The sequence below is a fragment of the Hyperolius riggenbachi genome, chromosome 11 (genome assembly GCF_040937935.1).
Source record: "Hyperolius riggenbachi isolate aHypRig1 chromosome 11, aHypRig1.pri, whole genome shotgun sequence".
NCBI lineage: Eukaryota > Metazoa > Chordata > Amphibia > Anura > Hyperoliidae > Hyperolius > Hyperolius riggenbachi.
The window spans coordinates 128,148,215-128,205,646 of NC_090656.1; the positions used below are offsets into that span (position 1 = coordinate 128,148,215).

General features: G+C 46.7%; 1 long non-coding RNA gene across 1 annotated transcript; it reads left to right on the forward strand.

Moving 5' to 3' along the window:
• The first annotated feature begins 13,895 nt into the window (after window positions 1-13,895).
• On the forward strand, window positions 13,896-32,097 carry LOC137538003 (uncharacterized). Its single transcript, XR_011024673.1, has 3 exons — window positions 13,896-14,062; window positions 28,753-28,904; window positions 31,839-32,097. It is a non-coding gene; the product is annotated as an uncharacterized lncRNA (long non-coding RNA).
• The last annotated feature ends 25,335 nt before the right edge of the window (window positions 32,098-57,432 follow it).

The window sequence follows — 57,432 nt, forward strand, 5'->3', positions numbered from 1 at the left end:
AGGGAGCAGCTAACCGGGTAGTTACATATTAGCAAAATTATGAAAGGGGGGGGGGGGGGTTGCACATCCCTAAAACAGCCTGCAATTGACTGATTAATCGCTCAGGCATGCACCACCTCTATTAGGCTGAAAATGCGTGTCCAGTATATTATACTTTGCATGCAAACTATAGTGGAAGCCAAAGATCCTCCCTACTATAATAAATGTAGCATTTGTTTTGGATGCAGGGCATGCATTTTCAGCCTAATAGAAGTGGTGCATCCCTGAGTGATTAACCAGTCAATTGCAGCATGTTTTTAGGGATGCGCAACCCCCCTCTCCTTTTCATAATTTTGCTAGTATGTAACTACCAGGTTAGCTGCTCCTAGCCCATATTCCTGAGTTTCCCGTTTGCATGGTAAGTAATAGTAGTTATGCATATGATTTGCATCTGAATTGAATGTGAAGTGTACAGATAGCTTATTAGAAGTGCTGCACATGTGAGCTGTTGGTCATTTTTAGATGCAGCCTTTGTGGTATGCGCTGGCCCTCTCCTCGCTATTAATTTCAGTTGCCTGCCTGCTGTTGTGGACACTGCCCTGTATCACCACCAAACCCTCCCCTCACCCTGTCAAACTTTTCCATTCCTATTTTCTGTCAATTCCATTATGGTTGCAAAACTACTGTATGGGGTTTTAAGGTGGTCAGTAATGGTCCAATTTTCGGAACAATTGCCTGGCTGAAAATCATCCGCAAATGATTAATGGGAAGTAAAATCTTGACTGATCTAATCAAGGAAATCGATCAGAAAAAATATATTATTTCTCGGAATCGGATCTGGCAAGTTTTCACTTCCCGTTAGTGTACCTGATTGATTGGTTCGGGATGCTTTTCGGCTGGCCGCTCGTTCGGGATATTGGACCATTAGTTGCCATTTTAAAGGTGAACAACATTGCTCCAATCATGTCACGCCATGTCTCTCAGAGAAGAAGGCTAACAATTTATGTTCATGCTACACTCCAGTTGTGGGGTTAAGTGAGGTTTTTTAGGGCTGTGTGATAAAAACAGAGGATGTAGAATATATGAATGCAAACACAGAGAACATATAGAATCCACGCATATAGCGTCCTGGCTAAAGCAGGAATGTTATCCACTTCGTTCACATGGGTGGCCATTCAAAAACGCACACCAACTGTTTGTGATTGTATTTTTTCATTGGTGAAGTGGGATGTGTTTTTTTTTTCTTCTCTTTATTCTATTTGCTTATAAATATAATTGTTACAAGATGGGGGACTAGTAATACACAAGCATACACACCTGCAGGTCAATATATTCAGCACCTGTTGTGTGTAAAATTATGCATTCCTCACTATGTCATCCTTTTTTGCGAACAAAAGATTTTTTCAAATGTTGAAAGATGGTGATTTCATCCTAGTGTTGATTATAGTTGTAATTGAATTATTCTGTGGAAATCATCCTGCTGGTGTCAGTCTTCTGGATAGCCGTGTTGACCTCCAGGTGACTTCTGCTCAGTCACAATCCTGTCTAAGGACTATTTAATTTCTAGGAGGTTTGTCTGTGGCCTAGCACATGCTTCACCCACTTGTAAAAATTGCACGTCACTGGAAAACACAATGCACTTAAAAGAAAATATAACTGATGTATTATACACTTGAGCAAAGAAAATTGTGGATTCAAGGTGTACAGTATTTGCAGGTCACTGGACAATTTCCATTAAAAAATATGAAAATTCTGGGAGTCCCGCAATATATAACTGCATAGTAGTTTTAGGGAGATTACATGGTATTCAGGCACACTCTTCATTACTGAAAACTAATTTAAAGAAAAAAGTACCCTCACTGAGTGACAACCATGAGAAATGCCATAGATAAGGTTGAAAAAGTAGTACTAATTTTATTTGGTTCAAAAAACACGAACTGACATTAAAGAGACTCTGAAGCGAGAATAAATCTCGCTTCAGAGCTCATAGTTAGCAGGGGCACTTGTGCCCCTGCTTAAACGCCGCTATCCCGCGGCTAAACGGGGGTCCATTCACTCCCAAACACCCCCCCCCCCCCTGCAAAATCAACGACCAACTTGGTCGTAAATTTTGCTCTTCCTGGAGGCAGGGCTAACGGCTGCAGCCCTGCCTCTCAGCGCGTCTATCAGACGCGCATTGCCGTCTCTCCCTGCCCCTCTCAGTGAAGGAAGACTGAGAGGGGCGGGGGAGAGGCGGAGGTACGCGTCTGATAGACGCGCGGGAGGCGGGGCTGCGGCGGTTAGCCCTGCCCCAACCAGGAAGCGCTCCCCGGCTGCGCGGAGGGGATTTGGGGGATCAGGGACCCCCGTTAAGCCGCGGGATAGCGGCGGTTTAGCAGGGGCACACATGCCCCTGCTATCTATGAGGTCTGAAGCGAGATTTATTCCCGCTTCAGACTCTCTTTCAAAAGAGACTCTGAAGCGAGAATAAATCTCGCTTCAGAGCTCATAGTTAGCAGGGGCACGTGTGTCTTATATTGATATTACTGCTCATTAGTTGAGTTATTGACACTCTTCATTACAACTTCATTTTTTTACATACAAAAGTAAGTGAAATATGTAGATGTCCAGCTCGTTATCGCTAAATACAATGTGCAGAAATGAATAGCTTAACAGAATATATACACTGCTCAAAAAAATAAAGGGAACATAAGACATTTCAGAATTGAATGAATGAAATATTCGTATTCAATACTTTGCTCTTTACATAGTTAAATGTGCTGACAACAAAATCACACAAAAGTTATCAATGCAAATCAAATTTATCAACCCATCAAGGTCTTGACTTGGAGTCACACTCAAAATTAAAGTGGAAAAAAATACTGCAGGCTGATCCAACTTTGATGTAACGTCCTTAAAACAAGACAAAATGAGGTTCGGTAGTGTGTTTGGCCTCCTGGTGCCTGTATGACCCCCCTACAAGGCCTGGGTATGCTCCTGATAAGGTTGCAGATTGTTTCCTGAGGAATCTCCTCCAAGACCTGGACTAAGGCATCCACCAACTCCTGGGCTGTCTGTGGTGCAACGTGGCGTTGGTGGATGGAGCGACACATGATGTCCCAGATGTGCTCAACAGGATTCAGGTCTGTGGAACAGGAGGGCCAGTCAATAGCATCAATGCCTTCGTCTCGCAGGAACTGCTGACACACTCCAGCAAAATGAGGTCTAGCATTATCTTGCATGAGGAGAAAGCCAGGGCTAACCGCACCAGCATATGGTCTCACAAAGGGGTCTTACGATCTCATCTTGGTACCCAATGGTAGTCAGGCTACTGACTGGCGAGCAGTGGAGGGCTGTGCCCCCCCCCCCCCCAAAGAGATTCTACCCCACACCATTACTGACCCACTGCCAAAGCGGTCACGCTGGAGGATGTTGCAGGCAGCAGAACATTCCCCATGGCGTTTTTCAGACTGTCACGTGCTCAGTGTGATCCTGCTTTCATCTGTGAAGAGCACAGGTCGCCAGTGGCGAATTAGTCAATCTTGGTGTTTTCTGGCAAATGCCAAACGCAGGACGCAGAGTGTTGAGCTGTAAGCACAAGCCCCACCTGTGGACATCGGGCCCTCATACCAACCTCAGAAAATCTGTTTCTGACCATTAGAGATGGGCCGAACCTCTGATTTTAGGTTCGCGAACCGGGTTCGCGAACTTCCGCGGAAGGTTCGGTTCGCGGAAAAGTTCGCGAACCGCAATAGACTTCAATGGGGAGGCGAACTTTGAAAAATAGAAAAAATTATGCTGGCCACAAAAGTGATGGAAAAGATGTTTCAAGGGGTCTAACACCTGGAGGGGGGCAGGGCGGAGTGGAATACATGCCAAAAGTCCCGGGGAAAAATCTGGATGTGACGCAAAGCAGCGTTTTAAGGGCAGAAATCACATTGAATGCTAAATTGCAGGCCTAACGTGCTTTAAAACATCTTGCATGTGTATACATCAATCAGGGAGTGTAATTAGAGTACTGCTTCACACTGACACACCAAACTCACTGTGTAACGCACCGCAAACAGCTGTTTGTTGTGTGTTGTGACGGCCGTGCTGGACTACTGCACAACATGGCGAGATTGCTCTTCCTCACTCAGTGATGTCAGGTAATGTATGACTTCCTTCTCAACTTTCCATGGCACTGTTAAAAAGCTTACGTTTTGTTTTTAAATTACATTTTCTACTTGCTGTGTACTTGTTCAGTACCGCTACAATGAGAATCCTATGGAGGCGGGCAAGTCTGACATTGTGACCCCGGTTAAAGGCCGGGGAATGAGGGATGGAATCCGGTGTGGAGCCTGAGCAACGCTACACATCCAAGGAGGGCAGCAGGCAGGCATGCACGCCCGCCCCGAGGTAGTGACCAAAAATAACAATACAGGAGGAAGACTTTCGAGGCCCTACTGTGTATTTGAAATGAATGTACTTTAAATCCTTTAACGAGAACAAGTTATGGCGGGCAAAGATGACACCACATTCCTTTCACGAGAATCATATGGAGGCGGGCAAGTCTGCCATTTGTGACCCCGGGGAATGAGGGATGGAATCCGGTGTAGAGCCTGAGCAACGGCTACCACTGCACATCCAATGAGGGCAGCAGGCAGGCATGCAATACAGGACTTTGAGGCCCTAATTGTAATGAATCAACTTTAAATCCTTTAACGGGAATCCGTTATGGAGGGCAAGTCTGCCATTGTCACCGCGGGGAATGAAGGTTGGATTCCAGCCCGAAGTAGGAGCCTGCTGAGACCCATGCTGTAGCTGCCCTGACCGTGCTTTGCAGACCAGGCATCTGTGGTCAGATGGACCCTTGAGCCAGCGGAAGACAAACCAAGTCGAAAGCATTTGCCAAGAATGTTTTACGGAGGGCAATTTTTGTTGGCATTTTTGTAAATTGTTTGAAAATGTAGATGGTTGTATTTTTAAATTTTTTGAAACTTTAGATGGTTGTATTTTTAAATTGTTTGAAACTTTAGATGGTTGTATTTTTAAATTGTTTGAAACTGTATCCATTCAAGTGCAAGTTATGCACTGACTGCCAGGTATAATGTGCAGTCACAGATGCAGTGAAAGGTATGCAGTGACTGCAAAAAGCCGTTTGTGTAGTGACGGCCGTGCTGGACTGGTGCGCACCATGACGAGAGTGCAGGTGATGGTGGCTTTTCAGCCCATATGCTCACCCGGCTGATGTAGCTGAATGACAGAACAGTGACTGTCCAGCTGATCAAATTTGGTCTGACCACAATGAAACAACGACCTTATTATCTTTGGTGTGCCACCCCCACCCGAGACACTCATATAGCCGGAGGTCATTGCTTCATTGTGATGCGCAGGCCCCTTAAACGCGGCAAGGTAATGATCACGAAGGGGGATGGGCACATGTACATGCCTTTTGTTTATTGTTGCAGCCGCCTGCAGTTCAGTCATAAAAATTAGGCAGGCATGTGCATGCCCAAGAAAAATTAGTATAGCGGCCGCTGCTAGCAGCGGCCCTAAAAATTCTGGAATCTGCCTAGAGTCCTGGACCCTGGTGGTGGTGGCGGCGGAGAAGGCAGTCAAACGGCCTGCAGGCAGAGATGCTGTCTGTGGGGACTGACTTAGTCTTCGGTCATGCAATAGCCCTCAGGGATCCATGCCTCGTTCATTTTGATAAAGGTCAGGTACTGAACACTGTCATGACTTAGGCGACTTCTCTTCTCAGTGACAATGCCTCCAGCTGCACTGAAGGTCCTTTCTGACAGGACGCTTGCAGCAGGGCAAGAGAGAAGTTATATGGCAAATTGGGACAGCTCTGGCCACAGGTCAAGCATGCGCAACCAGTAGAGCAAGGGTTCATCCTCGCTGCTCACAGTCGCAGTGTGTACATCCACACTTAAGGCCAGGTAGTCGGCTACCTGCCGGTCCAGGCGCTGGTGGAGGGTGGATCCCGAAGGGCTACTGCGAGGCGTTGGACTAAAGAATGTCCGCATGTCCGACATCACCCCGAGATCGCTGGAGCGGCCTGTCCTTGCCTGCGTGGACTGGTGAGGAGGAGGAGGAATACTGCCAGTGGTACCTTTATTGCGTTGTACTGTCACATCACCCTTAAATGCATTGTAAAGCATCATTGACAGCTTGTTCTGCAAGTGCTGCATCCTTTCCGCCTTGTGTGGAGTTGGTAACAGGTCTGCCACTTTGTGCCTGTACCAAGGGTCCAGTAGCGTGGCCACCCAGTACAGGTCATTCCCCTTGAGTTTTTTGATACGGGGGTCCCTCAACAGGCTGGACAACATGAAAGAGGCCATCTGCACAAGGTCGGATCCAGACGTACTCTCCATCTCCTTTTGCTCTTCCACAGTGACGTCACGCAACTCCTCTTCCTCCCCCCAGCCACGGACAATACCACGGGAACGTGGAGCAGCAGAAGCCCCCTGTGATGGCTGCTGTGGTTGTTCTTCTGCCGCTTCTTCCTCCTCCACAGAAACACCTTCCTCATAATCATCCGAGTCTGACTCCTCTCCTTCCCCACACGACTCCTCTTCTTCCTCCTCCTCCCCCCTCTGTGGTGCCGCAGGTGTTGAGGAAACCTGTGGTTCGGCTGAAAATTGGTCCCACGACTCCTCCTGCCGTAGCTGTTCCTGTTCCCGCTCCTCCACAGCTTCATCCACCACTCTACGCACGGCACGCTCCAGGAAGTAAGCGTAGGGGGTCAAGTCGCTGATGGTGCCTTCAGCGCGACTCACCAGGTTGATCACCTCCTCAAACGGCCGCATGGTCCTGCATGCATTTCGCATCAGTGTCCAGCTGTTGGGCCACAACATCCCCATCTTCCCAGATTGTGTCCTTCTACTGTAGCTGTACAGGTACTGGGTGACGGCTTTCTCCTGGTCTAGCAAGCGAGAGAACATGAGCAGGGTGGAATTCCAGTGAGTCGGGCTATCGCATATCAAGCGTCTCACCGGCAGGTTGTTTTTCCGCTGAATGTCCGCAAGCCGTGCCATGGCCGTATAAGACCACCTGAAATGCCCACACAACTTCCTGGTCTGCTTCAGGACGTCCTCTAAGCCTGGGTACTTTGAGACAAATCTTTGCACGACCAGATTCAGCACATGTGCCATGCAGGGTACATGTGTCAGCTTTCCCAAATTCAAAGCAGAAAGGAGATTGCTGCCGTTGTCACACACCACGTTGCCGATCTCCAGCTGGTGCGGGGTCAGCCATTGCTCCACCTGTTTGTTAAGAGCAGCCAGGAGAGCTGCTCCAGTGTGACTCTCCGCTTTGAGGCAAGACATGTCTAAAATTGCGGGACACCGTCGTACCTGGCATGCAGCGTAGGCTCTGGGGAGATGGGGCTGTGTAGCTGGAGAGGAAGAGGAGATGGCAGCACCGCTAGAGTTTAACTGACACTCAGCTGAGGAGGAGGAGGTTGACAGCGAAGAGGATGTAGCTGGAGGAGAAGGAGAGGAGGTGGCAGGAGGCCTGCCTGCAAGCTGTGGAGGTGTGACAAGTCGGTCCGCTGCGCAGCCACGTACTCCCTGCTTGCTGCCATCGGTCACCAGGTTGACCCAATGGGCTGTGTATGTAATGTAGCGGCCCTGCCCGTGCTTGGCAGACCAGGCATCCGTGGTCAGGTGGACCCTTGACCCAACGCTCTTTGCAATAGATGACACCACTTGCCTCTGAACTGCACGGTACAGTTTGGGTATGGCCTTTCGTGAAAAATAAGTGCGGCCTGGTATCTTCCACTGCGGTGTCCCAATGGCCACAAATTTACGGAAAGCCTCTGACTCCACCAGCTTGTATGGTAATAGCTGGCGAGCTAATAGTTCCGCCACACCAGCTGTCAGACGCCGGGCAAGAGGGTGACTGGCCGAAATTGGCTTCTTCCGCTCAAAGACTTCCTTCACGGACACCTGGCTACTGCTGTGGGCAGAGGAGCAGGAACCGCTCAAGGGCAGAGGCGGTGTGAAGGAGGGTGGCTGTGAAGATTCAAGGGAGAAAGCGGATGAAGAGGATGCACCTGAAGGAGGAAGAGGAGAAGGAGAGTGGCTTGTCTTTTGAGGGCTGCTGCTTTTCCTCAGGTGTTCTTCCCATAGCTGTTTGTGCCTTTTCTCCAGGTGCCTTCGTAAGGCACTTGTCCCTACGTGAGTGTTGGCCTTTCCACGGCTCAATTTTTGGAGGCAGAGAGAACAGATGGCTTTGCTCCTATCTGAGGCACACACCGTAAAATATTTCCAAACCGCAGAGCCCCCCTGGGGTGATGGCACTACGGTGGCATCAACAGCTGACCTTGAAGGGCATGTTGGCTGGCTGACCATAGCTGGCGATACATGGCGCCGGACACTGCCCCCAGCTGTTTCTGAGGACGAGCTCCCTCTGCTTCTATCATGGAGTCGTCTCCTCCTACTCCTCTCTGGCTCCCCCTCTGAACTGTCCCCCTGGTCATCTCCTCTATTGGGTACATACGTGACATCCGTATAATCGTCATCATAATCCTCCTGCCCAGCTTCGCTTTCCTCAGACACCTCCTCAACTTCACCAACTTCAGGTGGATCATCATGCCCCTCCTCACACATTACGTCCATACTATCGCCACCTAACTCAGACGTATGAGGTGGTGTACCTGCGCCTTCTTCTTGTTGTTGCAGTAGTGGCTGTGAATCAGTGATTTCACCACCACCACCACCAAATAACTCCTTGAAGTGTCAAATGCAGCGGATGTGGCGCTTGTTGTAGCGCTGGTGGCTGCGGGAGATGAGGTTTTCTGTGTTAAATACTCAATCACGTCCTCACAATTTTGGGAAGTGATGGCACGTGCCTTCTTCTGAGCACTGTACTTTGGTCCAGGTCCGCACGAAATCGCAGCAACACCACCTCGCACAGACCTGCCAGTGCCAGGTGGCCTTCCTCTGGGTCTGCCTCTACCTCTTCCTCTACCTGGTTTGTCCATTTTGTCCATCTCGGGGGGAAGCTAGGTATATGCAGTGAGGTGAGTTCACTGAACACAGAAGGTAGCTATGTGCAGTGAGGTGAATTCACTGAACACAAAAGGTAGCTATATGCAGTCAGCTGAGTTCACTCAACCCAAAGGTAGTTATATATGCAGTGAGGTGAGTTCACTGAACACAGAAAGTAGCTATGTGCAGTGAGGTGAGTTCACTCAACCCAAAGGTAGTTATATATGCAGTGAGGTGAGTTCACTGAACACAAAAGGTAGCTTAGCTATATGCAGTGAGGTGAATTCACTGAACACAAAAGGTAGCTATATGCAGTCAGCTTAGTTCACTCAACCCAAAGGTAGTTATATATGCAGTGAGGTGAGTTCACTCTACAGAAAAGATATATATGCAGTGACGCAAGTTCACTCAACATAAAAGGTAGTTATGTGCAGCGAGGTGGGTTCACTCAACACAAACGTAGGTGTATGCAGTGATGAGGTGGGTTAACTAAACACAATAGGTACTAGTAGTAGGTAAATGCAGTACTGGGTAGGTAGTACAATGTGCAGCTCCCTGTCACACACACAGGTGTCACTGAATGTGCTGCTGAATGCTGGTGGGCTGCTGGCAGTGGTACACACACATTATGAATTAGCAATGCTGTCTAAGCAACACAAGTGTATCACACACACAGGTAGTAGTCACTGAATGTGCTGCTGCTGCTGCTGGCAGTGCCAGTGGGACACACAGTATGAATTAGCAATGCTGTCTAAACACCACAAGTGTATCACACACACACAGGTAGTAGTCACTGAATGTGCTGCTGCTGCTGGCAGTGAGACACACAGTATGAATTAGCAATGCTGTCTAAGCAACACAAGTGTATCACACACACAGGTAGTAGTCACTGAATGTGCTGCTGCTGCTGGCAGTGGGACACACACAGTATGAATTAGCAATGCTGTCTAAACAACACAAGTGTATCACACACACAGGTAGTAGTCACTGAATGTGCTGCTGCTGCTGGCAGTGGGACACACAGTATGAATTAACAATGCTGTCTAAACACCACAAGTGTCAGTTTCAAACACAGAAAAAAAAAATTGATCACAGCAGGATGAGCTCTGAAAAGAGCTTTTCTGGGGCGCTATTATAGCAATAAGATTCAGCTAAGCAAGCTAAGAAGGCAAGAGCCTGACTAATCTGTCCCTAGGAGAACAAGTCTGCAGCAGCTGTCCCTATTCTGTCTCTAGCAGGCACACGAGTGAGGCTAATGGCCGCCGGAGCCTGCCTTATATAAGGGGGGGGGCTCCAGGGCTTAGCGTAGCCTGATTGGCTACAATGCGCCTGCTGACTGTGATGCAGAGGGTCAAAGTTGTCCCTCATAGAGCATTATGGGGCGAATCGAACTTCCGGGAAAGTTCGCCTTCGCCGGCGAAGGCGAACCACCCGATGTTCGCCTGGAACCGTTCGCCGGCGAACCGTTCGGCCCATCTCTACTGACCATTTGAGCAGACACATGCACATTTGTGGCCCTCTAGAGTTCATTTTGCAGGGCTCTGGCAGTGTTTCTCCTGTTCCTCCTTGCACAAAGGCAAAGGTATCAGTCCTGATGCTGGGTTGTTGCCGTCCTACGCCCCCTTCCCGTCTCCTGATGTAATGGCCTGTCTCCTGGTAGCGCCTCTATGCTCTGGCCACTATGCTGACAGACACAGCAAACCTTGCCACAGCATGCATCCTGTGCCATCCTGGATGAGCTGCACTACCTGAGCCACTTGTGTGGGTTGTAGACTCAGTCTCATGCTACCACTAGAGTGAAAGCACCACCAGCATTCAAAAGTGACCAAAACATCATCCAGAAAGCATTCTGCACCTGCAGAACCACTCCTTTATTGGAGATGTCCTGCTAATTGCCTATAATTTCCACCTGTTGTCTATTCCATTTGCACAACAGCATGTGCAACTGATTGTCAATCAGTGTTGCTACCTAAGTGGACAGTTTGATTTCACAGAAGTGTGATTGACTTGGAGTTACATTGTGTTGTTTAAGTGTTTCCTTTATTTTTTTGTGCAGCGTACCTTCCAATACAGTAGAGTCCTGGTTATCTAGAACTCAACTAACCAGCAGTCCCATCAGTTAGTAGTTGTATGCGCTGGGTCACTGATAAGAGGTGTCGGGAGGGATGAAACAAACAAACAAAGAACATTTTCTCCTGGTGGACTCAAAGCGCCAGAGCTGCAGCCACTAGGATGCGCAGTAGCAGTGTTAGGGAGTCTTGCCCAAGGTCTCCTACTGAATAGGTGCTGGCTTACTGAACAGGCAGAGCTGAGATTTGAACCCAGGTTGCCTGTGTCAGAAGCAGAGCCCTTAACCATTACCATATCCAGCCACTATCCAGAAGATGGGGAGCATGCAGATGACGGAGTGTGCCAGCAAGACAGGTGACTCACTCTGCTGTCAAATTCTCTGCAGGGGCCCTGGGGACCACTATACATCAGGAGGGGGTGAGGAGAGATTTGAAGGGTCAACTAACTGACTATGGGACCCCAGGAGAGCAGAAACAAAGGGGCCTAATGCTGCTTATGGGGTGGGGGGTAGTTAGGGGGGGTCCCATGTAATTGTCACACAGGATCCGCATTGAGCCTAGAACCGGCCCTGACTGGATAAAAGTGTTAATTGGTTATAATCCACAAATACACCAGCATATATTGAGATTTTGCTTTTCGCTCTGATTAAATTTTTTTGCTTCCTAAAAGTACAGCAATCTTACAGCATGTATTTCAGTTACAAGCATAAATACACACCGCAAGGCCCATTACCAAGCAGAGAATGTAAAAGCCAATACCCTGAGGATTAAATGGTGGCTAATGTACTACATGTAAAGACTTCCACATCTAAAGGACTCTCCATCGTGATAAGCTTCCATTAATCTGGTTCAGACAGGATTAGAAGGGAAGTTACATACAGTCACACTGACCTTTTCTTTCTTCTCCATCAAAAACTGCTGGGAAGAGCTGCACAATGACTATTCTCTTTGTGAGAATAGGACCACTTATCACTCAAGAACAAGGTCATGGTAACACTTTCCCCTAAAATTAGCATCCTCACAGCATCAAAGGAGAAGCATTAACATCTCTCTCACTAAATGACAGCCTCTCAAATCCGAACTTCTACTGGACAGCATTGGGATACGATATCTAATTGTCTCACGTAAAATCTTTAATCTGGCATGCTAAACAGTTGTAAAAAACTACTGCAAATGATGCTGTCACTATGCCAGAGACCTCTGTGGTGCGTCCATGCTACTCCTCAAAGTGCCCCCAATTCCTGTCCCACCCGTATACCACCCACCTGCATCTGCAGTGAGTGGGCAGCTAGTTATTCACAATAACAGGTATGGATTTTATTTATTAACCGCAGTACTTCTCCTTCAAGCTGCTTAACCATTTAAGTACCAGTGGTCTCTGCCCCCTTAAGGACCAGAGACCGCTGGTACCAAAAACAGCGGAATAGCGACAAATCGCTGCACCTACCTGCCACAACATGTCGGGAACCTGGACCACTCACTCTGCCGTCTCTATGACAGCAGAGTTCCTGTGAGCTGGTCTGGAGCCACTTTCATTGGCTCCTGACCCTGCCTATCAATGTAAGCCAATGGGAGCAGCTTATGTTGATAGACAGGGTAAGGAGCCAATGAAATCGCTCCTGACCAGCTCACAGGGCTCTGCCGTTATAGAGATGGCAGAGCGAGTGAGCTGCGGCGGGGAGACAGGGGCGAGATCACTGAGAGCAACGAAAGCGGTGAGAACGCGCAGCGTCGGTTGATTGAAATCTACGCCCTGGCAGCCAGGTAGCCATCAAAACATTGCCTAGATTTCAATCATCAAGGTCCTTAAAGGACCTCTGTCGTGAAAATCTTAAAATTAAAAATATATGTAAACATATACAATTAAAAAGTATGTTTCTTCCAGAGTAAAATGAGCAATACATTACTTTTCTCCTATGTTGCTGTCACTTACAGTAGGTAGTAGAAATCTGACAGAACCAACAGGTTTTGGACTAACCCATCTCCTCATGGGGGTTCACAGGGATTCCTTTATTTTCAAAATGCACTTAGTGAATGGCAGTTGCTCCGTCCAACTGCCAAAAAAGTGTACGGTGAGCAGAGAGGTTTGTCAGCATCTTTGTATAAATCTTTTCCAGGGAATGTCTTTATAAAGAATAAAGGCCATGCTGAGAATCCCCTATTGAGAGATAGACTAGCCCAAAACCTGTCGGTAATGTCAGATTTCTACTACTTACTGTAAATGCCAGCAACATAGGAGAGAAGTAATTTATGGCTCATTTTACTCAGGAAGAAACGTACTTCTTATTTGTATGCAATTTAAATTTTAAGATTTTCGCAACAGATCCTCTTTAAGTAGTTAAAGTTAACCTGTGAGGGACAAAGGTTTAAAATGTAATTACCTCAATAGTGGGAAGCCCCCGGGTGATCCATACTGGCCAGCGCACGTAAGCTCCGAAAATGCTCAGAAGATTAAAGTAGTGGTGGATGAAAAAAAAGGCCACGCACAAGTGGCATCATTCTACTAAGCATGCACAGAATTTACCTGTGCATGCACAGTACAGAAAAGCTTGTACATGGAAGAAGCATATTAATAAGTCCTTGTTGAATATGTTAAGATACAGACAGTGCTGGAACAGAAGCAGGGCCAGCTCTAGAATTTTTGCCGCCTATGATGCCCCCCATCTATAGCAATACATTGTGAGGATGCCCTCCCAAAGCCTGAAACGGAGAGGAGAGACACATCAGGCAGTAGATCAAGTCCTGCTTCCTCTCTAACTACAGCGGTGCCTCATGTGACCCGACAGCACGAGTGAGGTCACATGAGGCACCACTGTGGCCATGGTTACAGGACACTGGATGGACGGATGGCAATCCCATCACTGGAATGCTGAGAGCATGTGAATGAAATGGCGCAGTGCATTTCGGGAGGGGGAGACGGGGAGCGTGAGGAGGGGTGCATTTGCCTCTTGCCACCCTCAAGCACGTGATTCACGTTTCTTCATGGAAGAACTGCTCCTGAACAGAGAGGTGTAAGACACAAGGGGAGGCTCTATTCAGAGGCTTCCCACTACTGAGGTATCCAGTTTTCTCTTCAGGTATTCAGTGACTTTATGTGAAACATATCATTTCCATGAATTTGGCCTTGTGCATACTGAGATGATCTCCTTGCATGACCTGCTTTCTTAGAGAGGCTATTACCCAGCTGTTTAACCACAACAATTAGGGCCTGCTTACCCCATGCAATACAAGGTAAATCAATAGGCTTCTGTCTGATTCACATTCAGGGAAAAATCTTTACATTTCTTTGCATCACAAATCTGAATCTCTATAGCTGTGCATGGCATGGCTAGAGGGATTTGGATGCATCTTATATCACAGCTGGGCCGGTATGCTGTCTCACAAGACACATTCCGCCACTGCGTGGAAACGGGTCCTAAATAAGGCAGTTGTCATAACTACTTAGGACCCTACTCTTGCCTATTCTGTCTAGTTTCAAAACTGAGTGTTCACTTGCTAATATATTCCACCCCTTCTCAGGTGTTATCGTAGTTAGATAATCAACATTATTCACTTCACCCATCTGTGTTTTTTTTTTATGTTGCTGCCGATCGGTGTATTTCCTCCATTCTACATCAGACCTATATAATGACCCAAATTCAGTTTGCTGATATTTATAAATCATACGGATGCCAGAAAGATAGATTCTGTTGTTTTTATTGCAAAAATGCATATTCATGAGGCACCTACTGTTTCTTCCTGCTATAAAATCATTTTAACAAGATCAGATTGAGGAGAGGCAGGGCATTCGCAGCAGGACGCCATCCAGGATACGCCGTCCCTATGGATATTTCAGCAGAGATTTACAAGCATCTGACAAGCAATGGTACACACCAAGCAAAGTTTTCACCAGATGCACTAGCGGTTTATAATAGGATTCAATTATTTCATTTACTGCCACTTACTTCCAATGTACTTGTCACAGTTCCACAGATCTTGTTTCACAGCACCTGTCTAATGATGATCACTCCACATAAACATAATGTCTAAGTTTCTGGCACATCCTGGTGACAACAGGTATGTAATTACATTGATCTCCCGTGTCTGCTGAGCTGCCCCATTCATTGCAGAGAGCATCCAGATCAGATCCGTGTCAAATGGATTCATTTTTCAGACACGGATCCGATCTGGAACGGCTCTAGTGTGGACCTACACTAACAATGGATAAATCAGTCTCACCTTCACCAGAAAATGACATCTCAATTAAGCAGCGTTCACGCTTATCCTTGCAAATTTAGCATGAGAACTTCCATGTTTTTAAGCTTACCCAATTCAGTGTTTTGAGACTTTTTTTTAGTGTGAATGCTACCTTAGTTCTGAACATATCAAACAAGTGCTACAGTGGAAATATGAATACTTACCTACAACAAATTTTTCTTTACTGGTGCATTTCCATGGCAGGATACTATGGTTTCCGGTCCCGCCCTCTAATCCCTGTTGGACAGCAAAACGATAAGCTTTTGAGAGTCGCAGCAAACCAACATTCTAGTAACTATGGTCCTCCTCGTAATAGGTGGGGTCATATGCTGCTATGGAAATGCACCAGGAAAGGAACATTTCCTGTAGGTAACTATTAATTTTCCTGTTTCCCTGGCGCTTCCATGGCAGCATACTATGGTATTTAACTAGAACAAACAAGACAGGGAGGGAAATGCAACACACTATTTAACAGCAGTAGCAGCAGACATAATTCATCAACCAGTATCTGAGGATGCTGGGAATACACCATGAGTTTTTTCAGCAGATAGATGGCTCAATAGATAATTTCTGACAGGTTCGACCTGATTTCTGATTGATTTTCTCATAGAAGTGAATGGAAATGGATCAGAAAAATGATCAGACAGTAACTATGCTGAATAAACTCATTGTGTATTCCCAGCATTAGAAACAAGAGGATCAGAAAATGTTTAATGAATGTATTGGCTAAGGACCACCCTGCGCCCTTATAGATTGCAGCTGTAGAAACTCCAGCAAAGGAAGCCCAAGATTAGGCTATTCTCCTGGTTGAATGGGACAAACTTTGAACAAGCAGAAGAAGCCCCTTATATTTTTAAGTGTTGTAAGATAACTTTTCAAATTCACCACAGAAATACTGTAGTTCTGGCAGAAGCTACTTTGCCTGTTTGTTGAAGTCTTTCTTACCTTAAAGTGTACCAGAGATGAAAAAAAAGTCAAAGTTTTATACATACCTGGGGCTTCCACCAGCCTCATCTGCACGGATCGCTCCCACTGGCTGAAGTTATGGGACCCGGTACTGGAGCTGGAGAAGGCTGAGGACGGCGGTGTGGGAGCGATTGGTGCTGATGGGGCTGGAGGAAGCCCCAAGTATGTATATAACTTTGTGTAATGATCTGGGGTCGATTTCCACAGTCAGCGCACACCAAGTGTGCTGAAGCAGATGGGAATCCCCACAATCACAGAAGCAGAGTACCCAGTATATGCAAATACATTTGTAGAGGGGAATTCCAACAAGCAGGTGGAGCTGTGGAGTACAGAGGAACAAGACCTCTGTACAACCACAGATGCCAGATTGAAATTGCACGACGTGAAGCAGCAATGGGCAATATAAACAAGGTAGCAACTCAATAGAGAGCAAGAACAGAGACAGACTATATGAATGTCTACCAATCTAGTCACCACCCGATGACGGTAGACATATAACAACCAAACAGACCGGAGTGAGAAAGCCAATCACAAGAGAAGCGATTGCTATCAGAGACACAAGACTGAGCATGAATTGAGTAAAGGAAGACACAGAAAATAACTACAATCCAAACGCCAAGGAAAATAACAAATGAACCAACTAAATGCGGTCACCGCACGTTATGCACAACAGTGAGAAGCGCATTAATTGCACTGTCACCGCATGAGAAGCGCAACAGTGACAAACATACCAACTCTGACTAACAAATGAACACGTGTAATGATCAGTGATGTATCTGATAAACAGACCGAGCTCTAACAGCACAATAGTCAGTACTTTATTAAGTTTGATCACACGTGATTTGGTGCACAGTAATATTCCACAATATGTGCACGTGATAGCCCTTAGTGACAGGGGCTATCACTAACAGAGAGCGAGGTCGTACAGGCAATGTCGTTAACAGATCGGTCAGTATAGGTACAAAGTCGAGAGGCAATATCAGGGTCAGTATTCAGGCAGAAGTCGGCAACAGATCAGATTGGCAGAAGTACAGAATCGTAGAGCAGAGAGTAGTCAGAAGAACAGGCAAAAGGTCATACACAAAATATTCAATAACAGTAATAATATATTTTTCCTGTGCTAAGTGTGAATCCCCGGGGTCCTGCCGGATCAAGCACACACGGATCTGACTAAGGTTTGAGAGCTTTCACTGCGAAGTTTCAGCAACAACAGACAAAGAGCAAATGACCCGCACATCCTTAAATACAAATGGCAATTCCACAGAGCCGCCCAGAAGGCCCAGCCACTCAGAAGACCGGCTGCTGTCAGCCAACCTCCGGGTCAGCTGACACGTCTCCGCAGCCCATGAAGATGCTGGCGTTGCGCGCGCCAGCCGCCCTCTATGCGCCTCAGACAGCCCGGACCTCCCAGAGACCGCATGGAGGCCCGGAGACGCCGCAGCAGTGACGTCAGACGCGGAAGCGGCGGACGCGCCACCATCCGCGTGCAAGGTAATTCCACCATCCCTGACCACACGGAACACAAAGACAAACAGATAGCGGGAACGCTTGCTAATCGGTTGCCTAACACCAGACAACAGCAAGCGTTCGTTCCAGACAAAACAGACTGATGGAGTAACCAGTAGCAACCGCTGCCAAGGTTATACTCCAAGACACAGACAAGGGATATCCGCCACCTCTAGAGCTAGGGCGAATGCGATCAAGGAGGAGGTAGTGCAATCGCAAGGACAGGACAAGACAAGACTAGGCAGTACAAATAATACACAAAACTGACTGCACTAGTAGGAGTGCAAAATGCAAGAATTAACTACACTAGGATATATTAGCAACAAGATACAAAGAGGCTGAGGCACTAAGGTCAGTCTCACAAAACAGAACCTATGACGAGCAAGGAATTCTGGGAGTAAGTGACATTTATACTGAAAACCATCAAGGGAAGCAGAAATGCAAATTGCAAGATAAGTGGATGCAAATCAGTCACCACAGCAGCAAGCCTCCCGAATCTTGCAAGCTGACAAAAAGGCCTCTATTCCCTGGACTGAACTATGCAGCCTGCATAAGAAACCAACAAACTGTCCAGAGAATCAAGGCCCTTTGTTAGAAAACTCTGGAGGTACAATCCTTTGTATTGTGAAGGATTAAAAACACAGTCCTTTTTCAGGGTAATCCACCTTACCCACCAATACTTATTTATAACTTTAGAAGAGGACTATATAAACTAATGCAATCTCAGAGAGGCAAAAAAACTCTGAAAAATATTTATTGACACATATAGAAAAACATCAAAAACACATGGTTCTTCAGCATCACAGTAATTGGTTTTTAAGATACATAGGATAGATTTGAGTTGACCAATGGTTGTAGCTTTACGGGTATTAAACTTCAAGGCAACGACACATGTTCGTTTCGGGCTTTTTTGTAAAATTGTATGCGCCCTTCATCAGGCCGTGATACCCAATTCTAAAAATGAAGACAATACATAACAACACATTAAAATCACAAAGTACAATTCATCAAGTGCGACAGAAAAACTGTCGTACAAAAAAGAGACCACCACCTAGAAAGGTTCATAGCATGTACATCAGGTTCAATCCAAGAACCTACATGCATAGATCAGACCAGAGATTTGTGAAGTGCTTGTAGAAGAATGTGTCAAGATGAGGATAAAAATAAAGATGAAAAAAGAATAGGAACCCAAGAACAGAGTAAGCCACAGTAAACCAACTTCCTGGGGACTAGTAAATATCAGTCACCATATTCATAAGTTGGTCACCGAAAAGAGGTGTAAAGTATATAATACATGAAATGTGACTGGACCAGAGAGTTTGAAAAAATGGAAAAAAGATCAACAAACCTGTGAAGCTCAACCGAAAAGGGAACCAATCAGGCAACAGAGGCCGAATGCTGGGGGGGCGTCTGAACTCACCAGACCCACAAAATCTAGAATAAAATTGTAAAAAATATGTAGAAATTCAGCAAAGCTCATCCCAATATGGTAAAGTGCCCAAGTATGTAACACACAGCCAGACCTCCCATACACCAAAGGAAAAGGACCCTGTCATATGTATAGTTAAACTTGGGCCATCTTAATATAACATTCAACATGTGAGCACACATATAGGCTCACACAAAAGCATGACCCAGAGTCAAACAGCCATAAATATATAAATACCAACAACGCCTCTACATAGATATCCATTTCCGTATATTATATCCATGCATATTCCTACCTGGGGCGACATATCTAGATTGTGCATCAAAAAAAAGCTTTAATCATAGGCACAACTATGTATGCAGAAACATATAGGTAATATACACAAAGCATCATGCAGCCACTATATATAGCGCAAAGCAGACCATTGGCATTAAGTATCCATGACAAGAGGAACAGTCAATCTACAAAGAAAATAAGAAATAAAAAGTATATGAACAGATTTACCTTCCCAACGGCTGGAGACAAATGCTGCAAGGTGGGAACCCAGCTAGAAATGACATCCCCTGCCATTTAAATATCCCACCAGGCACTGCTGTCTATTGGGGGCAACCAATCCAGAGCTAGCAAAAACGGAACCACCCTGGAGCGCATCTCCGACCCGGACATCGGGTCCACGTAAACAGAGCGGCTCATAAGAGGTAGTGGAAAGGATGCCGCCCCCTCCCACCGGAAGCGACGTCAGGCTCTTCAGAGACCAATAGGGATATGGCTAGTAGCCATGCTGGAACGCAGAAGGAAGTAAATATGTCGAGCTTGCGATAGAGGTGCAGCTGGTGACCACGCTGGAGCACAGGAGGAAGTGAGTGTGTCAGGACCAATGGGGACACAGCTCGTAACCACGCTGGAGCGCAGGGGGAAGTAAGTATACGCTAGAGATACCGATAGGGATATACTATACAGTAAACTACTCATAGCCACGCAGGAGCGCAGAGAAAGGTATGTATATAGGGGAATGGCTCCCATATAACATCTGATCATAAAAACAGCACACTGACACCACAGGAATATCCTTAAATGTTGCAAAAAACGGGAAACATCACTAAAAAGCTAATTTAAAGGGACATGTCAGAATTACTTACAATGTCGCCATAAAAGCCATCCCATCATACATAAAGATCTCACCAGTATAAAACACTAAAAAAAAAAAATGGAGGACAAGCCATATGTCACACGCCCGGGCACCCACACCGGAGATGGAGAGCTGGAACCCCCAAAAAAATCGGATGAGCCCACAAATGTAATATTGATCAATAATCCATGGTCCAGATTTCTTCTAAGAGAGGAAGCTGTAAGGAAAAAGGCGAAAAGCATTTCAACACAAAACTTTCAAGTGAACACAATTTATTTCAAGCAAACAGACATATAGAATAAGGTCGTGTCCAGATGGGCAAGATAGTTAGTCTAAAGTGGTCTATATTCAGCATTGAGTCCAGCTGGAGTCAGTGTCTGTAAGAATCTGATCCAGCGGGCCTCTTTATGTAGTAACATTAGCTCTCTATTTCCACCCCTTCTTGGTGGGGGGACTATATCTAGGACGCAAAATCTCAGCTGATTCGCCGAATGGCCCGTAGAGACAAAATGCTGAGCCACCGGGGAATCAATCTGAGATGGATCTAAATTGCGCCTCAGAGCAACATTAATTCTGGACCTGTGCTCAATGATGCGCTCCTTAACGGAACGAGTAGTTTCCCCTACATACATCTTGCCACGTGGGCACTTAATACCATATACCACAAATTCAGTATCACATGTGGCATAATGGGAAAATTTAACTGGGAACCCTTTCATGGGGTAGTTAATGCTTTTCCCCTTTAAAACCAATTGGCAACATGAACAGTGTAGACACGGGAACGTACCCTTGCGCACAGGTGCCAGAAGTCTCTGAGTCCCACCCTTACAGGACCCCATATCCGCCCTGATTAAATGGTCCCTGATTGACTGCGCCCTCTTGTAGGCTACCATAGGTGTCTGTTTAAAGGCCGGTATTTCAGCACTGATAGACCGCAGGATAGGCCAGTGCCGCTTGACCACATCTACAACCCTAGAGGATAATGTACTAAAGGACGTGGCTAAAATCATACGTTCCTGCTTGTCATTACCCATATTTTTTCGGGATTTTTTCAACAGTTCAAGTCGTTCGCGTTTCATTACGTCTCTTTTAATGCGTTCAACCAATTTTTTAGGGTAATGTCTATCAACAAATTTGGATGTCATCCCAGACATACGTCTTTCTACTTGTTGTTCACCGCTAACAATTCGACGTACCCGCATAAGCTGTGACTTGGGTAATGACTCTCTTAAAGATCTAGGATGAAAACTATGAAAGTCCAAGAGAGTATTGCGATCCGTAGGTTTAGAGAATAGGTCAAACGACAATAGCCTACCCCGTCTGCATACATTCACATCAAGAAACGCAATCTGTGATGCATTAACAATGAAGGTAAATTTCAAGGCAGTAGAGGCTCCCTGGAGTTCATTGTAGAAGAGGTAAAAGGAGGATCGGGGCCCCGCCCAGATCAAAAAGATATCGTCAATATATCTACGCCAGATGCAGGCGTGTTTTTTAAAAAGATCATTGCGGTATACCCAGTCCTCCTCGAACCTCTCCACAAATAGATTGGCATACACAGGAGCCACATTAGAGCCCATCGAGGATCCTCTTTGTTGGAGATAGAATGTATCCTGAAAGAGGAAAAAATTCCTCTCAAGTACCAACTCTAGAAGGGACATGATAAATTCAACCTGTAATCCGCCAACCGTAAGGTCACCTAAGAGGGACTGTCGTATAGCTGCCTTACCCTCAGTGTGTGGGATGCATGTATAGAGCGACTCAATGTCAAGCGTAATGAGTAGGCAGTTCTCATGTGGCAGAACTAACTCGTTCATTTGATTAATAAAGTCCGATGTGTCCCTAATGTACGATTTCTGATTGAGCATGTACTTTCTAAGTACCTTATCAAGAAAAATAGCAGTATGGCTAAACACTGAATCACACCCAGCCACGATGGGTCTCCCGGGTGGTTAGTCAAGTCTCTTGTGGATTTTGGGCAAGCAATAAATGACCGGGGTGACAGGTTTGTCATTGTAGAGATATTCAAATAATTTCTGGTCAATAATATAGCTGTCCAATGCATCACACAAGATAACTTTAAGCTCCTTCAAAAACACACATGTTGGGTCCACATCTAACTTTCGATATACTCTCTCATCGTTAAGCTGTCTTAAAATTTCTGACACATAGTCATCTCTATTCATCACCACAACAGCCCCACCCTTATCAGCTGGTTTCACAACAATAGAGGAATTTTTCTTAAGGTTAAACAGCGCCTCCTTCTCAGCTCGACTGAGATTATGTTTCACATAGGGAGTATGCCCTCTTTTGAATTCTGACTCTAATTTAGCAATATCCCGTTTCACTACTTTAATGTATGCCTCTACTTGTTCATTACCTTCAGGTGCTCTATTACCTGTGGGGGAAAAAAGGTTAAGTTCCTTTGCGTCATACAAAACTAAGTTAGGAGTGCTCCTTAAAACAATGGTTTGTCTAGAGAAAAAACTTTTCCATCTAAGTTGATTAAAGAATTTTTCAAACTCGATATCCAAAGAAAAGAAGTCGGGGGTGGCCGTTGGGCTAAACGAAAGTCTCTTTGATAAAACAGACAGTTCATCAGGGGACAGTTGATAGGTAGAGATGTTAATCACTGGTGAAAGATCCAACCCCTTCACTGATAGCTCGGAGGTCACGTGCGGTCCCGAAAGTAATATTCCCATCTCGGCATCTGCCTCGGTTGTCGTCTCTTGGGGGGCCGAGTTGATGAAGGCCCTGTTGCCCCTAAAAAAGAGGATGCTTCCGACGCAGAAGAGCCAGTAGAGGGTGCCGGAGAGTTTGGCGGTTCTGGACCTTGCCTGAGAAATCTGCGTCTCGGTTTTCGTGGACCCCTCCTGGGGTTACTGGGGCGTTTTTTTGTTGCCATTTATATACGTAGCCTGATGTATAGTCCCGGCAATCTCTCTGGAACTTCTTTTTATTTTGTAAGGTTTCCTTTTTATATCTTTCCAAGGCGTCCTCCAGTAATGCTATCTGAAAATCAAAAGCCTCCTTATTGGCCTTCTCACAGAGAATTAAGGCCAGCAGAGCGGATTCTGACACTTTGACTATTCTTCATGTCTGGTTTCCTTTACGTAAAGTTTTGGACCACCTCCTTTGAGCATCCTAACTTAGACAGCTTTTTTCTCTTCAATATCCGAACTGCCAGTCGAAGCTTGTGTGCAGCCAGATGCAAAATCTGATCCTGAGACAACAGATTTGAGGAATTCTGTAGAAACACTGGTTTCATCTATGTTGGCTGAAGAAGAAGCAGAAATCACAGCTTGTTTGGCCAGTATGGAATGATCACTAAGATCATTGATCTCTCCAACATTAGTCTCTGTAGGAATCAAAATATTATCGGCACTGGGGAAAAGGCGTATACAAGCAGAGGGGACCAAGGTTGAGAGAGAGCATCCACGCCCAATGCTGCTGGGTAGACATTCAGGTAAAAAAAACTGAGGGAGTTTCTATTTGTGAATTGAGGCAAACAAATCCAGGACTGGAGTTCCATAGACCTGAGTTAACTGACCGAAGACTTTCTGATACAGTGACCACTCATTGATTTCTCAAGCTGTTTTTGACAAGAAATCTGCTTGTGTGTTGCGATGACCTGGAATATACGCCACGTTCAGATTCAATGTTCTTCACCCAAGAAAGAAGCAGCACAATCCCATCTGATAATATTCTGCTGTGACTGCCACCCTGGTTTTTAATGTAAGCCACAGTTGAATTGACTGTCCTGATACACACCACCTTCCCCAATAGAAGAGGTGTTAAAGCTTGCAGGGCTAGATGGGCTGCTCGTAATTTCAAGAGATTTTAATTGTTCAATAAAGGACAACATGGCCAATGAGACTGAACTACTTGATCTTAACACTAACCATCCCATCCCCAAAGGCTGGCATCTGTGTTCACATATGTCCATTAGACAAGCACTAGAGAAAACTTGTTGAGAAGATGTATCTGTTCACACCACCAAAGAAAAGAGTCCTTCATTGAAGGAGAAATTAAGTATTCTCTGTTGCAGATTGTCTCTGTTTTACTGTTGTAAGAAGGGCAGTTAGAAGCCTCATATGCCATTTTATCATGGGTATGGTATCACCCAAAGTCCCCAACAGTTGTAGACATTCTCACGTTGATAGGTGATGAACAGTGAGGGCCTTCATTATCCACTGAGTAATAAAAGTTTTTTTTTGGGAAACTGGCAGAGATACCAAATTGTTGAGGGTATTGAAACAGGCACCAAGATCGATCATGATTCTGCAAGACTAAAGCTGACTTTTTTGGCGATTGATTAGTCTTCCTAGGTCTACTAAGTCTTTAAGGATATTTTTATGTGTTAGCGTAAGATAAACCAAGAGATGGGAAGAATTGGGATATCACATTTTCCTTATTTTCTGAGGAGAGCGATAGCTGACTACAGGACCCTTGAGAATGTTTTGGGAGAAGTGGATGGGTTCGAAAGGAAGGGATCTGAAATGTAGATTAATATTGTGAACTGCAAACCGCAACAATGCTTACGTAAGGTTACGCTGCCGGTCTGTTGTACACAGGATAAGCCGAATGACGCTGAAATTCCCGGCAGCATAAAAAACCTACCCCTCTGAGTTGTAGCAACTCGGATGGAGAAGTAATTTGTGGTCCGGCTGTTGCCGTAACCGCCGAATTACCCTTGCACAGGCGTGGACTGCAGCTATAGCAGGGCCCAATTCAGGTGCCATGCAGCCGGTGCTGAAACCACCTTTTTCAGCAGAAACTGTTGAAAGTGAGGATGGATAGGAATATGGAAGTGGGCATCCATTAAATCTATGGAAAATAGAAAATTGTTTGGCTGATCTAACAAGATGATAGACTGGAGGGTCTTCATTTTGAATTTATGAAGCAGGATGTGAAGCAGGGTGCAGTATGCACCAGATGGCATGGGCGCTGAAGACCGACCGTCCAGCGGGGTTGTGATCATTACAGGTGGCCAGCGGGACAATGTGGTGGATGGGGCTGCGATGAGGGATTGAGAGGGCTGCGAGGGGCTGGAAGAAGCCCCAGATGAGTAAAGAATTGATTTGTAAGTTCACATCAGAAGTCCTTTTAAGGAAATCTTAAGCCAAATAATAATAATAAAAAAAAAGATTTTTTAACTTACCTGGGGCTTCTTCCAGCCACCTGGACTCCTACTGTGACCACAACGTCCTCCTGATCCCCTCCGGGCAGCGCCCCCCGCAAAGCTGGGCCAGCGCCGGGTGTGCGACAAGGGTGCGCGTGGCTCGGGGCCGCGCATGTGCAGTAACTGCCAACTGGTGGTGACAGCCCAGCTTTGCTGAGGTCACTGCCGCTGCCTGGAGGGGATCAGGAGGATGTCGTGGGCACATTAGGAGTCCAGGGGGCTGGTAGAAGCCCCAGACAAGTTAAAATTTTTTCTTTTGTTTGGCTTTAACACTCACCCTGATGCCTTACCTATACTTGACTGTAACTTCCCCCGCTGTGCATACATTTAGAGAAAGTAAAAGCCCCAAAGGTAAAATTTTCACCTTGACTGGAATATTGCATAGCCATCAATACAATGGCGGTATGATCTTAGGGTCTTTTCAGCACGTTTCAGACCCTAAAATCAGGAAAAAATCATGCCACCAGAATGTCAGCAGCAGCCCCTGCTCTCACCCACCTTCCTGGGCTCCAGTGCTGCAATTTTCCCTCTGTCCTCCGGGTGGTGATGTAACTCTATAGTGAGATCACTGACGGCGATCTCACCAGAGTGATTCAGAGCCTCAGAGGACAGGAAGCAGAACGGCTACCAAAGTCTGGATGCCCTGGGAGGTGAGTAAAAATGCCGGCTATGCATTGAGCCCCCGACGGCTAGCCCGAGAGTAGCTCTGGCTTACCGCCAGGGGGGTTACAAGGAACCTGAAGAGAGACATATGGAGGTTGAGATATGCATTTCCTTTTAAACAACACCCGTTCCGTACATCGTTGTGGTCAGTAGTGTCTGACTGAAACAAGCATGCAGCTAATCCTGTCAGATTTTTGTCAGAAACAGCCAATCTGCATGCTTGTTCAGGGTCTCATGGCTAAAAGTATAAGAAGCAGAGGCTCAGCAGGACAGACCAGCAATGTGCATTGTTTAAAAGGAAATAAATATGTTAGCCTCCATATGTCTCTTGCCTCAGGTTCCCGTTAAATCTAATACAGATTGCTATGGATGCCCCTCAATGAAAAGAAAGCTTCTGAGCCTATGTAACATATAAATGAACAAACAATACAGCCTCACAGAAACACAGCAAACAATCCACAGACTAGCACAATATATACAAATATATAATATAGATAATCACAGGTCAGAAAAAAAGGCAAAGTCAGACACCAACAGACCATAAAGTTAAAGGCAGCACACCAGCAACAGAAGCCATGTTACTGAAGTTCTAGCAATGCTTCAAGGAGTGTGAGGTGATTGATTGCAATGGAACACCTGCTGATTAGACAGTAGTCCAGATACAGGAACTTCATCTGGTGGTGAAACAGGGAACTGCGTGCAAGTTGGATGAAGAGCAGAGCCACCTGCTGGTAAATATTGATTGCAATATCAGCAGGTGAAGAGGAGTGCAGCAGTGTTCTTAAAGGATACCACAACTGACATGTGGCATAATGAGATAGACATGGGTATGTACAGTGCCTAGCACACAAATAGCTATGCTGTGTTCCTTTTTTTCTTTCTCTGCCTGAAAGAGGTAAATATCAGGTATGTAAGTGGCTGACTCAGTCCTGACTCAGACAGGAAGTGACTACAGTGTGACCTTCACTGATAAGAAATTCCAACTATAAAACACTTTCCTAGAAGAAAATGGCTTCTGAGAGCAAGAAAGAGATAAAAAAGGGGGAAATTCTTATCAGTGAGGGTCACACTGTAGTCACTTCCTGTCTGAGTCAGGACTGAGTCAGCCACTTACATACCTGATATTTACCTCTTTCAGGCAGAGAAAGAAAAAAAGGAACACAGCATAGTTATTTGTGTGCTAGGCACTGTACATACCCATGTCTATCTCATTATGCCACATGTCAGTTGTGGTATCCTTTAACAGTTCGGAAGCCTTCCTTTGCACTTGGATGTATTAAGAAATTGTATTAGATCACCTCTAACTTGTCTCTTTTGCAAGCTAAATAAACTATATTTATCCAGTCCTGCCTTGTAAGTGACAGCTTCCTTCTCTTTTATTTAATTTAGTAGCCAGGTTTTCTACTCCATTCTAAATGTTCCAAGCCCTTCCTGTAATGCGTTGCCTGAAATAGTATTCCATATTCCAGATGTGGTCTTTCAAGAGATTTATACAGCAGCACAGTGGCATAGTATTTTTATTTCCCTTAATGCATTCCACAATTTTACTTGCTTTACCTGCTGCTGCTTGGATGCCTAACTTATTCTTAATACCCTTCTTCAAGTCTGATGCCCCCAGTTGTGTCCCATTTAGTTTAAATGGTGCAAACAACCCAACCAAGATGCATGACCCAGTTGCGTGGGGGCCATGGTTGCACTGGTCACTGCCGCGACCGGGCCCGTGCTCCTGGGGGCCTGTTTGTCCTCCTCCTCACGTTGCCCTCCAGAAGAGCACAGTGGGTAAGATTAAAGGGTGCTGGAGGTCCCTTCAGTCTGCTCTGCACCACCGCTGCTCCCTTATTCCTGCTTCTCGTTTTGGGCTCTAGTGCACAATCTGAGAAGCAAGAAGTACTGAGCGGCGGTAGTGAAGAGCGGACAAATGAGACCTCCAGCCCCAGAACCTGTAAGAAGTGAATGTGTGTGCTCCCTCTAATCTTCCCTATTGCACTCTGTAAAGCTCCGGTGGGGGGAGGGGGAATTGTGAGGGAGGGATGCACATCTAGCCACCATACTAGAGTGGAAGGGAGGCACCTCTAGCTACCATTCTGGGGTGGGGGAAGGGGGGTGAAGGAGGGGGGCACAACAAGCTAGTAAGGGGCCGGTCCAAATTTCACATCAGGGTCTGTAGCTATGCCACTGGCATGAATTTATAGTTATGGGTATTAAATTTCATCTAAAATGTACTCAGCACACAGTAAGCTTATTGATAGATCAGGAAATCAACTGAGGCAAGTTTTTTTTCTTCTTCAGCTTTCCTTAAATTTCAACTCAACTTCATAGTCTGGTTCTCACGGGAAGAAACTGCTTATCATTTTTGACACTTAGCTGAAGAAACCTCACAAAAGAGTCTGTTAAATTTGTACCATTATTCTAAGTATTATATATTTATGCAGCACAAACATCTTCCATAATACTGTACAGAGTATAAAACACCAAATCCTGGGGAGCACAAATACAGTTCAAAAAATGGGAGGAGGTGGCCCACTACAGTATGCAATGGTTAAACGTGGATAATAAAACAGTCTTTCTCAGGCAGGAGGTTTAAAAATAATAGTTTTATTGGACATAGGATAAGATGACATTTGTGGTTTCCTCAGGTCTACAGTACAGCGTCTTATGCAGCTGCACCAATGTCCTGAGAATGCCTATTGGGAGTGCGACCCAACCTATCCTGAAGAGGATACCCAATCCACATGGTAGACTGAATTCTCCACCTGCCTGATACTGTGGTTGCCTAATAGCAACCCAGGTTTGTATGTAGTATTTGTTTCACATGTAATTTCATTGCCTAGAAATACTACACTATCTGGCACTCCTGCTTTTCTGCTTCCTTTTTCCTCTCCCGGTTCCTGAGGTTCATTGCCTGAATTTCATAAACCGCACACACCAGTAGTTTGACACACAGTACAATCACGACATCCAGCAACTCAAGTACAAATGCATACATAGTGTATGTGTGGTTTAAACCATCACCAATACAGGTACATGTCCATACGAAAAATCACAGCAGAAACAAGTAAACACCGGAGAGGGTAGTGGTGCCTGTTTTTTGGTAGGCCACAGAGTAGGATGTTACAGTATTTAAAAGAACACTATCGATTAACATGTTTTTTTTTTTAAATTGAGATAGGAATAGTTTGGAAAGTGCTGCTAAGTACTGTTGTATACATCTGAATCCTTATCTCGTTGTTTACTGTTATCTAATCCTTTTCACGCTTCAGTGTCGCCAAAACAGACGCTGAGTGAACCATAAGGGGATAGCGATTCCCTCACAATACATCTGTTAACCCTGTGTGAGAAAGCTCTCCTAGAGCTGTCTGCAGAAAGCAGAGAAAATGTATCTTATGTGCAACAAAAACATTTGTAATAGTGTGTGAAACCGGACACCAGAAACATTTCATACAACTCTGCTTCAATATTACACTGTTCTTAGCATGACATACTGCAGAGATTCACCTATGTAAATGAGACATTCCAAATGTAGCTAAAATCTACACACAGTGAATTACATCTTTTGCCTCTGATATTTAACATGAAAAGTAGGAAAATGTTTACACAGCTACTTAGACATTATTTGCACATTGTCATTTTAGAACTCATGGTTTTATAGTATTCCTTTAAGACGGGAGATGATTAGGGCATACACAAACCTCTTATATAAGAAAGAGACCACTTCTGGAGCGGGTCAGGAAAATATGGCGTGGGGAAAAAATGGCGCACAGTGATAAATCTTTTAAAACGGTATTTATAGTTTTAAGGATATGCAGTAACTTTATTTAAAACGCTATTTATCGTTGGTCTGACCCCCGCCCCTCATGTCCTGCGGTGTCCCCCGGTTCCTGTCTTCTGCCTCCCCCGCCCCCCTCGCACGTCCAATTTTGTCTCCCAGTGATTTCATCTCTGCCCCGGACTGGAGTGTAATGCTACAACAGTCCTACCTAAGCAGATCTTACGAACAGCTGGTGGATGTATCTGCTCGCTGCCGCTGAAGACTTTCTGATGCACCAATCACGCTGGGGGTGCTGCTCCAGAATTGCCAATCACCGCTGCTCATGTCTCTGCTCCGTCTGCTAATTGGACCCAATGCTCCCGCCTCCGAGACCATCGCGTCCAATTAGCAGACGGAGCAGAGACATGAGCAGCGGTGATTGGCAATTCTGGAGCAGCGCCCCCAGCGTGATTGGTGCATCAGAAAGTCATCAGCGGCAGCGAGCAGATACATCCACCAGCTGTTCGTAAGATCTGCTTAGGTAGGACTGTTGTAGCATTACACTCCAGTCCGGGGCAGAGATGAAATCACTGGGAGACAAAATTGGACGTGCGAGGGGGGGCGGGGGAGGCAGACAGGAACCGGGGGACACCGCAGGACATGAGGGGCGGGGGTCAGACCAACGATAAATAGCGTTTTAAATAAAGTTACTGCATATCCTTAAAACTATAAATACCGTTTTAAAAGATTTATCACTGTGCGCCATTTTTTCCCCACGCCATTTTTGACTGTACGCCTTCTGGAGACATTTTTGAGAGGGAATTAGCAGGAGGTGGTTAATGTGGTAATATGTGGCTTAAAGAGGAGCTGTTAGGTATAGGGTCTCAGAGAAAATAAACACATATATCAGTAGCTAAAGATTGGCTGTACTTACATTACATATGCATTTCACTGTCCACGTTTGGATTTCACAGAATTTGTATATAGTATATGCAGAGAATGATGCTCCTGACAGCTCATGGCAGGTTCCATGTTTGTGAAGCCAAATGTGTCGTCATGTCCTGCCTGCTTCTGATCACAGAACAGCTCATACTGAATAACACTAGTTTGCAGTGAATATTAATGAGCCATGTGGCTAGGAACAATAGCGGACTCCTGCAGTGTACGCTGCCCCGAGATTTATCTGTGCTGTGGCTGGACTGAGTTTTAGAAGCTGCTGAAACTTGATCCCGTCTTCTCCTTAGCAGCCGAGGGGAGGGCCCCAGAATGCTTTGCAGTATGTTATGCGGCTTGCGTCCTGCTTAGGTCTAAGCTTTGCTGATAAGCACACATCAAAGGTAAGAGAGATCTTTATCTTCAGTAATGTCTTTTTGGCTTCCTTCTAAACTGTTTAACACAGGAGACTAGAGGTTTAAATTAGCTTCTGCAGCCTGACAGTTACTCTTTAAAGGAAAAGCTCAGAGTCAAATGTTACCCTCAGTCAGCGAGCACTAGGAGTTGAGGTTATTGGGGTCTTTTCTACATTTAAGGTAATTACAGGTGGAGGAGCAGACAGAGATGGAGGAAATAGCACAATATAACGTTTACTCAAATTGTTTGAGGAAATAGGATGAGGTGAATGCAGAAAAAGCCTTTCCAGCTATAAAAGAGACTATTTTAGTCCACTTTGTGAAAAAAAAGTATTAAAACATAGTACAACAACCAATATAACATAGGGAATGCTTTTAGTTCATGCATCATGTAGTGTCCCTCCAAATGAACAAGCTTCACAAATGTGCTTTTATGGACATAAAATTTCAGAAGTTTTCTGCACAACAAATCTCTGTGTATATCACTGCTGCCCACCACCGCTGACCCTCCCTTTATTTATCCTAGAACTTCATGTGGTTTTTGGAAACTGTGTGGCTTAACACAGCAGGCCTAAGAAAACATAACATTTTTCACACTAAATCCAGCTAATCCTTCTATTTTCAGGCACTCTCGGCTCAGTAAGATACAAAGACGCTGTGAAAACACATAGGACAGCCATGGCACCGCTCGCCAGGAGAGGCAGACTGGATAATATAAACATATACTGTCTGTTAGGCTATCTGACCAAGCATGTGTCATGGGAAGATTAGCTATATGCAGCAAGAGCAAGCCATTTATCTTCACTGTCATCCCAGACCAGGTCATGTGGCTCGCAAGTCCATCATTTCAGAATGTCTGGATGCAGGCTAATTTCAGGAAATGTATTGTGATTTTTTTCTATTTTGCTGTACTTAAATATTAGGTTCCGTAGAAAAAAAAAAGTAAGCAAATATACAGATTTTTTTTTTTAACCACAAATTGAAATTTCTTTTTGTTTGTTTTTGTTTTGTTTGCTGCAGTACAGTAAAGATCAGATGGGTCAGAAGAGCACATTGGGCCTGATGCACGTAATAACGGTGATTTTGCTGTGCTCAGGTAGAGCATGGCAATTTTACCAGCTCTAATGCCAGGTGAGCACTACCCGTTACTCTATGTGAGCCACATGTTATACTGGAATAGTGTGTGTTGATATGGTAAAATTCAGCGTAACGTGCACTGCTATGGTTACCGTAGCGATGATAGAGCAACAGGTGGTGCTCCTGCTATGCTGATAATATCCCATTTATTCTGTGATGAAGAACAATCACAGCCTATTTAACAGGCCACCCATTCCCCTCTCTTTCTGGGAGAGATCGCGGAAAAGCCGCCGCGTGTGCCACTGAGGAGGCGGCTGATTCCGCGTCCAGCGCGGCGGTTTGCACGCGGAAGCGTGTGTCTAGTGGCAGGGCAGAACACGGAAAAGCCGCCGCATGCAACAACAGTCAGGCGGCTGGTTCCGCGTCCAGCGCGGCGGTTTGCACGTGGCAGCGTGTGTCTGGTGTGGCTGGGTCTGTTAGTACACACAGGCTTAGGAATACACGCGCGCGCGCTGAGAGGCAGAATTCTTATACTAGGCAGGGAGAGTCAGCTGACCACGCCGATCAGCTGACTCCTGAGCAGGATACTATTGGTTGAGCAATTAGGGGTGGTGCTGGAGAGCACTACTCCATATATAGTTTCTGCTGGCCAGTTGCTAGTTGTCTGCCGTTGCGATCACTACGTGAAAGCACTCAGACCTCAGTCAGATCCTACAGTGTGTTTGAACCAGGTGGACCTGGGAATTCACACTTAGCCAGATTACTTGAACTGTTATTCTGTTTATGCTCAGTCTAGTTCCAGGGTGTAGAGACCAAGGACCTCACACCCAGATTAGGGAACTGTATTACCATCTGTGTTATTCTTCAGACTAGTTCCAGGGTGCTGAGACCACGGACCTCATACCCAGACTAGGGAACTTTAATTCCATCTGTGTTATTCTTCAGACTAGTTCCAGGGTACTGAGACCACGGACCTCGCACCCAGACTAGGCATTGTTTGATATCTGTTATGACTTATTGCTTTTCTGACTACTCCTCTGTCTTCTGATTCGGTACCTCGCATATTTGATATTCCGTTGCCAGACCCTGCTTGCCTTGGATACCGAATCAGCCTTCTGTCTTTGTACCTTATCTGTCAGTGTGTTGCCGACCAGGCGAGTCCGACCTCGAGAGCTATCTCTCCTGTTAAGAGATAGTCTCCAGACCAGTTAGTGACAGCCACCTTCAGGTGTCACTCACTCTCTGGCCTTCCCTATCTTCAGCCTGACTCCACCCCTTGTGGAGTCTCAGGCTGCTGGAAGGTTCCCGTGCTCTCAGAGCATTGTCTCCTTACTGTCGATTTTCACCTGCTCTGCAGGTGCATTACTCAAAGTGCTACTGTTACACCAAACACTCACATACCAACAGGTGTCCAGAGGTTAGCAATATATCTGTATTATCAGTGATTCTGCAGATCATCAATAATCAGGTATACAGTATATCTGCATTCTTGGTGATACTGCAGATCACCAATAATCAGATTCTCTCTGCGTGCTGACACCAATCGTTACAGAACGGCAGACCCAACCCAAATGGACACACTTCACAGCCGTCTTAATGCACTCACCACCTTGGTGGAAACTTTCATCCGAGTGCTAGACAGTCACCAGACTCAAATCAACGCTTTGTCTGGGACTGTGCAAGTTTATCAGACGGCTGTGGACGCAGTGCAATCTCCTCCTAGCACAGACATACGCATGTCTGTACCTGAAAGGTTTTCTGGCCACAGATCTGACTTTCAGAACTTTAAAAACTGAGTGTTATCATACTTTGAGTTGAGACCTAATTCTTCAGGAACTGTAGCACAAAGAATTACATTTATCAAGACACTATTGTCAGGGGATTCCCAGACGTGGGCATATAATCTCCAGCCAGGTGATAGTGCTCTGGCCTCGGTTGAGGCATTTTTTAAAGCTATGGCTATAATTTATGATGACCCGGACCCTGCCTCTACCGCTGAGCGGAAGCTCAAGACTTTACGGCAGGGCAAGGGTCCGGTGGAAAATTATGCAGCTGAGTTCAGGAAATGGGCAGTTTCAGCTAGATGGGACTCATTCGCACTTCTGGACTGTTTTTTATCAGGGTTGTCAGACGCGGTTTCTGATCTGATGTTGGGTCACCCCGAGCCGAAGTCTATTGATAAGGCCATTTCATCAGCCATCAGAATTGATCGTCGTCTACGTTATCAGAGACAGACTCGGGGTAGGAACGATGTGAGATATGTTTCCTACACTGCGCCTCAAACTGATTCATTTCCATCTGATACATCACCACCCGATTCACCTCCACCAGAACCAATGCAGATTGGGCGGTCGAGGTTGTCCCAGGTGGAGCAGAAGCGCAGAGAGACAAGACAGCTCTGTCTATACTGTGCAGAGGAGGGTCATAAAGTTCAGAGTTGTCCCAAACGGTTGTTTCCTCTAGATGATAAACGTCTCCTTCTCCCTTGCACTATATCCTGGCAGGATAAGACAGAGATCCCTGAAGCCTTCATAGATTCTGGCTCAGCAGCTAATTTTATGGATTATGAATTTGCTAAGAAATTGGGGATTCCGATCTCCCCACTAAAACAACAGATTCGGGTCACTGCGGTGGATGATTCCCCTCTGCAGAGTAATCACCCTCTTTCCCAAACCCCAGACTTGGGGGTCACGATAGGGGTGTTGCATAAAGAAAGGTTATCATTTTTTGTGTTACGAATGGCAACCTCCACGATAAGTTTTGGCATGCCATGGTTACAAATTCACTCGCCTCAGATCAATTGGGCTACGGGTCAGTTAACAAGCTGGTCTGCCCATTGCTATCATCATTGTCCAAAGTAACCTTTGGTAAAACCAAGATTCACATGGAGGGGTTGCCAGATCAATATTCAGAATTTGCAGACGTGTTCTGTCCCAAGTCAGCAGATAAACTTCCTCCACACCGTCCTTTTGATTGTCCCATTGATCTCAGGTCTGGTTGTATGCCCCCTAGAGGTCATCTCTATAAATTATCTGGGTCAGAGAAATTGGCCATGCAGGAATACATCCGAGAAAACTTAGCTAAAGGTTTTATTCGCCCTTCTCGATCCCCGGCCGGGGCAGGGTTCTTTTTTGTGAAAAAGAAAGATGGAGGCCTCCGGCCTTGCATTGATTATCGGGGCTTAAATAAAATTACAGTAAAGAATCGCTATCCTTTGCCGTTAATAGACGATTTGTTTACTCAAGTCACCAATGCTAAGATTTTTTCAAAACTGGATTTGAGGGGTGCTTACAACCTTGTGCGGATTAGGGACGGTGATGAATGGAAGACGGCCTTTAACACACCCGACGGGCATTACGAGTACCTAGTGATGCCCTTCGGGTTGTGTAATGCCCCGGCCGTCTTTCAAGAGCTGATTAACGAGGTCTTTAGAGAGGTGTTGGGCAAATTCGTCCTGGTATACTTAGACGACATACTAATTTTCTCGTCTAACCTCTCAGAGCACAGAGATCATGTCAAATTTGTGTTACGGAAGTTGAGACAAAACATGCTGTACGCCAAGCTGGAGAAATGCATTTTCGAGGTGACCTCTGTTGCCTTTCTGGGGTACATAATTTCAACCTCTGGCCTCTCCATGGACCTTGGAAAAGTTTCAGCTGTTTTAGAGTGGCCTCAACCTGTGGGACTGAAGGCTCTCCAGAGGTTTCTGGGGTTCGCTAACTACTACAGAAGGTTTATAAAGGGGGTACTCTACGGTGATCTCACCTCTCACCAGTCTCACAAAGAAAGGGGCAGATACTCACCACTGGTCTCCTGAGTCCCATGCTGCTTTCTCCACTCTAAAGAAATTGTTCTGTACTGCACCCATTTTGAGACATGTCGACACCACCTTCCCCTTTATCGTGGAGGTAGATGCCTCGGAAGTAGGGGTAGGGGCTGTGCTGTCTCAGCGTTCTGGGTTGCAGGGAAGGTTACACCCCTGTGCCTATTTTTCACGTAGGTTTTCGTCCGCAGAGAAAAACTATGATATAGGCAATAGGGAGCCTCTAGCCATTAAGTTGGCCTTTGAGGAATGGCGACATTGGCTAGAGGGTGCAGAACATACCATTACTGTCTATACTGACCGCAAGAATTTGGAGTACATTGAGGGCGCTAAGAGACTTAGCCCCCGACAGGCTCGGTGGTCATTGTTCTTCTCGAGATTCCGATTTGTAATCACGTATACCCCGGGTAGTAAGAACATCAAAGCTGATGCTTTGTCCAGATGTTTTGAACCTGAGACAGCACAGCCCTCAGACCCAGAAACCATTCTGCCGCAGAAAGTGGTTCTGGCCGCCACTGAGACCTGGAGGGACTGGACAAAAACATTGAGTCCGTTCCAACAGAATGTACCTGAGGGAAAGCCTGAAGGGGTCATGTTTGTACCACTGCCTTTTCGTCTACAAATACTGCAGTTGTTTCATTCCCACAAGAATGCTGGGCATCCTGGGGCCACCAGAACTCAGGACCTCATAGCAAGATGTGCCTGGTGGCCATCATTGGCAACCGACTGCAAAGAGTATGTAAGAGAATGTGCAGTGTGTGCTAGAAGCAAACCCTCCCGTCAGGCACCTGTTGGGACATTGCAATCATTACCAGTCCCGAGTGAACCATGGACCCATCTGTCCATGGATTTTGTGGGCGAACTCCCCAGGTCTGAGGGCATGACGGTCATTTGGGTGGTAGTCGGTCGTTTCAGCAAGATGGCCCATTTTGACCCCCTGAAAGGACTCCCCTCGCCCCAGGAATTGGCTGATCTCTTCATCCAACATATTTTCCGGCTGCATGGTATCCCGGAAAATATAGTGTCAGATCGGGGAGTCCAATTTGTTTCAAAATTTTGGAGGGCATTCTGCCATCAGTTAGACATGGAGTTATCTTTTTCATCAGGCTACCACCCACAGACCAATGGCCAGACCGAGAGAACCAATCAGTCTCTGGAACAGTTTCTGAGATGTTATGTGGCAGATGTTCAAACTGACTGGGTCAAATTCCTGCCATTTGCAGAATTTGCACACAACAACTTGAAGAGCTCCTCCTCAGGTTTTTCTCCATTCCAGGTGGTAACAGGAAGGTCACCTAAGTTCACCCCACTACCAGTGGCTGCCACTCCGTTTCCAGCCCTGGAAGATTGGCAGAGGTCCTTGAAGCAGATTTGGGGAATGGTAGAAAGAAATCTGAGGAAGGCTTTCCAGAGTCAGAAGAAACAAGCTGATAAAAGACGTTCCATAGAATGGGAATTCTTTCCAGGCGACTTGGTCTGGGTGTCCACACGACATTTGGCTCTGAAGCAACTGTCTCCCAAGTTAGGTCCCAGATTTGTGGGTCCGTTTCCTGTGAGCAGGAAAATCAATGATGTCACTTATGCCATTGATCTCCCCACCAGCAGAGGTGTGAGATCGTTCCATGTGTCCTTGCTCAAGCCAGAAGTGCACGTGGATTCCGCTCCCCCCCCCCCCCCCCGTGTTGATTGATGACCAACCTGAATATGAAATTGAGAAGATTCTTGACTCCTGGCTTGTGCAGAATTCCGTGCAGTATTTAGTGCATTGGAAGGGGTGGTATGATCATCAATAATCAGGGCTGCAGATCATCAATAATCAGGTATATATCTGCATTCTTGGTGATACTGCAGATCACCAATAATCAGATTCTGTCTGCGTGCTGACACCAATCGTTACACTTTCATGTTTAAAGAGGAACTTCAGCCTAAACAAACATACTGTCATTAAGTTACATTAGTTATGTTAATTTAAATAGATAGGTAATATAATCTCTTACCCACCCTGTTTTAAAAGAACAGGCAAATGTTTGATTTCATGAGGGCAGCCATCTTTTTGGTTGAAAGGAGGTGACAGGGAGCACCAGACACAGTTCCAACTGTGCTGTGTGCTGATCACCCCTCCCAGTTGCTAGGCAACGTGAATAACAACATAGGAACTCCCATCATGCTTTGCACAGCATCAGGGAAAAAAAGCCCGGGCAGTTTTCTTTGATGGGTGGAGCTTCGCTAAAAAATATGCTTTGGTAAGAAAAACAAAGTTCTGATGCTGTGAAACTGTTAACGAAACGCCAAGCCTTTTCAGTTCTGCTGAGTAGTTTTTTAGTCCAGAGGTTCACTTTAACATCCATTTAGAGTTCCTCTCTTTCATGCACAGCTTCATTGGGAAGCAGCTCCCTTTTTTTATGTGTTGCATCCCCGCTTGCTCTGTGTTAAGTGTCAGGTCCCGGCTTGATAACATCATCAAGGCGCGATCCGGAACTTAACGGTGTGCAAGCGAGGATGCCGGCCAGAGCAGCGGGGGCTAGAGCTGCTCATCGCTGGAGCCTGGGAGGTGAGTAGCTAGCCATACTAGGGATCTGGCTGCCCGACCCTCCCAAATGCGCCCCCTCCCCCGCATATAAAATGGCCTGGTCCTTAAGGGGGGTTAGGCAGCCGGTCCCCAAAGGGTTAAGGCAGGGGCGTAACTGGGTAATATGCAAATCGGGAATGTAGACAGTTCCCTGTTGGTGCGATCTGGCAATCCTCCTTAGGCTGCTCTCAGTATCCACTAGAGAAAGTAAAAACATGCAAAAGAGAGAGCGCTCTGAGTGACAAATAAATAAGAGCATCCACCCTGCCAAAGACAGGTCTCACCTGTTCAGAAATGGCTGCTCGTAGGACACAGCCTCTGATAGCGTTTGTCCCTTTAGGGGCCAGGGACCAGGCTCACGATCCAGCTCCAGGCGGGGAATCCGGAGGGCCACCAGGGAGTCACGGTCTCAGTTTGGACTCTTCCAGGGAGGCTGTAGGCAGGCCAAACGTTAGATCCTGGCGCACGCTCACCTTGCGAGACCAAACAGGAGTGAGCGGCGTCTATGCGATGTCAGTAGCGTACTGAGTAGTATTGTGCGGCTAGCAGATATAACCGCTTACTTGCCGCAAATAAAATAGAGAGTGGTGAGGTAGTAAGGTATAAAAGGGGGGCTTATTTATTAGTACAAACAACGCGTTTCTCAGAGAAAACGTTCTCGGTTTCATCAGGCTAATATCATATATATAATATTAGCCTGATGAAGCAGAGAACGTTTTCTCTGAGAAACGCGTTGTTTTTACTAATAAATAAGCCCCCCTTTTATACCTTACTACCTCACCACTCTCTATTTTATTTGCGGCAAGTCAGCGGTTATATCTGCTAGCCGCACAATACTCGCAAGGTGAGCGTGCGCCAGGATCTAACGTTTGGCCTGCCTACAGCCTCCCTGGAAGAGTCCAAACTGAGTCCGTGACTCCCTGGTGGCCCTCCAGATTCCCTGCCTGGAGCTGGATCGTGAGCCTGGTCCCTGGCCCCTAAAGGGACAAACGCTATTAGAGGCTGTGTCCTACGAGCAGCCATTTCCGAACAGGTGAGACCTGTCCTTGGCAGGGTGGATGCTCTTATTTATTTGTCACTCAGAGCGCTCTCTTTTTTGCATGTTTTTACTAACTGGGTAATATGGAGCTCATGGCAAACTCAGAAATTGCGCGCCCCCCTCTAAAAACTGCATCCTTTCTCATGTACATGTGTTATGGTTTTTGGGTTTGGGATATTGCTGAAGTTACTTTTTTGGAAATATTTGTTCTTATCCCCTCTCTACCCTCTTTTCTAACACTAAGCCAAGTGGGCCCTACACACATAAGTAACCATGTTCCCCAGATAACAGAATTAATCTGATCTGAGTGACAGTAGGCATGGGGGCGCAGCACAGGGGCAGGCATGGAACCCATGATGCTGTGGCGCCCATGGCATGAACTATGCTGCACCCCTCTAGATATGCCACTGCATTAAGGTGGGCTCGGAGATTACAAAGGCAGGCCACAATTGGGAGGCCGTTTTTTTAAGTACGAGGCCCCAGAAAATTATCATGGGTGGACACCATGCACCCTACTTATGTCCCCTGATGGACAAATGTCAACCAAACTATGTAAAAATTAGTTTTCTCCTGTATTGCTGTCATTCTCCTGTGTTTCTGTCGCTTACAGTAGGTATTAATTATCTGACAGCCCTGAACAACTTGCTGACAAATATTGGACTACTCCATCTCTACTTGGAGAATTCTTGAGGCCTGTTTTACTAGCGATCGCACTGCAACGTCAAAAACAGCCTTCGGAGATTATCGCAGCAATGCGTAGTAATCCCACTTCTGGCTGCAAGCCAAGCAATAAGTCAGCCTCTCTAGCGCTCACTTCCTGTGGCTGAAGAAGGAATTGCATGTAAGTGTATTGAAAAAAATAAGCTTCTGAGCACCGAACGTGAAACATTTTAAAATATCTGCGTTGCCACAGACGTACATGACTTCTCCTACGCCGCAAATGTTGGCCGGTAATGCGCGGTTTGCTTTTGTGTCAAATGTGATGCTTCCGGCGCATCGCCCTGCGGCAAGTATGAAATGCCCCATAGGTTTTTTATGGCTTCAGCATCACACTGTGGTAAAATAGGCTAATGCAACGCAATGAACACATCCCAGTGTGAAAGGAGCCTGAGGTTTCCTTTATTCTTATATAAAGCATTCCCAATCAATAACCTATACGAAGACACCAGCCAGCCTATCTACTTGCAAGCACAGTATTCTGACAGTTGGATTTTGCCACTACCATACAGGGAGAGCTTTTGAAAATAACAGAAATCCTGAGTATCCCCCATGAGGAGACCGATTATTACAAAACCTGTACTTCAAATGAAACACGAGATGAAAATAAACTGATGAGATCACTAAATTTTATCTTACCTCCTTCTCCTAAAATGACTTTTATTCAGATATCCGACAAATGTATTTTATATTTAAATCTAATTTTTTTACTGTTTCATTGTCTCAGTTCAGTGACACATTCAAGAATGTATGCCAGAGCTACAATCTATAAACAATTGACGCTTTTTATTTTTGTCCTGCTCTCAGAAGCCACTTTCTGCTATGAAAGTGTTTTTTGGGTGTAATTCTTCATCAGTGCGGGTATAATCCGACCCAGTCTGGACCCAGACAGAAACTGTCACTTGCATACCTGATGTTTAACTCCTTCAGGCAGAGTAGGAAAGAAGGGAACACAGCCTAGTTACTTGTGTGTTTGGCACTATACATACACACATCTACTTCATCATGTCACATGTCACCTTATGTATCCTTTAATCTTCCTGTTGTCTATTAGCGACAGCAACTCACGTCTGACAGTTTTATGGCAGCGTGTTACCATTAAATATCCTAGGCAGGATATAAGCCACTGTTCCAGAAAAAAGGCCTGGCATGCTGGACTCATAAGATCTGTGGCGGCGCAATGGGGGATGCAGAGGTTGCGACCGCACCAAGGCCCTTGGACCAAAGGGGCCCACCAGGGGCCCTCCCTCAACCACAGTATTATCTTTTCAATGGTGCTATAATGATCGTCTATGTATGCTTTGAATAGAGTTAATAAATAACAAACTGTTCCCCTCCTCTGCTTACACCTCTCATACTGTAGATGTCCTTGGCAGGTTTTGTTGCGCCGTTTGAATGGTTATGTATAAAATGTTTGGGGGGCCCAATGTAAAATTTGCAAGCTCCCTAGCAATGCCGATGCATAAGACATATTAAAAACATAAGGAAGACAAGCAAGCAACTAGGCTGTTTAGAGTGTGAATTTAGAGAAGTAGAAATGTCCATTCAACAGTATGTATTTTACATTTACATGTATTTTACATTGATTAGCCATTTGATGCACAGATCAATAGGATACTTAATAGTACAATGATGTGGCTCTCTACAGGACTCCTGATTCCTACTGAGTTCAGCAGGGTAATAATGTGGACACGGTAATGGCAGCCAGCATTGATCAGCATCAGTCACTCATCACAAACCTCTGCAGTTCTGTAGACATATACCTGAGGACATCATTTTCTGTAGTCTGGATATACAGAGCCTGTTCACAGCAATACCGCAAGATGAGGCCATTACGGTCATTGAGGACTGATTATTGGAAACAAGTTTATCGAATGGCCTGGTTTACTTTCTGCTGGACAATCTGGAATTGATACTTAAATCAAACTATTTTAGGTTCCACAAGGACATTTATATCCAGCGACAAGGAGCTAGTACGGGGTCACCCGCTGCTCCATCTATTGCTAATATACTTGTCGAGTCGCTGGAGAGGACTCTATTCTTGAACAACTCGAGTTATAGAGGACATTTGTTCTGCTATTTCCGATTTGTTGATGTGCTGTTGTTGTTTGATGGCCCTGAGGAACTACTCTTGGAAATGGTTGAACGGGCAAACAAGGCCCACGCTACCATCAAATTTTCATGTGAGCCATCCAAAGAAAAAGTGAATTTTCTTGATGTAACCATTAAGTGTAGTGAACGCCGGTTTGTTACCCAGTTATTTCATAAGCCTACTGATCGCAATAACTTATTGCGTTCTGACAGTTATCACACTAATCATGTAGTCAAAGTCATTCCAAGGGGGCAGTTCCTCAGGGCCAGACAAATTTGTATTGAGGATCAGACATATGAAAATGCCAGTAGACAGCTAAAAATCAAGTTTGTACATAAGGGGTACAGTGCCCGTAGAATTGAGATGATCAAAGAGGAAGTGGGATCCATAGACAGGTCCACTTTGCTAGCTAGGAGGGAGAATGCTGAAAATCCAAGGGCACACCTCTAGTAATGGGTTTAGGTAAAAACACGATCAAGAGGGTGGTGCGGAAGTTTTGGCCCTTGCTGAGTGCAGACAGGGAACTTGGGCCATTGTTCCAGGACGAGCCCATTTTCTCTGTCAGAAGAGGCAGAACAATACAGGACAAGGTGAGACATATAGACAAAACTCCTAGAGAGTACGGGCAAAGTAGGAACTGCACCATGCCTCAACTCCAGTGTGTGCAATGGTATAATTAAAGGTGACACCATATGCCATCCACACACAGGACAAATGATCAGAATAAAGGGAAGACATTATTGTTCTACGGCAGGAGTGGTGTATGGGTTAAAATGCCCATGTGGCTCAATGTATGTAGGGGAAACTACGAGACCGTTCGTACCTGGATACAAGAACATAAAAGGGCGATTTCCAAGCATGCAGAGGGTGAGAAGAATCATGATTCGCCAGTGGCTAGGCATTTCAAAGATGCAGGGCATAATGCTTCTCAATTACCCACTTGCCGACTGCTCCACGCCAATTGGCGTGAGCAGTGCGGCAGCCCCAGGACCACTCCACGCCCATTGGCGTGAACTGTCCTCTATGGGGCTAGCAGGAGATCGCGCACACATCTCCTGCTCAGGGGGGCGGAGCTCCGCCCCGCCTTCAGTATCCATGCGGCGATCGCAGCTCGGGAAACTATTAGACGGCGGATTCGCCGTCTAACTGCTTTGTTCAGCGCTGCGATCAGCAGCAGCGCTGTACTGGGGAGAGCCGTGTGACACGGCTGTCCCCCTGGAGGACAAGAGAGCGATTGGCTCTCATAGGCAGAAGCCTATGACAGCCGATCGCGTGAATGGCCAGCAGGGGAGAGGGAGGGAGGGAAAGTAAAAAAAAAAAAAATTAAAGTTTTATTGAAAAATAACAAACATAAATATGTATTAAAAAAAACAACAACAATGTGGGGACGATCAGACCCCACCAACAGTGAGCTTGTGAGCCGAGTTGTACGGGCCTGCAGCTTTGCCTTAAAGCTGCAGTGGCCCAATTAAGTAAAAATAGCCTGGTCACTAGGGGGGGGGGGGGGGGGGGTTAACACCGCAGTCCTCAAGTGGTTAAGATGGTGCATGCTTGAGGCAGTCAGTCTACCAAAAGGTGGAGGTGACTTTGAGAAGTTGTTAAAACAAAAAGAAGCAAAGTGGATACACTCATTAGACGTGGTATCTCCTAGAGGAATGAATGAGAGGTTACCTCCGAAACGCCACCAGCACGATGGCGTAGTGGTTTGCTCTCTCGCCTTGCAACGCTGGGTCCCTGGTTCGAATCCCAGCCAGGGCACTATCTGCAAAGAGTTTGTATGTTCTCTCCGTGTCTGCGTGGGTTTCCTCCGGGCACTCCGGTTTCCTCCCACATTCCAAAAACATACGGATAAGTTAATTGGCTCCCTCTAAAATTGGCCCTAGACTACAGTACTTACACTACATAATATAGACATATGGCAATGGTAGGGATTAGATTGTGAGCTCCTTTGAGGGACAGTTAGTGACAAGACAATATATATATATATATATATATATATATATATATATATATATATACACTGTACAGCGCTGCGTAATATGTCGGCGCTATATAAATACTAAATAATAATAATAATGCGGCAGTCCGTGATGGAAGTGCCAACAATAAAGGTCAGTTACATGATGATAATATATTTGGTAGCCTATTAGGAGTGCCAAAGGACCGTTGGATTTTTATGGACTGTACATTATATACACTATGTGGAAGACATGGACTTGTAGGGTTAAATTGGTATGTGGGTGGAGTTTATGGTTACTCAGGTGGAGCACCTGGGGAAGTATATATATCTGTGTAATTGCATTCAGTCGCTGTTTGACACCTGATGGAGGAGTTTATCCGTAACATGTAGTGTCTTGTTCCCTGAATACAAAGAAAAATTGCATTGCAGCCAGTTGTGTGCCATCTCTTTTTTGTCCTTTTGGAGTTGTCCGAAGCCGTTTGAGTAGTCCGGCTTGGGACCTGGCGCCGGCAAACCATCAGGTTGGGTATACCTGATTCACTGCATCCTTGGCAATACACACTGTATCGCATAACACACAAGTGAGACAAATTATTAGTAATGGTATAAGAATTTACGCAGGTGCTGCAGAAACGCTAACTGTAACTAATTCCACCACATCACAGCAGCTCCCCTCAGGCAGATCACAATTACCACCGTTTCATATGCTGAACAGTTCTGCACTGTCTGGGGACACATGCACTGCCACTGGCAATGTAGCAGCTCTCGTTTACAGAATAGGTCAGAATGACTTTTATTTTTTTTTTTTAATCAAATGTTAATACAACATACAATTGTTTTTAATTTAGATTATATAATGGCAATTTATTCCATGGCATATTCTATTTTAGGGGAGGAGATAAAAAAAAAACATACATCAATACCATGAGAAATTCAGCTGAACTTGCCCAGAAGAGCTTGCAGTCTAAAGGAATAAAAGGGTGAAAGTGAGTCATCAGTAAGCTGTGGTTTCCTGATCGGGTAATAAAAGAGTAATGGTGCCCATACATGGTACTATAAAAACTTTTGATTTTCCAGTGTATTCGAACAAAACGATCAAATCGAAAGAAAATCAAAAATATTTTTTTTTCCGATCAAGAAAAAAAACTATTATCCCATTTTTTTCAATAAAAATCCGATCAGACATGTTGGATAAAACTTTATATTTGATCTAACAGAATAATTAAATTATCTAATAAAAAAAAGAAAAAATTGTACCATGTATGGGCACCATAAGACTGAGCTGAATCAGCAGAAAGCTGGCCAGTACAGCAAAGGCGGAGAGAGGTGCCGGAACGCAATGGGACCCCAATGCCCTGCTAGTCAGCAACTGAAAGGCTGGTAAGGGGCAGCTCAGCAGCATTATTTATCTCCCTCTTCCCTGTAGGCTGCAGCTAAAGCCAGATTAAGATCATACAGGACCCCAGGCAGGGCACTGAATTTGGGACCCCCTTCCCTGTCTCACAGTTTATTGGTTGGAAGGGTGCTCAGGAAAGTTGATAGATCTCAGTCCAACAGGCAATGGTAGCATGAAATTTTAGCTTTTATCTGCTGGCCAAACTACGATCATCAGACAGCTGTGTGGTCCTCAAATACCAGAATTAAGCAAATGGGTTCCCCAGGTACCAGAAATTAGCAAACACTATGTAGTCAGAGGGAGTCCCCCAGTATTAAGTGGCCAGATGTTGCCCCCGATTTCAGAAAGTCAGAGGTGTCCCCAGTTTTATGGAGTCAGAGGAAGCCCCCAGTATTAGACAGAGGTGCCAGATTAGGTAGACAGAGATTCCTCATAGTATTAGGTAGTCAGAGATTTCCCCTGTATTAGATACCTAGAATAGATACGTCCACAATATTAAGTAGCCCAAGGTCTTCCCCAGTGCAAGCCAGATTTAGCCCCCAGTATTCGGTAGCTAGGATGTTCTCTACAGTATCTGATCTAGAGCGTATTGTAAAATACGCTTCTGCACATGTGCGACGCTAAAAACTGCTGCAGGATTTATAAATACATGCGCGTTACCATAGACTTACATGACTTCTTCCGGTTCGATGTAGATCGCTGTGGTGACGTGGTAACGTAGGCATGTCCGCGCGTTAGGCCACTTTTGCTGCAGCATACATCAACTTGAAGAGTGCGAACTACACCATAGACTTTCATTAAGCTGTAGTGGGATGCGGTAAATTTACCGTACCTCACCGTGCCAGTGTGAATGAGGGATTTTGCAATCAGGAGATCTGTAGACACTGTAGTGAGAGTGGTTTCAGAAGAGTTGTTGGGATGGAAAACAGACTGGAGGTGATTAATCAGAGAGGCAGTGAGCCCATCCTGCATGAACCTGCTGTTCCAGTAGTTTCAGTAGAGAAGGGAAAGACATGGAGAGACAGCTGGTAGCTAGACAGGGCTGATGGCTTCACAGAGCAGTCAGTGAAGTGGTGGGCTTTGAAGATTAGGGTGGGCAGTCACTGTTGAGTTAACTGAGTGAAGCATCTTAAAGCATGACTGTTTCATCAAGTTATTTCTATTTTTATTGTTTTTATCTATATTTGGCAAAATCATTTGCTGATAAACATAATGTAGGGGGAAAAAGAGGAGGACAAAATGTGTTGAAAGGATGGTTGGAATTATGGGATGTGACTGAGGATAGGAGAAACCGAAGTAAGTTTGCTTTGCTGAAGATGCAGTTTGCTACACTTTTCTACGTCAGATTCACATTGCTACCCAAAATGAATCCTAAATATGTGTTAAGGGACCCACGAATTACAGTGAACAGATTTCTCTGGGTCCAGCCTGGGATGGGAATGGGGTGGAGGGCAGTGGATAGAGAAGACAGGTTGCTCAATGTCAGGGGTTGGCCATAGGATATTACATGCCAACACAGATTAATGCTGAAAAATATACATAGGTCAGGTAGAGAGATCTGCTACTGATACATTTCATTTTACAGAGCAGCTTTAGAGCCATCTTAATAAATTCATGACGCAATTGAGAAAAAATTCACAAACAATTTTGTGAGAAAATTATTGTGCATGCGTGAGTCACAGTAGCACTAAACTGCTCACGCGCCACCGGCTTCATGCTGCTGCATACATGCATGCAGACTGTACTCTCTCATGCACCACCGGCTTCATGCTGCTGCATACATGCATGCAGACTGTACTCTCTCATGCACCAGTGGCTTCATGCTGCTGCATACATGCATGCAGACTGTGCTCTCTCATGCACCACCGGCTTCATGCTGCTGCATACATGCATGCAGACTGTGCTCTCTCATGCACCACTGGCTTCATGCTGCTGCATACATGCATGCAGCCTGTACTTTCTAATGCACCACCGGCTTCATGCTGCTGCATACATGCATGCAGACTGTACTCGCTCATGCACCACCGGCTTCATGCTGCTGCATACATGCATGCAGACTGTGCTCTCTCATGCACCACTGGCTTCATGCTGCTGCATACATGCATGCAGCCTGTACTCTCTAATGCACCACCGGCTTCATGCTGCTGCATACATGCATGTAGACTGTGCTCTCTCATGCACCACCGGCTTCATGCTGCTGCATACATGCATGTAGACTGTACACTCTCACGCACCACTGGCTGCATGCTGCTGCATACATGCATGCAGACTGTGCTCTCTCATGCACCACTGGCTTCATGCTGCTGCATACATGCATGCAGCCTGTACTTTCTAATGCACCACCGGCTTCATGCTGCTGCATACACGCATGCAGACTGTACTCGCTCATGCACCACCGGCTTCATGCTGCTGCATACATGCATGCAGACTGTACTCTCTTACGCGCCACCGGCTTCATGCTGCTGCATACATGCATGCAGACTGTACTCTCTCATGCACCAGTGGCTTCATGCTGCTGCATACATGCATGCAGACTGTACTCGCTCACGCGCCACCGGCTTCATGCTGCTGCATACATGCATGCAGACTGTACTCTCTCATGCACCACCGGCTCCATGCTGCTGCATACATGCATGCAGACTGTACTCTCTCATGCACCACCGGCTTCATGCTGCTGCATACATGCATGCAGACTGTACTCTCTCATGCACCACTGGCTTCATGCTGTTGCATACATGCATGCAGACTGTACTCTCTCACGCACCAATGGCTTCATGCTGCTGCATACATGCATGCAGACTGTACTCGCTCACGCACCACCGGCTTCATGCTGCTGCATACATGCATGTAGACTGTACTCTCTTACGCGCCACCGGCTTCATGCTGCTGCATACATGCATGCAGACTGTACTCTCTCATGCACCAGTGGCTTCATGCTGCTGCATACATGCATGCAGACTGTACTCTCTCATGCACCAGCTGCTTCATGCTGCTGCATACATGCATGCAGACTGTGCTCTCTCATGCACCACCGGCTTCATGCTGCTGCATACAGGCTGTACTCGCTCACACGCCACCGGCTTCATGCTGCTGCATACATGCATGCAGACTGTACTCTCTCATGCACCACTGGCTTCATGCTGCTGCATACATGCATGCAGCCTGTACTCTCTAATGCACCACCGGCTTCATGCTGCTGCATACATGCATGCAGACTGTGCTCTCTCATGCACCACCGGCTTCATGCTGCTGCATACATGCATGCAGACTGTACTCTCTAATGCACCACCGGCTTCATGCTGCTGCATACATGCATGCAGACTGTGCTCTCTCATGCACCACCGGCTTCATGCTGCTGCATACATGCATGTAGACTGTGCTCTCTCATGCACCACCGGCTTCATGCTGCTGCATACATGCATGTAGACTGTACACTCTCACGCACCACTGGCTTCATGCTGCTGCATACATGCATGCAGACTGTGCTCTCTCATGCACCACTGGCTTCATGCTGCTGCATACATGCATACAGGCTGTACTCGCTCACACGCCACCGGCTTCATGCTGCTGCATACATGCATGCAGAGTGTCCTCGCTCACGCGCCACCGGCTTCATGCTGCTGCATACGTGCATGCAGACTGTACTCTCTCATGCACCACCGGCTTCATGCTGCTGCATACAGGCATGCAGACTGTGCTCTCTCATGTACCAACGGCTTCAGGCTGCTGCATACATGCATACAGGCTGTACTCGCTCACGCGCCACCGGCTTCATGCTGCTGCATACATGCATGCAGACTGTACTCTCTCATGCACCACCGGCTTCATGGTGCTGCATACATGCATGCAGACTGTACTCGCTCATGCACCAGTGGCTTCATGCTGCTGCATACATGCATGCAGACTGTACTCGCTCACGCGCCACCGGCTTCATGCTGCTGCATACATGCATGCAGACTGTACTCGCTCACGCGCCACCGGCTTCATGCTGCTGCATACGTGCATGCAGACTGTACTCTCTCATGCACCACCGGCTCCATGCTGCTGCATACATGCATGCAGACTGTACTCTCTCATGCACCACCGGCTTCATGCTGCTGCATACATGCATGCAGACTGTACTCTCTCATGCACCACTGGCTTCATGCTGTTGCATACATGCATGCAGACTGTACTCTCTCACGCACCAATGGCTTCATGCTGCTGCATACATGCATGCAGACTGTACTCGTTCACGCACCACCGGCTTCATGCTGCTGCATACATGCATGTAGACTGTACTCTCTCACGCGCCACCGGCTTCATGCTGCTGCATACATGCATGCAGACTGCACTCTCTCATGCACCACCAGCTCCATGCTGCTGCATGCATGCATGCAGACTGTACTCCCTCATGCACCACCGGCTTCATGCTGCTGCATACATGCATGCAGCCTGTACTCTCTCATGCACCACTGGCTTCATGCTGCTGCATACATGCATGCAGACTGTACTCTCACGCACCAATGGCTTCATGCTGTTGCATGCATGCATGCAGACTGTACTCTCTCATGCACCAGTGGCTTCATGCTGCTGCATACATGCATGCAGACTGTACTCTCTCATGCACCACCGGCTTCATGCTGCTGCATACATGCATGCAGACTGTGCTCTCTCATGCACCACTGGCTTCATGCTGCTGCATGCAGACTGTACTCTCATGCACCAGTGGCTTCATGCTGCTGCATACATGCATGTAGACTGTACTCTCTCATGCACCACCGGCTTCATGCTGCTGCATACATGCATGCAGACTGTGCTCTCTCATGCACCACTGGCTTCATGCTGCTGCATACATGCATGCAGACTGTGCTCTTTCATGTACCACCGGCTTCATGCTGCTGCATACATGCATGCAGACTACTCTCTCATGCACCACCGGCTCCATGCTGCTGCATGCATGCATGCAGACTGTACTCCCTCATGCACCACCGGCTGCATGCTGCTGCATACATGCATGCAGACCGTACTCTCTCATGCACCACTGGCTTCATGCTGCTGCATACATGCATGCAGACTGTACTCTCTCATGCACCAGTGGCTTCATGCTGCTGCATACATGCATGCAGACTGTACTCTCTCATGCACCACCGGCTTCATGCTGCTGCATACATGCATGCAGACTGTGCTCTCTCATGCACCACTGGCTTCATGCTGCTGCATACATGCATGCAGACTGTGCTCTCTCATGTACCAACGGCTTCATACTGCTGCATACATGCATGCAGACTGTACTCTCTCATGCACCACTGGCTTCATGCTGCTGCATACATGCATGCAGACTGTACTCTCTCATGCACCAGTGGCTTCATGCTGCTGCATACATGCATGTAGACTGTACTCTCTCATGCACCACCGGCTTCATGCTGCTGCATACATGCATGCAGACTGTGCTCTTTCATGCACCACTGTCTTCATGCTGCTGCATACATGCATGCAGACTGTGCTCTTTCATGTTCCACCGGCTTCATGCTGCTGCATACATGCATGCAGACTGTACTCTCTTATGTACCAAAGGCTTCATACTGCTGCATACATGCATGCAGACTGTACTTAGTGTTGGGCGAACATCTAGATGTTCGGGTTCGGGCCGAACAGGCCGAACATGGCCGCGATGTTCGGGTGTTCGACCCGAACTCCGAACATAATGGAAGTCAATGGGGACCCGAACTTTTGTGCTTTGTAAAGCCTCCTTACATGCTACATACCCCAAATTTACAGGGTATGTGCACCTTGGGAGTGGGTACAAGAGGAAAAAAAAATTAGCAAAAAGAGCTTATAGTTTTTGAGAAAATCGATTTTAAAGTTTCAAAGGGAAAACTGTCTTTTAAATGCGGGAAATGTCTGTTTTCTTTGCACAGGTAACATGTTTTTTGTCGGCATGCAGTCATAAATGTAATACATATAAGAGGTTCCAGGAAAAGGGACCGGTAACGCTAACCCAGCAGCAGCACACGTGATGAAACAGGAGGAGGCGCAGGAGGAGAAGGCCACGCTTTGTGAGACACAACAACCCCGGCCTTGCATGAGGGCAAGAAGCGTGCGGATAGCATGCTTTGTACCGCCATGCAGTCATAAATGTAATAAAGATAAGAGGTTCCATAAACAGGGACCGGCAACGCTAACCCAGCAGCAGCAGCAGCAGCACACGTGATGGAACAGGAGGAGGCGCAGGAGGAGAAGGCCACGCTTTGTGAGACACAACAACCCAGGCCTTGCATGAGGACAAAAAGCGTGCGGATAGCATGCTTTTTACCGCCATGCAGTCATAAATGTAATAAAGATAAGTGGTTCAATAAACAGGGACCACGCGGCAACGCTAACCCAGCAGCAGCAGACGTGATGGAACAGGAGGAGGCGCAGGAGGAGAAGGCCACGCTTTGTGAGACACAACAACCCAGGCCTTGCATGAGGGCAAGAAGCGTGCGGATAGCATGCTTTGTACCGCCATGCAGTCATAAATGTAATAAAGATAAGTGGTTCAATAAACAGGGACCACGCGGCAACGCTAACCCAGCAGCAGCAGACATGATGGAACAGGAGGAGGCGCAGGAGGAGAAGGCCACGCTTTGTGAGACACAACAACCCAGGCCTTGCATGAGGGCAAGAAGCGTGCGGATAGCATGCTTTGTACCGCCATGCAGTCATAAATGTAATAAAGATAAGTGGTTCAATAAACAGGGACCACGCGGCAACGCTAACCCAGCAGCAGCAGACGTGATGGAACAGGAGGAGGCGCAGGAGGAGAAGGCCACGCTTTGTGAGACACAACAACCCAGGCCTTGCATGAGGGCAAGAAGCGTGCGGATAGCATGCTTTGTACCGCCATGCAGTCATAAATGTAATAAAGATAAGTGGTTCAATAAACAGGGACCACGCGGCAACGCTAACCCAGCAGCAGCAGACGTGATGGAACAGGAGGAGCCGCAGGAGGAGAAGGCCACGCTTTGTGAGACACAACAACCCAGGCCTTGCATGAGGGCAAGAAGCGTGCGGATAGCATGCTTTGTACCGCCATGCAGTCATAAATGTAATAAAGATAAGTGGTTCAATAAACAGGGACCACGCGGCAACGCTAACCCAGCAGCAGCAGACGTGATGGAACAGGAGGAGGCGCAGGAGGAGAAGGCCACGCTTTGTGAGACACAACAACCCAGGCCTTGCATGAGGGCAAGAAGCGTGCGGATATAGCAGCAATGCTTTTTGCCGCCATGCAGTCATAAATGTAATACAGATGAGAGGTTCAATAAACAGGGACCGGAAACGCTACACCATCCCAGATGTTCATTGGTCATGTTACTTGGTTGGGGTCCTGGAGTGTTGCGTAGTCATTTCCAATCCAGGATTGATTCATTTTAATTTGAGTCAGACGGTCTGCATTTTCTGTAGAGAGGCGGATACGCCGATCTGTGACGATGCCTCCGGCAGCACTGAAACAGCGTTCCGACATAACGCTGGCTGCCGGGCAAGCCAGCACCTCTATTGCGTACATTGCCAGTTCGTGCCAGGTGTCTAGCTTCGATACCCAATAGTTGAAGGGTGCAGATGGATTGTTCGACACAGCTACGTCATCTGACATGTAGTCCTTGACCATCTTCTCCAGGCGATCGGTGTTGGAGGTGGATCTGCACGCTTGCTGTTCAGTGGGCTGCTGCTGCATGGGTGTCAGAAAATTTTCCCACTCCAAGGACACTGCCGATACCGTTCCCTTTTGGGTACTAGCTGCGGCTTGCGTTGTTTGCTGCCCTCCTGGTCGTCCTGGGTTTGCGGAAGTCAGTCTGTCTGCGTACAACTGGCTAGAGGAGGGGGAGGATGTCAATCTCCTCTCTAAAGTCTCCACATGGGCATGCTGGTATTCTTCCATTTTGACCTGTCTGACTCTTTCTTCAAGCAGTTTTGGAACATTGTGTTTGTACCGTGGATCCAGAAGGGTATAAACCCAGTAATTGGTGTTGTCCAGAATGCGCACAATGCGTGGGTCACGTTCAATGCAGTCTAGCATGAATTGAGCCATGTGTGCCAGAGTCCTACCAGAATCCTCATCATCCTCTTGTGAGCGTTGTGATAGTTGTTGTGATGCATCATAGTCGTCACCTTCCTCCTGGTCTGCTTCTGCTGACCATTCGCGTTGAATTGTGGAAGTCCAACGTGCACCGCTCTGGCCCTCGTCAGTGGTGGCATGAAATTCCTGCTCCAACTCCAGCTGTTCCTCCTCCTCTTCTTCGTCATAGCTGCTGGGGCCAGCGTTCCCTGAGGCGGATGGCCTGATGTTGGTACCATCACGCTGATCGTTTTCTCCTTCAGATTCCCCCAGTTGCATCATGACAGCTGTTTCCTTGATTTTTAACATCGACCTCTTCAGTAAACACAGCAGTGGTATGGTAATGCTGACTGAAGAGTTGTCACTGCTCACAAGCAACGTGGATTGCTCAAAATTTTGGAGGACTTGGCAGAGGTCCAACATGTTGGCCCAATCGGATCCACAGAAGCTTGGCAGCTGGCCGGATGCGCCTCGGTACTGCGCCGTCATGTACTGGACCACTGCACTCTTCTGCTCGCAAAAGCGGGCTAGCATGTGCAGCGTAGAATTCCAGCGCGTAGGGACATCACACAGCAAGCGATGGTGGGGGAGATTGAAGCGCTCCTGCATCTTGGCGAGTGCCCCCGAAGCAGTACTGGAATTTCTACAATGTTTGGCCACTCGACGCACCTTCAACAGAAGATCGGCCACGCCTGGGTATGTCCTCAGGAACCGCTGAACTACTAGGTTCATCACGTGCGCCAGGCAAGGGATGTGTGTCAGCTTAGCCAACCTTAAAGCGCGAATGAGATTACTCCCATTATCACACACAACCATGCCCGGTTTCAGGTCCAGCGGTGCCAGCCACAAATCCGTCTGTTCCTTTATTCCCCTCCAAATTTCCTCCCCTGTGTGCTGCTTATCCCCAAGGCAGATTAGCTTCAGCAACGCTTGCTGACGCATGCCAACAGCTGTGCTGCACTGCTTCCATGATCCTACTGCTGCTGGGTTAGCGTTTCCGGATGAGGTACAGCTTTGAGATGCGTTGGAGGAGAAGGAGTCAGAGAGGTAGGTGCTGCTGTTGTTATCCAGTGGGAGGGACGGCGGTGCAGCTGTTTGTGGCGTGGGCAACACCCGTGCCGTAGCAGGTGAGGAATCGCTGCCAGGCTCCACAAGGTTCACCCAGTGCGCGGTAAGGGAGATGTATCGACCCTGGCCGAACGCACTCGTCCAGGTGTCAGTGGTGAGGTGAACCTTGCAGGCAACGGCATTCTTCAAGCTTCGGGTTATTTTGCTGACCACGTGCTCATGCAACTCAGGCACTGCAGAGCGCGCAAAGTGGTAGCGGCTGGGAACCACGTAACGTGGGATGGCCACTGACATCATGCCCTTGAAGCTGTTTGTCTCCACCACTCGATATGGCAGCATTTCGCAGGCCAGAAGCTTGGCTATGCTGGCTGTTACTGCCACGGCCCGGGGGTCATTTGCTGGCAATTTCCTCTTGCGCTCAAACATCTCCGACACAGACAACTGAACCGTAGCGCTGCACACGGAAGGGCTGTTGGTTGTTGTGTTTGATGAACACTGGGAGACCTCAAGAGCACTACTCCGGAAAGTAACAGTGTCAGCGTCGTCTGATGTTTGTGAATGTTGTGAACCACGCAATGGCTGGGCTACTGCTGCTGCTGAGGCAGGTCTGGTGGTGAGTCTGGTGAACCCAAGGGAGGCAGTGTTGTTGCTGGTACCCTGTCCTGATGCGCTTGCCCACAGAGTGGGATGTTTGGATAGCATGTGACGGCTCATGCTGGTGGTGGAGAGGTTGTTAATACTTTTCCCCCTGCTCAGGCGGGTCTTGCACACCTTGCAAATCGCCATGGTAACATCCTCAGTGCAGTCTTCAAAGAAAGCCCAGACTTTGGAGCACCTGCCTCCTTGCTGGCGATTTCTGTTTGCTCCTCTTTTGCCTCTCACTTGAAATTCCACGCTTGTGGTGCCTGAAATTGCGCGCCGCCTACCTTGTGGCACAAGGCGAACTCGTGCAGCAGTGGGTTCTTCAACAGACTCATCTGTGCTGCTGCTACGACGGCGATGTTCTCGTTCACAAACAAAATCTGGGTCTCTGTCCACATTGTCCATACCCTCCTCTTCCATCTCCTCAAACTCGTCATATGTCATTGTGGGCCGCCGCCGTGGAGTAGAGCTCCCCACAACAACCTCTGCGCAGCACACTCCAACGTCGTCTTCCAGATCTTGTCGGCCGACCTCCTGCAATTGCAACCCCTCCTGCCCAAATTGCTCTGGGATTTGGGTTTCCGAGTCCTCCTCGGACTCGCCTTGTATTTCAGTGCGCGGTGCATTTCCCACAGTTAACGGTTGTGAATCCAGGCACAACATTTCTGGCTGTTCCTCCATTGACCTTTGAAAGGTGGAAGTTTGTTGGGCTGGGAATAGCTCCTGCGAATACCCCATTGTGTCCTGAGGTAATTCATCGGACTGGTTATCTGGCAGTTGTGTGCGTGGTGTCGCTGCCGGTTGTGTCAGCTTTGTGCCCACTGGCTCCTTGTAACTGGCTGAGGACTCGGACCTCGTGCGTGATGTGCTGGTGCTGCTTAACCCACTGCTGGACGCTTGAGAGGTCATCCAAGTAATTATCTGGTCCTGTTCTTTTGGATTTGTGGGGGTTGTTGTCCTGGACAACATGGGCGGTATTGAGTGGGTTTTCTTGGGTGCTCCCCTGTGGCCTGTACGTGAACCGTCAGGGGAAACACCTCTTCCCTTGCCCCTCCCTCTTTCACCGGATTTCTTCCTCATTTCACTTATCCTTACAGTACACGCTGACTGGCAGCAGTACAGTGGCAGTACAGAAATGCTATACAGTACCACTATTCCCAGCAGCGACACAGAGCACAATGCTATACAGTGACGGGTGAGCGGTGTACCACTATTCCCAGCAGCGACACAGAGCACAATGCTATACAGTGGCGGGTGAGCGGTGTACTACTATTCCCAGCAGACACAGAACAGTAAACAGAATGCTATATAGTGTGGCTGAGCGAGCGGTGTACCACTATTCCCAGCAGACACAGAACAGTAAACAGAATGCTATATAGTGTGGCTGAGCGAGCGGTGTACCACTATTCCCAGCAGACACAGAACAGTAAACAGAATGCTATATAGTGTGGCTGAGCGAGCGGTGTACCACTATTCCCAGCAGACACAGAACAGTGAACAGAATGCTATATAGTGTGGCTGAGCGAGCGGTGTACCACTATTCCCAGCAGACACAGAACAGTAAACAGAATGCTATATAGTGTGGCTGAGCGAGCGGTGTACCACTATTCCCAGCAGACACAGAACAGTAAACAGAATGCTATATAGTGTGGCTGAGCGAGCGGTGTACCACTATTCCCAGCAGACACAGAACAGTAAACAGAATGCTATATAGTGTGGCTGAGCGAGCGGTGTACCACTATTCCCAGCAGACACA